This window comes from Ursus americanus, chromosome 21 (assembly GCF_024610735.1).
Source record: "Ursus americanus isolate L20-20 chromosome 21, mUrsAme1.1.p, whole genome shotgun sequence".
Lineage (NCBI taxonomy): Eukaryota > Metazoa > Chordata > Mammalia > Carnivora > Ursidae > Ursus > Ursus americanus.
Genome location: NC_142147.1, coordinates 21590254 through 21661238, shown reverse-complemented (window position 1 = coordinate 21661238; position 70985 = coordinate 21590254). Strand labels below are relative to the sequence as shown.

Below are 70985 nucleotides of genomic sequence, written 5' to 3'. Positions count from 1 at the left end.
AAATGTATCTTTTACTGGTAGTAAGCTTGGAATTGCCTCCAGCTGGGTCTTACACCAGTACTTTGTCTTTAATTGGAGGCACCAGGGCCTTGGGCCCTCAGAAGAGAGGGAAATTCGTGCAGGCTAGGTCAATCCTAGAGAGCTTTCTGGAAGAGGGACTTTGAGAGAGGGGAAGGATTTATAGAGGAAGGCTTTCCAGGACGGAGGGCAGGGTCTGGGATCAGGAGGGAGTGGGCAGGCTGGTAAAGAGGCAGGTCTGAATGAAGGGTGGGCTGTGGGGCACCAGGTGCCAGCAGGGGGATGGAGGTGAGATCCCGGGTCAAGGAAGCTGTACCTGACGCTGGGGGCACAGAGCCACCGTAGGCTCCTGAGGGAGGAAGGGACTTAATGGAATGGACATATTAAGAACGCTGGTCTCTGGGTTCCTAAACTCTTCTGGGGATTTAATAAGCCTTGACCACCTTTCCTCCTGGCTGGAGGGGCTGGGGTGGGCTGTCCCTCTCTGTCTCCCCTTAGGAGGAAAGTCCCCCCCTTCTAGGCCCCTGAGAGAGGTCTCCAGGTGCTGAAGTGGAAAAGGCAGCCCCTCCTCTGGGGGACTTCATTCTGGGCCTGCCTGAAGATTCAGATTCAGGGTAGAGCTTATTTCAGGGTAAACTGGCTGAGGAGCGAGCAGGGTCTGCATACAGACCTTTCTGCTGCAGCTCGCAGCCTAGTCCTGATGTGTCTTCATGGAGACCAGCCTCTCTGTTAGCCACACTACATGCATTATTTAATTTCATTCCAATGCTCTGTAGAGGGGGGACAGTATTTTCTGATTTTTCATGTACAGGAAAGAGGTTTATGGAGGTCAAGTAACTTGCTCAATGTCACACAACTAGTTAGAGGTAGAACTCAGATTTTGCACCCAAGCCTGCCTGCCCCAAAACAAGTAAAGCCAAAATAATCATGGTCTCTCCTTTGTAGGGCTCACTGCCAAGAGAGGGTGACTGACATTAACCACTGAGTCACAGAGACAGAGGTACAGTTGCAGTGGTGAGACATGCCACAAGGAACATGAGAGAGGGTTACAGGAGGTAGGTATGACCTTGTGGGGGTGTGGGATGAGGCAGGAGAAATGGGCAGAGGTCAGGATTGCTTTTGATCCTAAGAGTAATAGAAGGCATTAGAATGATTTAAACAATATTGGAGGAGTGGTGGTGGCATAACCAGACCTGCATTTTGAAACAACAGCTTTATTAGCAGTGTGGAGATGGTTGGGGGGCAAGACAGAATGGAGGCGGGAAGGCCGGGGAGGTGGTGATCACCCTGGCCCAGGAGAGAAGTGACGGTGGCCCTGGAGATGGAAGGAGATGGACCAGTTGGCAAGAGTTGTCAGAGATAAAGTCAACAGGACTTGGTGATGTCCTGAGTATGGGGGTTGAGGGAGTGGATAGAGTGAAGGATCATCCCTGGATTTCTAGTTGTGCAGCTGAATAGTGGTGTTTCCTGTCACTGAGGGTCAGAACACTGGAAGTTTGGGGGAGATGAATAGGAATTTGATTTTATACATGCTGAATTTCATGAGTCGTTGGCAGGCAGCAGAACTCTGAGAGGAGTTAGGCCACAAAGACAACCTAAGGACTGAACTCTAGGCTTAGACGTGCAGGCATTGGAATTGATTGACACATCCATCTATTTACCTATTCATGTATCCATCTATCTTCCCATGAATCCATGCGTCCTTTCTCCCACCCTCCTATCCTCTCACTTTTCCACCTATTCCTCCTCTTACCTTCCTGTCCATCCATTCATCCATCATCTATCCAACCTTCCTCTTATTTATCCATCTCCCTATCCTGCCACCTTTCCATTCTTCTACCTTCCTATCCGTCCATCCATCCATCCATCTATCCATCATCCATCTAATTTTCCTCTCATCTATCCACCTCCCTGTCCTCCCACACATTCACTTATTCTTCCTCCTATCCATTTAGCCATCCATATACTCCCATTTATCTGCCCATTTACCCAACTATCTACCCCATCTGCATCTATATACCCATGCATCCCAGATGTACTTATTGATGCCTACTACAGGACTAGCACTCTGCTGTGTACTGATAAAAAAAAAATATGATGTAGAAAAACCAAGTCCCTGCTCTTAAGGAACCCACAATCTGTTAGGAGAGACAGATGTGTAAACCATGGTCACAGAGCAGTGTATTAAGGAAGGACACTTATCCCAATCTGAGGAGGTTAGAATAGGCTGTTTAGAGGTTATGCTCCTTGAGTTGAGTTTAAAGTTCATTTAAACTGTTAGGGATGCAGTAACTTGGAATATTGGGAGTAAAGTTGAGTGTGAGTGAGCAGTGTGTTATGAACAAAGACTGAAAAGGCTGGTCCATGGTGTTTTCTAGCACCAACAACCAATTCTCCAACTCACCATATACCAACTGGGTGTCCAACAATTCAACTGAGTTCTGATATTAACTACCTGAGGTTCGCATAGACACCCCATAACTTACAGGCTCAATACCACAAGACTGCTCACCACTCTAGATCCCAATCACAAGGCTACAATTCTGGCTCTAAATAGAGGTTTCCCTCGATTGCCTCCTTGGGCTCAATAATTTGCTAGAAGAGTTCACAGAACTCAGGGAGACTATTTACTTATATTTATCAGCCTATTACAAAGCATACAACTTAGGAACAGCTGGATGGAAGAGACACATAGTGCAAGCTTTTGGGGGCTTAGTGTGTGGTGTTTCTGTGATCTCTCTGGGAACATCACCCTCCCAGCACTCTGACATGTTCACCTACTAGGAAGCTCATCAATTTCATTGTTAAAGAGTTTTTATATAGCTTAATTTCCAGCCCCCCCACCCCCCCACCGCCACCCTGCCCCATCCTGCCCCACTCCTCTTCCCGTAGATCATTGGGTGGAGCTGAAAGTTCCACCACTTGGTCTTTCTGATGACTGTATCCATTCTGAGGTTATGTAAGAGCCCCATCTGAAATCACCTCCTTAGCATAAACTTAGGTGTGATCAAAAGGGCTCGTAATGAATAAAAAATATTCTCCTACCACTCAGGAAATTCTGAGAATCTCAGGAGCTCTGCACAAAACCCAATATAACAAAAGATGCTCCTATCACCCTTAACACCCTGCAGATTACAAGGGTTTTAGGAGCTTTGTGCCAGGAACCCAGCCAAAGACCAAAATCTGTTTCTCACTGTACCACAGCAGGTCATAAAGGCTTTGAATGACAGGCTGAGGGCCTCGGGGACCATATGAGGGTTTTTTGGAGGGGGTGACCTGATCAGTTTCATGTTTTAGAAGATCTCTCTGGCTACCTTGTGGAAGATGGGGTGGAGTATGTGTGTGCAGAGGGGATCAAATCGTCCAGTCTCTGTAGAATGAAGACTTTGGCCAATGATGTGCTCTGGGTTCGGCCCCTGGGGTTGGCCCGGCCCCCACATTTGGCCTGGACCCAAACTCAGTTCTCACTTCATTTATTTGGCCAAGGGTGAACTCAAGGCAGCCAGCCTGAGGTTTGTGGCGCGAGGAGGAATTGGGTATTCTCTATTTTCCAGGGTGGCATATTGTACCCTCACACCATCTTTAGTGTTTGGTGGTCCCTCTCCTGCTATGGCTGCTATGGGCTTTCATCATTTGCTCACTGGCTTCTCCATCAAGGTCATTAGGAAGTATCTCAGTTCCATGCCCCACTTTTTGCCTCTATAATTTGTATTCACAAAACCCATTAACTTCCCATCAGTCACGCCATGAAGTTTCCTTTGGCCCTGTGAATCTCCATGCTGGTGGCTGGCCACTGACACCTGGCAGTGTTGAGGACAGGTAGAGATGCTACAATGAGTCAGATGTGGCCCTGGCCTTCAAAAAGCTTATAGCAGGGATGAAATATTGATCTGGGGGAGGGGAGTTCCTACTGATCTGGACCAAGGAATGCCAGTGTGTGGAAGGGGAAACAGCTCAGGTTGCAGACCTGGGCTGACCTGGGTTCAAGTCTTCGCTCTGCCATTCACTGGATTGTGACTCCGGGCAAGTCACTTTACTTCCTGCGAGCTTCAGTTTATTCATACATGGAAGGTGAAAGAGAATATTTACGTATCCATATCTGGGCTTTTTGAGGTCCTAGAGTGGGGAACAGAGAAGCAGGTAGGAACCCAGCAGGACTCTACCTCTTGTCTCTGCACCTCTCTCCTCTTTGTCCATTATTCTATAAAAAGTCCACACTCCAGCTTGGGGGTGAGTTCGTTGCACCTCATTTCTGGCCACAAGTGAAACTAATTGACCATCTTAAAATGTCAAGTCCGCATTCCCAAGAGAGAATCTGATTGGCTGGGCCACATTAGGTGTCTACTTCTGGTCCAATCAACTGTGACCAGAGGGATGGGGTCTTATAGCACAAACGTGGCAGCTAGTGGACATGTGCATAAGCAGCGGGTAGTTCCCAGAGAAAGTGGGGGATTTGTGAGTTGGACAAAACTCCCAAAGGTATCTCCTATGTTATCTCAGGGTTTTTTTTCTGAAAGATTGAATAAGATAATGAATGTAAACTTTTGACACATTTTCTGGTATATACTATGGGCTGTATACATGGCAGCTGTTATCATTCATTCACTGCCTTGCTTAATAAGCACTTACTGAGTGCCTGGTTTGTACTAGATCCTACACTAAGTGCCGAGGACAAAGCTTGAAAAATGAGAGTAATAAAAGTGAGACTATTCCACAGGGTTGTTGTCAGAGTTGAAAGGAATAATACAAGCAAAACGTTTAGTACGGTTCCTGACACATAGTGAAGTCTCAATAAATGTTGCCTACACATGTTGAATGTCTAATTGCAAAAGAGCAAAAAAAAAAAAATTGTATGGCTTTTCTATATGTTTTTTTGGTTCCCTGGCCACAGGACTGAGACATCTTTGGTTACAAAAATAGATCTCAGTGATCAAAATAATGACAGCTGCCAGACTGACAGTTTTCAGACGGTGCATTTGAGTCTAATTTAAAAGTTTAGAAAAATAACATTGGCATCTTCTGAACTCAAGTACTTAAATTATTAACTAATTACTAACTAACTTAGTTAAAAATAGCCATGTGCAACCTGTGGTTGTCTTTATTTTCCTGACCAAGAATGGGTGAACCTGTCCATCTACAGGAGGATAGGTTGTGGACAGTCACATGATGGAATATAGCAACTAGAAGAAAGTTACAAGAAATGTATGGACAACTGACAAACAGGGTGGAGCGAGAGAAGCCAGACACTGAATGATTCTATTTATGTAATGCTCCAAAATAAGAAAAGCACATCTATGGTGTTAGAAGTCTGGGCGGTTTGCCCTTGGTGAGGTATTGGCTGGGAGGGGGCTTTAGGTGTGTTGCTAATGCTGTTTCTTGATCTGGGTGCTGGGTACACAGGCGGATTTTGTGAAAATTCACTGAACAGTACACTGATGTGCATTTTAACATACGTATATTATACTTTGAGAAAAAGTCTTAAAAAAGCAAAAGAGTGCCCCATTTTTTTGTGCCTCTGCCCAGTTGAGGCAGTCCAGGCTGGCTCCCAGCTGGAAGGTGGAGGAGAGATTGGATTTCAGGCAGAGGGGCAAAGGGAAGGAGCTAATACCTATTCAGTCCATCAGTCAAATTTCCTTCCGTGCTTAGTAACAAATATAGTTTCACTTCTTCTAAACAACATTTTTTTCTTTTTGTTTATTTTTGGATATCCCTTGAATATTGTGAATTTTGCAACAGAAGGTGCTTCCCTCCAGTGGTTGTTACCTACAGTCAGTTTTTGGGGTCCACCTCTGGCAAATGCAGGGATTGTCTTTCAATGTCATCCTGAGTGTTTCCTTTTATTTCTTATCCTTATTTTTCCTTTGTCCCAATTCACTCATTTATTTAAAAAAAAATTGTAATGCCTGTGTTTCTCTTGTCCTGATTCACTCACTTATTTAAAAAAATTGAGATGTGTGTATGTTTCCTTTGCTCCTAGTTACTCACTTGTTAGAGAAAACATTATACGTAGTATGTGTGTGTTTTTAAGTGACTTTGATTCTCTTTGGAAGAAGATGGTGTATGAATAAACCAGTGGTGCAGAAAACATTTGTAGAAAACCTGCCTATGTGTCAGGCAATTCTACCACCCGTTTTAGAGGATAATTACAGGGGAGAGACGGGGTTCAGGAGGTGCTGGCCTGGCACACAGTAGGTGCCTGGTGCATTTGCGAGGCATTTGACAGTGGGAGGTAGGGCTGGAACATAGGGGATTGCGTGAGGCCTTTGCTCTCTCTAAGTTCCAGAAAGCACGGAGAAGCTCACTCTGGACTGGGTCAGGAGCTCTGGGTTTGGAGCCAGAAAACCTGGTTCTGTTCCCACTCTGCCCTTTACCTGCTGTGCTTCCTGTAGCCAATCGCTTGCTCTTTCAGCACTTGGGTCCAGCAGAAGGGTCTTATGCAGGCACTGATTGGGACCTGGGTCTCCAGCATCTTCAGCTTGTAGCTGCCTCTGCTGGCGCACCTAGCAAGTGTGAAGGGAACTCTTAACCCTGCCTCCCTTTTCTGTCCTGGTCCTCTCTGTCAAGAGTTCTGGTGACTCTTGGCGACTCAGGAACATCTCCATATCATCCACACACATCCACAAGACTCAGAACAAAGAATCCTAAGCCCTATTTGACTGCTCTAGGGGGCTTTGCTGCCACCTGCACCTGCCCCTCTTAAGTAAGCAATGCAGCTTGGCGACTTAGGAGGGCTGAGACAGCTAGAAGCCTGGATGGTCAGAAAGAGATAGGGCCCCCCATTGCCCCTCCCTTAGGAGGCAGTCTGGCTGCTATTCATTTTGAGCTGAGTGGGATGGATTTGAAATGCTGCCAGGAGAACTTGTCCGCTAGAAGTATCGTAACCATTCCATCTGAATGCAGCACAGTGCATAAACCGTTCACACCCCAGCATGAAGCAGCTGAGCCTTTACACACGGGGAAAGGCAGGGCAGCCCGGTGGCCGGCAGAGTTGTATGAATTCAGCCCTTTGGGGAAGGAGCTGTTTCTCAGCATCTCTGTTTGGACTATCACCTTGTTCATTTTCACCCTTACGCAGCGTGCTGCAGGCATTCCGCCCCCTAAAACAGGGCACATAGTGGCCTTGATATAAATTCTCAATTCAGTCTTGAAGAAAGGACACCCCTCCACACTGCAACCATGGAGCTTCCTTAAATCAACCCATGTCCTTGCTTAAAATCTTCAGTAGTTTCCTCTCGCTAAGTGTCAAGTCCACACTGGAAATGACAGTCAAGTTCTGATCTGGTCTCTGCCCACCTTGCTAGGAACTACTCTCCACCTGACCCCCTGGGCTCTAGCCGCCTCTAACTTCCAAAGACCCTCTTCTTCAGCAGCTTCTCTGACCATGTCTTCTCTGAGGTTCAATCAATTGCTCTGTATTAGGGCTTTGAGGTTCCTTAATGAGCTTCACATTTCAGAATGCTAGAAATTGTGTAATGCTTTCTTTTGTGTTTGTGCCTGTGTGCCTCCCCATTTGTGAGCTTTTGGAGAGCAGGAACCCAGTGTCCCCATCTCAGGATCTGGTTCAAAGCTCCATAAACACTTGCTGCACAAATGGAATTGGATCCTCAAGACACCTGCAACTGAGCTGGAATGGGGGGGGGGCTGCCTCTGGGGTTCTACAGGTGCCCAGACAGATCAGCCCCGGTGCTAAACAGCCCCACATGGATTCACTGCAGCTCTTTCTCTTTCCCTGTGGCTTCTCAGTGTATCACTTTCAGCTCTCTTCCTCCTCCCGTTTGATACTTCAAAGCTTTACAGAAGAACTGTAGGTGTCTTGAGAGAATAATATCCATGACTGCTAAATAAATAAGCTAGATTCACAGACAATTCAGCAAAACCAGGTTTGGTGAGCGTGACTGCATTCTTACCAGGAGGCCAATGGCTGCTTGCAAGTCCTTTGGAAGGCAAAACAAAGCATGCTTTTTATTGTAAGATACTTTCCAGACTTCTAAAAATATTGCTGAAATAGAGTGCATGTGTATCCTTCATCCAGCTTCCCCTAATGACAACAACTTCCAAAGCCATAGTCCAGTGATCAAAACCAGGAAATTAACAGTGGTACAAAGCAATTGTTGTACCTTTTGTGAATTTCACCAGTTTTCCTCAAATGTCCTTCTGTTTCAGGATCTGCTCCAGAATCCCACATTGCTCATGGTGGTTGTCTGTCCTCAGATTCTTCCAGTCTGTAAGAAGTTCTCCTTCTGTCCTTACTTTCATGACCTTGACATTTCTGATGAGTACTGATCAATTACATGGAAGCTTTTTACTTGCTTCTGGTTCCCAGTTGGTTTTCAGATGATTGAAGTTCCTGGAGGTCTGCCTTTAGGATGAGTTCTGGATAAGTGCTTCTTTTTCTTTCACCCCTCTCATTCTCCTTGGTTCCCTTGGGATTCTCTGGAACAAGAGTCAGTTAGAGGAGCATTATGTGGAGGTGGTTATTGTTTCTTGACCTTGGGTGTTCGCTGTCATATTCTGAGTTCCTGATCACATCTGCAGTCAGTTATGCAATTAGCCGTGCATGTTGACTTTGGAATGGACGTAGATTCCCTCTTGTTCCTCCTTTTCGGCAACTCTTTCTCCATTCCTCCCCTCTCCATTTGTCCCCTGTTGGTGACAGATTAGAGGAGGCTCCAGGGCTGGCCTGGCACACACACTTCCCTGGAGTCACGCTCTGGGACACCTCTGCCAGGTTGGGGTGGGGGGTGGGGGGATGTCAGTGGTGGATTGGGAAGTGGGAGAGTGTGCAGATCCTTACAATGTCCTGCACTCACTGATGGGGTCATGTGGCCCATGAGGTTGGGGACAGGAGCAGGGGCCTGGAAGAGCAGTCAGCTGGGTTAACAAAGCAACAGCCAGCTCAGCCCCCATAATATTCAGAGAGTTCTCCTCTAGTGATGAGCCTGGGCTTTCTGAGGGACAATGGAAGAACATGCTAGAACCCATTCACATTCATTCATTCATTCACTCAAATATTCATTCATCTGTTTATCTAACCAGAGCATAGCCTGTTTGTTATCTTTATTATTGTCTTTGTTGTTGCTGTCTTTGTGATTAAGTCTTAGGTATAGGGACATAGGGATGAATCAGACTTGGGCTCTGCCCTCACGGTGCTCATAGAGACAGACCATAGAAGACTTCAGCGCCATGTGATAAGGGTTCTCTTGAAGGGATTATTAAGTTTGTGGGAACAGGGGGGAGTGAATGACTTAACTGTGACAGGGATATGTAGTGGATGGGACAGGTGATCCTAAAAGATTTGGAAGGGTTAGGCTAGCAAATGGGGAAGGGACTGATTTTCCAGGGGAACAGCATGAGCAAAGGCCTGAAGTGGAGAAAGCCTGTGATTACCTGAAGGAAATGAAAACTCCCTACTCCTTTACTCCTTTATTCATTAATCCACCCATTTGCTCTGGGCCATGTGTGCTGGGCATAGGGACATCAAGGGGAGGTGGATCTGGCCTTGCCTAAGGGTCTTATAGTTAGGGCAAGAAGACAGACAGCTATTATGAGAGCAGAAATATACACTGATTTTTTAAGGAGGAGGGTATCTTTGAGGTTTGAACTGAGTAGGATTTGGGCAAGTGAAGAAGCAGAGATGGTCACTCTTTACTGAGAGAACAATGTGTGCAAAGGCCTAGAGGTCATGTGTTCATTCATTCACTGACTATATCCATTCATTCAGCAAATATGTACTGAGTGCCAGCCATGTGTCTGTACTATGCATGGGGGTTACAAAGTGAACAATTATGGAGCCTATGTTCTAATGGGGTGTTTCAGTCAGGTTAGGCTAAGTTATGCTGTGGTGACAAGCAACCCCCCAAATATCAGTGGCTTACAAAAATGAAGGTTAATTTTTCACTCATGTAATATGGTCATTGCTGGTGGCAGACATACTAGAGATGGTGGAACCATGAGCTGATTCTTAAAGTTTCTGCTGCAAAGTGGCAAGTGTCTCTTTCACTCACATTCAACAAACTGAATCACTTGGCCAAGCTTGACATCAATGAGTTAGAGATGTATAATTCTCCCAAGAGAAGGGCAGTGCATATTTTGACCAATAAGACAACCTACCATTTGTCTGAGGAAAGGCTAACAGCTTAATATGACAGAGTGTTTGGCATGAAGGCAGATATGTCAATACAGAGATTAAAATGTTAAGGAGAAGCCAGATTATGCAGGGCCGTGGGTAGTGGGCTGAAGAGTTTGGGCTCAGTTATCTGACAGTGGAGAGCCATGGAAAGTTTGAAAAATTCTGTTGTGTTTAAGGGAGTGCAAGATCTTATTTGCACTTTAGACAAATAATTTCAGTGACAGCAGGAAAATGGCTGGTGGGAGTTGAGGCAGAAAGAACAATAAGGGAATTTGGGGAATACCATAGTAGAGAAGGAAGAGGGCCCCAATTAAGGCTGGCACAGTTTAGAGGAGAGGGTTTCAGGAGACATAAGGAGTAAAATCAAGGGAATTTGTTCATTAGCACATTGTTCAACAGATATTTTATTTTATTTTAATTTTTTTTAAAGATTTTATTTATTTATTTGACAGAGATAGAGACAGCCAGCGAGAGAGGGAACACAAGCAGGGGGAGTGGGAGAGGAAGAAGCAGGCTCATAGCGGAGGAGCCTGATGTGGGGCTCGATCCCAGAATGCCAGGATCACGCCCTGAGCCGAAGGCAGACGCTTAACCGCTGTGCCACCCAGGCGCCCCTCAACAGATATTTTAGAGACAGAATAAAGAAGTAAGTAAGTACATATCCTTGGGTATTGTGGCCTGGGTGGCTCAGTCAGTTAAGTGTCTGATTCTTGATTTTGGCTCAGATCATGATCTCACAGTTGTGGGATTGAACCTAGAATTGGGCCCTGTGCTGGGCATGGAGCCTGCTTAAGCTTCTCTCTCTCCAGCTCCCTTGCCCCTCCCCACCCGCTTGTGTACACTCTATCTATCTTTCTAAAAAAGAAAATAAAATAGATCAAATAAAATAAGACCCTGATGAAATATCTCTCCATTAAAAAAAATGTTGATTTTAAAAAATTTACTCTCTATTTGCATACAGTAATATTCACTTTTTTGGGGAGTACGTTCTATGATTTTGATAAATAGACTTTCTTAACTACGCCACAGATAAGATACTGAATGGTTCTGTCACCCCAAAAATCTCCCTCATGCACCTTCTCTTTGTTAATCAAATCCTCCTTCCTTGCCAACTCCTGGAAATCCCGATCGGTTCTCTGTTGCTCTAGTTTTGCCTTTTTTCAGATGTTGTATAAATGGAATCATAAAATATGTAGTCTTTGGAGTTTATGCTCTTTTACTTAGCATAATGCATTTGAGATCCATTCAAGTTGTCATGTGTATCAATTTGTCCTTCCTTTTTGTTGTTCTGTAATATTTCCTTACATGTCTGTACCAGAATTGGTGTAGAAAGAAAGAAAGAAAGAGGTCCCAGATCACTCTTCACTCTTCTCTGTGCTCTGCAAAATGTTAGCTGCTTTATGTGGGGCCCCAGGTAGGGCTTTTTTTTTCTCCTGCCCAGCACTCTCTGCCTGAAGGTCTCCCTCTGCTTAGCCAGGAAAACCCTTGAACTCAAAGGTAGAGCTTTGTTTTTTCCCTTTGATGAGCAGATTCACTTCCTGCTCAGAGTCCCATCAAAAAAACAAGGGGCGCCTGGGTGGCTCAGTCTTTAAGCGTCTGTCTTTGGCTCAGGGCATGATCCCACAGTCCTGGGATCGAGCCCCACATCGGGCTCCTCCATTGGGAAGCCTGCTTCTTCCTCTCCCGCTCCCCCTCCTGTGTTCCTGCTCTCGCTGGCGGTCTCTCTCTTTGTCATATAAATAAATAAAATCTTTAAAAACAAAACAAAACAAAACCAAAAAACAAAACTTCCTCACACAGCTTCCTGTGTAACATCATTAACCATTCCTCCAGCAACCATTACTCAGGAGTGTAATAAGTTAATGGTGTTTTCAACACCCCAAGCCAGAAAAGCACATTGCAAAGTCCTGTGAAATTCTTTGAGTGTTAGTGCTACTCAGCTTTCCCAGACATCCCCAGATGGTGTCTGGATGGGCTGTGGAAAATTGGTTCCACCTCTTTCTCTTACCTTTGAGAAAGAGTAATGTAGGGTATTTCTATGCATTGAGAATCATGAGGATCACCTGTCTGGAAAACCAGGTTTTTCTCATTCCATGGACTGCAATTGCTCTGATGCAGAAAGTTGCTGGGAATTTGGTGTTAAATAATTCCAAAGGCTAAGAGGAGCAGGTCTTACATGACCAAGTTCAGATAAATGCTTTCAAAAATTAAAAAAAACCCAAACAATAAAATTAATAAGCCTTCTAACAATAGTTTTGCCTGGTTCAAAAGCAATAGTTTTAAAAGCAGTTTGGTTAATTTAAAAAACAAAAAGTGTTGCTTTAAAAAATTGTAAACTCAAACATTTTTTTAAAAACAAAAACTCAATGTTAAAAAAATGATATTTGGGGATAAACTTTGCTTATCATATTCACTGTTTTTCAATTAGAAGAAAGTGATTACCTATTAACATTAAAATAACATCCTTTCTGATTGTAAACATACTGCCTGTTGACATAGAAAATTTGGAAAACACAAAATGAAGAAAAGAAAAATTACTCATAATTCCAAAGTCTGGAGATGAATATCTACTAGTAAAAAAAATTGGGATCCGACTATAAATAATGCATTGGATTCTGCCTTTTTGCTTGACGTTGAGTTCAGCTCAAGATCACCATGTGATAACATGACTTGTAATGGCTACCCAGTATTTTTTTTTTAATGGATCCTCCATAATTTACCTAAGCAATTTCTTGTTGGATATTTCCATTGTTCCTTTTTTTTTTTTTTGCCTTGTACATAACCAGAAATAAACACTGTGGCAGATGTACCCTATGTGTGCCTCTTAGGCTAATATTTAGAAGAGGGATTGCTGGGTGGAATAGGGTTTTGGTTGTGAGGATCAGAGACTCAATCCATTACCTTGAGGACAGTAGGATTTATTGTGTATATTCTTAACCTGGGAGGTTCCTGGAATTAGGGCTCTCAGGGATCGACACTGTTTCTGGCCCAGAGTCCATGCTCCAGGGTTTATTTGGTGAAGAGCAGGAGGGCTGGACATGGGCCCTGAGGCAGGGGTTGGTACTGGGAGGGATTGTGCAGTGGACTGTAACCCTTACAAGCCAAAAGCTCCTGCAGCGAAGGCCAGCAGATCCCTATGAGTTGAGGTTCTCAGTGCCAATAGGACTGCTGGAGGCCATAGGTGTCCTGTTTCCTTGGGAAGGTGAAGAACTAGGTCCTTGAGCTCCCACATCAGAGCCTGGCTGGAGGGGAGGGACAGAGCCAGAGCCTGAGGTGGATTGAGGGACTGGACTTTGTGGCTGCCTCTCCAATCCAGGTTCTCTGTCAAGGCCCAGAACCCTCAGAGCCTGTGGTCCACATCAGGATATCTGGGTGCACTGCACTGGGGTTGCTGCTGAGCATTTGTTTATGTCGTGCGCCCCCAAGTGGTCATTTTTCTCACGACCAGCTCAATAGAGATGGATAGCACTTCCTGGTTCAGCCTTCAGCCCCCAGGTTTAGGAAAGTCTCCTGTAGATCCACATTTTTTGGGGAACCAGGAGGGGGATTCTAGCCCTAGTCTCTAACTTGTTGTGTAGCTTTGGTCATGTTGCACTCTTTTCTGGGGCTCACTTTAGTCTTCTATGAAGAGGAAGTTCGTGTTAACCTCAGAGATTTGACCTGGGGTAAGGGGAAGGGCTCTGAGCCTCTGCTGCTCCTGACCACTTTTGCCAGGTCCAGGGCCCAGGGTTCACTGGAGCAGTGTGGTTAGCAGACTCCAGGGAGCACTGGGTTTGTGCCCTACTATGGTGTCTACCAGAGGCTCCAAATTCAGAGGCAAGCCTCCTGCCTTCACAAAGATCACTCCTCCAACCTCAGGGTAAACAGGAACCAAAGAGAGGAGGTGGCCAGAGTGACTGAGAACTCAGAGCCAGACCCTACTGGAGGGTTGGAGGGATAAGAGGTGACTTGAAGCCTGGTAGGCTTCTTGGAGGGAAAGGTAGTGGACAGATATTATGAGCTCCAGGGGTTGGTTGGGCAACTCTGAGTTCAGAGGGCAAGCCTCTGAATTTGGACAATAGATAGGTAGGAAAACTGAGCTCAAAAACCAGCCTAGGTGGTGGTGGTGGTGGGGTTGATATCCACAGGAATGGCAGAATAAGGGAATCCTGTTTTCCATAAAAGCAATGAGAACACTGGAAACAATTGTCAAAATCAACTTTTTCAGAACTCCGGAAATTAACCAAAGTCTTTCAAAAATTCTGGGAGTGTTTGTTCACAAGAAGAGGCTAAATCCATGATCTTTGTGGTCTTTTAACTTATGCTAGTACCATTCCCTTCTCTTCAGCTCTGTAGTAGCCTTGAAACCCAATAGCCCCACAATCACAGTGAAAACCAGCAGCCTAGCAGCTACTGGAAGGGGAAGAGTGGTGGTGGAGCTCCTCCAAAGCCCAATTCCCAGGTAATTGTCATTATTTGACCTGTCTGGTGGTCCTTAGAAGACCTCATTTTAAAACTTGCTTTTATTTCACCTGACTTGAAATTTGCTCAATGCAAACAGCTTTTTTTTCCTGAAGGCATTTGTTGAAAACAATCAGTGGTAATCCTTTCACATCACAGCTGCCTGAGGTTGTGATAACTGCTCAGGCAAACAAGAAGCTGACAAAAATCTTAAAAGGAAAAGTTGGGGATGAGCTATCCACTCATTTGAAAAACTCTGGCATATTTCTGGGAATCTAAAAGGCCACTCATATGTGTAGGGCACATGTCCAGGAGAGACCAGGGGAAACCCTAAGCTCTCACTTCTGGCAGACCTTGAGGCTCTGTGCAATCAGAAAGGGAAGGCTAAGGCTGAATTGTAAACTGTCTGCCTGAGCTTTGGAGAAGTTTTCCAACATACACACAGAGCCTTTTAGCAAGCACTGAGAGATTTATTGGTTTCAAGCATTTCAGGGGGTATCTGACCACTCATTAGCTGACTACCACCAAGCAGAGACTTCAGTGGCTACACACAATGACGAGTACAAATTTGACAGCATTAGTTTAGGAAAGCCGCTAAACAAACTGCAGCAGCAACAAAAATCAAAAACAACAAACTGTGGGGGGAAAGGGTATGGTTTCCACAGTTGCCACATTATATTATTGGGTATTTAAAATACCCAACCTTCTACAAAAATTATGAGACATACAAAGAAACCAGAAAGTATGGCCCATTTGTAGGAAAAAAAAGCAATAGATAGAACTATCCCTTAAGAAACCCAGATGTTGGACTTACTAGACAAAGAGTTTAACCTAGTTATTTAAAATACATTCAAAGAACTAAAGAAAACCATGTCTAAAGAACTAAAGAAAAATGTGAGGATTATGTCTCACCAAAGAGAGAGTATCAGTAAAGAGGTAGAAATTATTAAAAAAAACACCAAATAGAAACTCTGGAGTTTAAAACATAATAAATGAAATGAAAAATTCAGAAGATCTCAAGAACAGATGTGAGTTAGCTGAAGAAAGATCAGTAATCTTGAAGATAGATCAATTGAGAGTATCTAGTCTGAGGAACAACAACAAAAAGAATGAAGAAAATGAATAGACCCTTAGATAGCTATTGTACAGCATCAGACATACTCATATATGCATTATGGGAGTCCCAGAGAAGGGAGAGAGAGAGAGAGAGGGAGAGAGAGAGACAGGCACACAGAAAGAATATCTGAAGAGATAATGCCCCCAAACTTTCAAATTTGATAGAAATATTAATCACATCCAATAAGTTCAATGAACTCCAATAAGTTCAATGAACTCCAATAAGATAAACTATTAGGATTTATCCTGAACACATCATAATGAAACTGTTGAAGATCAAAGACAGAGGGAATATTGAAAGGAAGAAGAGAGAAATGATTTATCACATACAAAGTTTCCTCAGTAAGATTAACAGCCAATTTCTCATCAGAAGCCAGGTAGGCCAGAAGGCAGTGGAATGACATTCATAGTGCTAAAAGAAAAAGGTGAAGAATTCTGTATTTTGGAAAAATAAAGGAGAAATCAATGCCCAGATAAACAAAGTAGAATTTCTCACTACCAGACTTTCCCTACAAAAATTACTAAGGAGAGTCATTCATGTTGAAAAGAAAAGACATAGACAATAACTTGAATCCATATGAAGAAATAAAGGTCAGCAGTAAAGGTAATTGTATAGGTAGATATAAAAATTTAAATAGTCATATTTTTGTGTGTAACTTTCCCCCTCCTATCTGATTTAAAAGCCAACTGTATAAAATTTATGCATACAATGTATAAAAAATGTAATATGTACAACAATGGATAGTGCAAAGGAGGCAAGAGGGAGTAGAGCTATATAGAAACAAAGTTTTGTACAGTACTTAAATTACGTTAGTAAAAATTCTAATGGGATTGTTATAAGATTTTAAGTATAATCCTAATGGGAACCACTAAGGAAATTTAAAAAAGTAAAAGACATGACAAGAGAATTAAAATGGTACACTAGAAAATACCTATTTAACATAAAAGAAGGCAGTAATGGGGTAATAGAGGAACAAAAAAGATATAAGATATAGAAAAAAATTGGAAAATAGCAGACATATTTACCTTATAGTTATTACATTAAATGTAAAAGGATTAAACATGCCAATCAAAAATCAGAGATTAGTAGGTGGATAAACTGCCACAATCCACTTATATTTTGTCCACAGAAGACACACTTTCTATTTAAAAAATGGCTGAAAGTAAAAAGATGGAAAAAGATATACTATGTAAACTAACTGAAAGAGAGCTGGAGCGACTATACTAATATTAGATGAAACAGAATGATGAAAATTGTTACCAGATACAAAAGTACATTTTATAATGCTAAAGGGTCAATTCTTCAGGATAACAATTATAAACCTATATGCCCCTAACAGCAGAGACTTAAAATACATAAAGCAAAAACTGACAGAATTGAAGGGAAAAATAATTCAACTATAATAGTTGGAGATTTCAGCACCCCACTTTCAATAAAGGATAGCCTATAACTAGACAGATCAGTGAGGGAGTAAAAGAATTGAACAACACTACAAACCGGCTATATCTAACAAACACCTATAAAATACACCACTACCAACAGCAAAATACACATCCCTCTCAAGTGCACACGGAATATTCTCCAGAATAAAACATATGTTAAGGCATAAGACAAGTCTGAAATAAATTTATAAGGATTGAAATAATAAAAATTATGTTCTCTAACCATAAGGGAATGGAAGTAGAAATCAATAAGAGCAGGAAATTTGAAAAATTCACAAATACGTGAAAATTAAATAATGCATTCCAAATAACCAATGGATCAAAAAGGAAATCACAAACGAAGTTAGAGCAAAATTGGAATTAAGGCAAATTGACCCCTGAGAGTTTTAACAAAATATCACCCTTGGAGGACACAGTCCCCAAGAAATCCTCCAGGTAGGGGTCAAGGAGCAGGGGCCTTGTTGGAGTGAACTTCAATCCTTACCTCCCCAATTCAAGACCTGAGTCTGACGAGGAGGTTTCCTCTTCTCATTTTGATTGTGAGGTTTTCCAGGCAGGGCTCCACTGTTGGGTGCACACACCCCAATACAGTGCCAGCTGCTCACTCCTGTCAACCAACTAATTAGAAGTTGATTTCCTCCCTCACTGCCGATGAATCTCACCCGCCCTGCTTCATTTGCCAAATGCAAATGGTGTGTCAGCTCCAGCTTCCAGAGGCCCTGCCTGTTGTATAGGGTGGAGGTGGGATTGGGAGGCATGTACAGAGGCTGAGTGAAGGCACTGAGCTCTGGGAAGAAAGGGGGCTGGACTAGGTGTTATTCTAAGCTGCAATGCAGAGTGAGTGTCTCTGAAATCCTGTTTGTAAATGTCCCCTTGCGTCCAGAGTTCCTTTGATGATGATGGTGGTGGTGGTGACGATGATGTGTATGTTTCACATGAGCTTTCTCAGCTCTAGAAATAAAAGAATTTCAAGATTTTTATTTATTTAGGTATAAAAAAAATACAGTACGTCCCATGCACCAGTGTGGCCTATATATAGTCATTATCACTAGAATAATTACTACAATAATAGGAAAAAGGAAGTTACAGGAATTTGTTCATCCAACTAAAAAACCTGAATTGAAGTTGTTAACCTAAATAGCAACCCACTTATTATGCAAAATCCCTTATTCTATATGTCTGTGAGAGCTAGAAATGTGTAAGTATTATTAGTAAACAAAGAAATTACAAAAACTAGATATTGGTTAAAAAAAATCAGTGTTATCTACAATCTCCTGAAGTGTGAGGGCCCTTGTCTGGAGTGGAACCTCAGTCCATGACCAAGGGTGAGTTGGAGAGTTTCCCTCCTGTCCTGCCCCCTTCTGTTGAGTGATGCCACTTCCCCAGGACATGTTTCCAATGGAATGTTCCATATTTGGCTGAAAGTGGGAGATGCACAGATGACCCAGGGCAAGGACAGGGCAGGGGCCCTGCAGGGGTTTCCTGAGATGTGGCAACAACGAGGTGCGCAAAGGCAAACAGCACAGTTCTGTAGTGCAGTCATGTTTGGGTTTGGACTTTGGCCAGAGTTGCCTAGGGTCAGATCTTGAGGGCCTTCAAGTCAAGAGATAAGGAGTAGATGAAAAGAGAGAGAGAAAGAGAGAGCATGAATGAGTGACTAGGCAAGGCATCTACAGGGGAGGTCTTCTGGAATCACCGGCTCTACTTCCCAGGCAAAACTGGAGAGTTTTTTGATGAATCTCAAAATGGGGTCACAGCTACCCCAGGCTCTCTCCAAAGGGTGTGGGTGTGGAGGTGGCCCTCACCATATGATCTGTCACACTTGGTCTTCATTGTCCCTCCAGGATGGATTCACAGTTGCTTCAAAATTCAACAAGCCATTTTCCTGACTTTGGTTGAATTCTCAGTGCTTAGTACAGCAGTTATGGGCGTGGCAGGCCAGTGAGGTCACTTCAGGACCCAGCTTCCATAGCTGTCAAGGGGCCCCCTCCTCCTTCTTGACAGGACTGGGGAGAGGCTGGGAATGGTGGAGGACTTGGGAGAGTGGAGGAAGTTGAAGTAGGGTAGGCTGATGGATGGTTCCAGTCTCCTGTGGGACTGGGCTGCAGAGAGTTTTGCCCCACAGGCCATGCCATCCAGCCCTTTGCCTCAGGCAGACAGGCACAAGGACCTCCCCGACCTCACCAACCTCACCAGGGGGTTCAGAGATTTCGAGGGAAGATCTCCCCCTGGCAGTTGAACATAAGCTGCTTTGTGGAGCCACAGAGAGTCTTTGGGTTGGACCCGTGGTCCCAGGTGACAGGGTTGTGGGTGTCCGAGCCCAGACAGAACCCCAGCCTGGATCTTCCAGCATTTAGGGGGGTGCTGTCACCGAAATATGTTCCTGGACCTTTCAAGGACCTGGAGTTTGCTATCCAAGGTGGTGAAGTCTCTGGGACCCACGAGGAAGGGCTGCTGGGCTGGGGTGTCAGTGCTACAATTTGCGTGCTCAGTGCCTGGTGTCCGACTGGCCCGAGCTGCAGTGGTTTGGGTCCCCAGACCTAGAGGCCCACAGCTCCCTAGTACAGCAGCTCCTCCTGGGGGTCTGAGCGGTACAGCTCAGCCAGCATCTTGAACCTGGGCCCCCAGTCGTTGAGGAAGTCGTAATCGATGTCCGAGTCGGATGAATCCGTGCCCAGCGAGCTGAGGGACTCGGCGATGGACTCGGCGCCCTCGTAGCCGTAGATGTGCAGCGTGTCGTAAGGCGGGCCGCCGCCGTCGTGGTCTGCCTCGTCCTTCTTCACCTCGATCATGGCGGCCATCTCCCCGGGCCCACCATGCACTGCGGGCGCGTGCCGTGGTGGCTTCTGCACCTGCGCGTAGACGGACGGCCGCGCCTCCAGCGCGGGTCGCGGGGGTTTGGAGCCGCCGCGCCGCACGGAGTTGAGCACCGACACGTCATAGCTCGTGGTGTCCATCTCGCCGCCGCCCTCCTCGTCGTAGGTGACCAGCTGCTCATGGATCTCGGGCACGCTCTTGCCGTGGGCGCGGGCCTGTTTCCGGAGTCGCCGCCTCAGGAAGATGAGGAGGGTGATCACTGCAGCCAGTCAGAGCCAGTCAGAGCCAGTCAGATACGGCCCTCATCAGGTGGCCCCAGCCTCTGCGGCTGCCCTGCATGCTCCCCTCCTCCCAGGAAATTCCCCTGGCCAGCCCAGCCTCCCAGCGACACCTGGGCCAACGCAGAGGTTGGTTGGGTCCAGACACCTAGCGGGGTACCCGGGGAACCCCCCCCCTCCCCGCTCCATGGACCCACGATAACTTCTCTGCTTTGTTTATATTTCGTAAGGTAGTTGGGAGGTTAAGTGCAATTCTCTATAATTCTCTGTGTGGTGGTGATGTCATTATCATGATCACCGGTTACTATTAAAAGAGGGTCTGAGTCTGGATCCGCCAGGGAAGCGCCAGAATGGTGGCACACGCAGGGGTCTCTGAGGGGGGGGGGGCACTGGCAGGAAAAGCCTGGAACAGATAATGTGGGTGCCCCCACAGTATCACCAAGGCCTGTCATTTCAGTGCACAGGACGATCTCTAACATTCCTGTAGAGGGCTGGCTCCTGCCCCATTTCAGGGCTGGTGAAGTGCAGGAGAATTTATTTCCCTGGGAGAAGCCCCTAACCATCAGCTGAGGGGAGCTGGTGGATAAACACCTGCCTTGAGTGCCCCACTGCTTCCCCATCCCCTATGGCGGGAAGCTCCAGGGACCCACAATAATAACTTGTATTGACAACTCTCCCTTCATCACCTGCCTCCCTTCCCTGTTTCACTCCCCCCTCCTCCTTCTAGGGCTTCCTGGGAGCACTTCTAAAATAAATCACTTGTACCCCAATGTCTGCTTCCTGGGTAACTCAAAATAAGGCAATGCCTAAAACGCTCCTAACATTTCTGAGGCCCAAGCAAGAAAAAAAAAAAATCAAGGCTGTAGGAAAAAAGGAAAGAAAGCCACTGGAGGTGATCTAAGTTAGAATTTTTTAAATTTTCCGTGTTTTTTTTTTTTTTTTTAAAGAGGCATTTTTTTTTTTTTTCCAAAATAGGGTTCATGTAAATAAATGCCTAGAACAGTGCCTGGAATGTAGTAAGTGCTCCAAACATATAAATTGAATGCATGGATGTCATATATGTAAAGTATTTTAAAGTGGGGGGAGGGCCTTGAACTCTCCCTTTCCCCACATCTACCCCCACCCTTAGGCATCTAGGGAGATAGAACTTCTATCCCTGTGTTCTGCTGTGGAACCCCGAGGCCCAGGGTGGGATATGGGCTGGAGGCAGGGTTGCCCCTTGGATCCCTGGTCTCTTCCTCCTCCTGCGAAGCACCCCCCAGCACCCCTAGTGTCCCCTCCCCACCCTCCTGGGCACTGACCTGTGATGGTGAGGATGCAGAGGAAGATAGCTACCAGCGCCTGGATGCTGACGCCTGCCTGACCTGCCATCTCTTCACAGTGTGTGAACTCGCCATGTTCGTTGCACTTGCAAATGGTCACGACCAGTGTGCTGGTGCCTGTGAGGCTCGGCCTCCCATTGTCTGAGATGAGCACAGGCAGGTGGTGGACCTTGGCACGCTCCCGGTCAAACTGTCCATACTTGACTGTGATGTTGGCCGTGTTATCTGGAAACACCAGGGCTACAGAGTCAGGCTCTGCTCTCCGCAGTGCCTGTCTGCTCATCCACACTGACGGTGTGGTCTGCCTCCTCCAGGGAGGCCTCCGTGACTGTGCCAGCCCACATGCAGTCTGGGCTGCTTCTCTGCCCTTTGCATCCCCTGCCTCATATTTCAGCCATTTGAGTGTGTGTCTTTTCCTCCAGAGAGGGGACATTTGGGGCAGCTGCTTTGACCTAGCCTCTAAGAATGGCTTGGCCAAAATGTAAAATCCTCGCTTTCTGTTTCTGTGAGCAGCCCATATGTTTGACCCCCACCTCCTCTTCCCTAATCCCGCTCCAGTAACAGGTGGTTACTTTTGGCTCAATTAATGCGTTATTTCAAGCTTTGACGATGGGGGAAAAAAGAAAGCGTTTAGAAGTCTTTTAGCACTGGGCTAACTTGGAAGGCTTTTTCTGCTCTTCCTGAAAATCCACTAGAAAGTGGAAACAATGAACATGTTTCCTGGGGCACTGAGAGAGTGGTGACATGTGTAACTGAGGATTTCCTGGGCAGGCTGGAACTGGGAATGTGCTTTGGCCCAAATATTGGCTTTCCCTCCCGGCTCTGATCAATGATTCTACATACAGAAGAACGCCCTGGAGAGCTTTTTAAACATGCTGATTTTCAGAACCTGCTCTCTCTTCCCCTCCATATCCCTCCCCTCTGCCCCCCCCCCCCCATTTCAAATTCAGTGGCTCTGGGCAGAGGCCAGATAGTTTGCCTTATGCAGGCTCCTGGGGAGTTATAATGTAATGGTCAGAGGGTTTAGGGATTCCCTGCTCTAGGATTTATCTAGCCCTGCAGGATCAGCTCACTCAGGAAGCTGGCCAAAAGCAAAGGAGGCTATCGTTTACATTTCAAATGAAAGCTAATTACATTTTGTTACTAAGTAACCATGTCTATTATAATTGAAAATAATAGCTATATGGCCATTGATACTTTATGAGAGAAATGAGAGTTTTCTCACTATACTCATTTACTATCCTAACAGGACATTCATGCTGTAAGTGAATCTGGCACCAATAGGCTTGCCTCCTGGTTGTACACGGGGTGCCTCTGGGGTGGCACTTAAGCTTTCTATCCCAGTGCAGACCCCCTCTGAGGTGGGATTGAGGTGAACATGGGGGATGGGGTGATGGGTATTTTTCTGCTAAAGACAGCTGAGCATTTGAATGGTCTGTCATTGACTGCCAACACAGCATGGCCGCCTTTCCAGTCCCACAGGAGGCTCCTTAAGGATGGGTCTGTGGCTGATCCCCTAGGTCTGCCTCACACTCTCAGCGGCCCTGACCTTCCTCACAGGTGGCAATGGCTGTCCGGTACAGGGATCCTCATCCATCAGTTTGCCAATCAGAGATAGGCAGGAATCCCACCCTGTGCTGGGTGAAGGATGGCTCTGTTGAGACCCAAGAGCAATGTTTCTCTGTTTTTCTCAGGAAGCTGCTGAAGCCATGGAAGCCTGTCTACTTTTGGCTAAAGTTAACCAGCTCAGCGTCATCACTCTTGTAAGCACATGCTTATCAGAAGCTCTGATCAGCCACTACTGATATCACAGACTCTGGGCTGTGAGGAGTGGACCAGATGCTGTCCTGGGGCCACCTTGTGGTAAGTAGTCATCGTAGCTGAATTAAGACAAAGTTCATTGTATTCTTGGCATTTGGGATTTCACATTTTCAATTTAGACTCTTTGGTAGTGACCTCAAAGTTCATAGAGAATTTACAGTTGTGCTGAGCATAGAGATGCAGTGTGGGAAGAAATCCCTTGGCTCGTTAGTGAACCGGGCAAGTGTCTGCACTCTATATCTATTCCATATTCCTTGTTGACCTGAGCATCTTCTGGGGAGTGTGGACTTGGCAGTTTGGCCAGGGTAGCTCTGACTATGGCACAGACCAGAAAGGAGTTATACAAAATATCCCATAATTTGAAGACCCCAGTCGGGACCTGCTCCCCTACCCCCCGCACCCCATTTGTTGGCTTGCTCTTTGACGCTGATGTTTCCAAACTCCAATAACCCTGCCCCTACCAGTAGCCGGGCTGACTACTCTGATGCATACCGTGATTATCTGTGAGGGTGAAGTTGCTGTCCTCAGTGGTCAGGGAGAATTTGAACTTCACATCTCGTGGTGTTATGTCCTTGTCTATTGCTGAGATTTGCACGACCAGCTGGAATATGGAAAATGGGGGACAGTCATTGGTGGTGTTGGGGTGGTCGGGGGGTTAGTGGTGGTGACTTTGGGTTCAGACTTGACCATGGCTGGATCTCACCTGCAACACTAACCTAAATGGTCTCCACAAAGCCACTCTTTGGACCACCCGCCTCACCAGTGTATTCTCCACACATCCCCGCTGGACCTTAGTTTCTTTTTTTTTTTTTTTTAAATGATTTTTTATTATATTATGTTAGTCACCATACAGTACATCCCCGGTTTCCGATGTAAGGCTCGATGATTCATTAGTTGTGTATAACACCCAGTGCACCATGCAATACGTGCCCTCCTTACTACCCATCACCGGTCTATCCCATTCCCCCACCCCCCTCCCCTCTGAAGTCCTCAGTTTGTTTCTCATAGTCCATAGTCTCTCATGTTTCATTCCCCCTTCTGATTACCCCCCCTTTCTTTATCCCTTTCTTCCCCTACCGATCATCCTAGTTCTTATGTTCCATAGATGAGAGAAATCATATGATAGTTGTCTTTCTCTGCTTGACTTATTTCACTTAGCATTATCTCCTCCAGTGCTGTCCATGTTGTAGCAAATGTTGAGAACTCGTTCTTTCTGATAGCTGAGTAATATTCCATTGTATATATGGACCACAACTTCTTAATCCAGTCATCTGTTGAAGGGCATCTCGGCTCCTTCCACAATTTAGCTATTGTGGACATTGCTGCTATGAACATTGGGGTGCATATGGCCCTTCTCTTCACTACGTCTGTATCTTTGGGGTAAATACCCAGTAGTGCAATGGCTGGATCATAGGGTAGCTCAATTTTTAACTTTTTAAGGGACCTCCACACTGTTTTCCAGAGTGGCTGTACCAACTTGCATTCCCACCAACAATGTAGGAGGGATCCCCTTTCTCCACATCCTCTCCAACAATTGTTGTTTCTTGCCTTGTCAATTTTTGCCATTCTAACTGGCGTAAGGTGGTATCTCAGTGTGGTTTTGATTTGAATTTCCTTGATGGCTAATGATTTTGAACATTTTTTCATGTGTCTGTTAGCCATTTGTATGTCTTCATTGGAAAAGTGTCTGTTCATATCTTCTGCCCATTTTTTGATTTGTTAATTTGTTTCTCGTGTATTGAGTTTGAGAAGTTCTTTGTAGATCTTGGATACCAGTCCTTTATCTGTAGTGTCATTTGCAAATATATTCTCCCATTCCGTGGGCTGCCTCTTAGTTTTTCTGACTGTTTCCTTGGATGTGCAGAAACTTTTAATCTTGATGAAGTCCCATAAATTCATTTTATCTTTTGTTTCTCTTGCCTTTGGGGATGTGTCATGAAAAAGGTTGCTTTGGCCGATGTCGTAGAGGTTGTTGCCTATGTTCTCCTCTAGAATTTTGATGGATTCCTGTCTCACATCGAGGTCTTTCATCCATTTGGAGTTTATTTTTGTGTATGGTGTGAGATAGTGGTCAAGTTTCATTCTCTTGCATGTAGCTGTCCAATTTTCCCAGCACCATTTATTGAAGAGACTGTCTTTTTCCCACCGGATGTTTTTTCCTGCTTTATCAAATATTAGTTGCCCAAAGAGCCGAGGGTCCATTTCTGGGTTCTCTATTCTGTTCCATTGGTCTATGTGTCTGTTTTTGTGCCAGTACCATGCTGTCTTTGTGATCACAGCTTTGTAGTACAGCTCGAAATCTGGCATTGTGATGCCCCCAGCTTTGTTTTTCCTTTTCAGCAGTTCCTTGGAGATTCGGGGCCTTTTCTGTTTCCATACAAATTTAAGGACTGTTTGTTCCAGTTCTTTGAAAAATGTCCTTGGTATTTTGATCGGGATAGCATTGAAAGTGTAGATTGCTCTGGGTAGCATGGACATTTTAACTATGTTAATTCTTCCGATCCATGAGCATGGAATATCTTTCCATCTTTTTATGTCTTCCTCAATGTCTTTTAAGAGTGATTTATAGTTTCTAGAATATAGGTCCTTTACGTCTCTGGTTAAGTTAATTCCAAGGTAACGTATGGTTTTTGGTGCTATTGTAAATGGGATGGATTCCCTAATTTCTCTTTCTTCGGTCTCGTTATTCGTGTATAGAAATGCAACTGATTTCTGAGCATTGATTTTGTATCCTGCCACGTTACTGAATTGCTCTATAACTTCTAATAGTTTGGGAGTGGCTTCTTTTGGGTTTTCCATATAGAGTATCATGTCATCTGCAAAGAGAGACATTTTGACTTCTTCTTTGCCAATTTGAATACCTTTGATCCCTTTTTGTCATCTGATTGCTGTTGCAAGGACTTCTAGTACTATGTTGAATAATAGTGGCAAGAGTGGGCATCCTTGTCGAGTTCCTGATCTTAAGGGAAATGCTTCCAGTTTTTCTCCATTGAGAATAATATTTGCAGTAGGCTTTTCATAGATGGCTTTTATGAGATTGAGAAATGTACCTTCTATTCCAACACTCTGAAGGGTTTTAATCAGGAAAGGATGCTGTATTTTGTCAAATGCTTTTTCGGCATCGATTGAGAGGATCATATGGTTCCTGAGTCTTTTCTTGTTGATTTGATGTATCACGCTGATTGATTTGCGAATATTGAACCACGCTTGCATCCCAGGTATGAATCCCACTTGATCGTGATGGATAATCCTTTTAATGTACTGTTGGATTCTATTAGCAAGTATCTTGTTGAGGATTTTGGCGTCCATATTCATTAGGGAAATCGGTCTGTAATTCTCCTTTTTGATGGGGTCTTTGCCTGGTTTGGGGATCAAGGTAATATTGGCCTCATAAAATGAGTTTGGTAGCTTTCCTTCTGTTTCTATTTTTTGAAATAGCTTTAGGAGAATAGGTATTATTTCTTCTTTGAATGTTTGGTAGAATTCCCCAGGAAAACCGTCTGGGCCTGGAGTTTTGTTATTTGGAAGGTTGTTTATCACTGACTCAATTTCTTCATAATTAATTGGCCTGTTTAAGGAATCAATTTCTTCCGGTTTCAATCTTGGTAGTTTATAGGTTTCCAGGAAGGATTCCATCTCTTCCAGATTGCTTAGTTTATTGGCATATAGCTGTTGATAAAAATTTCTAATAATCCTTCCAATTTCAATGGTGCTCGTCGTGACCTCTCCTTTTTCGTTCATAATTTTAATAATCTGGGTCCTTTCTCTTTTCTTTTGGATAAGTCTTGCCAGGGGTCTGTCAATTTTATTGATTCTCTCAAAGAACCAGCTTCTAGTCCTGTTGATCTGCTCTACTGTACTTCTGGTTTCTGCTTGATTGATTTCAGCTCTAATTTTGGTCAACTGCTTCCTCGTGCGTGGATTAGGCCTGTCCCTCTGTTGCTGTTCCAGCTTCTTGAGGTGAGAATATAAAAACTGCATTTTAGATTTTTCTGTTCTTTTGAGTGAGGCTTGGATGGCTATGTATTTCCCCCTTAGGACTGCCTTTGCAGTATCCCATAGGTTTTGGACTGTTGTATTTTCATTCTCATTGGTCTCCATAAATTGTTTAATTTGATTTTTGATTTCCTGGTTTATCGAGTCATTCCTGAGCAGGATGGTTCTTAGTCTCCAAGTGTTTGAGTTTCTTCCAAATTTTTCCTTGTGGTTGAGTTCCAATTTCAGAGCGTTGTGGTCTGAGAATATGCAGGGGATAATTTCAATCTTTTGGTATCGGTTGAGACCTGTTTTGTGTCCCAGAACATGGTCTATTCTTGAGAATGTTCCATGGGCATTAGAATAGAATGAGTATTCTTTGGTTCTGGGGTGTAGTGTTCTATATATATCTATGAGGTCCAACTCGTCGAGTATGGCATTCAAAGCCTTTGATTCTTTGCTTAGTTTTTGCCAGGGTGTTCTGTCTATTTCTGATAGTGGAGTGTTGAGGTCCCCTACTATTAATGTATTTTTATTTATATGTCTCTTTATTCTGGTTAAGAGTTGGCTTGTGTATCTTGCTGCTCCCCTGTTGGGGGCATATATATTTATAATTGTCATATCCACTTGTTGAATACTTCCCTTAAGAATAATATAGTGCCCTTCTGCATCTCTAACTATAGTCTGTAGTTTAAAATCCAATTTATCTGATATGAGAATTGCTACCCCAGCTTTCTTTTGATGGACCTTAGTTTCTTGTGGGTATAACGATGCCTTTCCTCAAGGCTGATGTTCAGGTTACATTAAGCTCAGTGAAGTGCCCGCTGGCTGTGGGTGGGAGGTGCTGCCTCTCAGCCTGTCCTCAGTGGGTGTGTCCTGCCCTCCCACCTGAGCCAGACTCACCTTGCCCTGGGCAGCGTTCTCACACACTCTGGGCTCATAGGGCTGGGCAAACTCTGGAGGGTTGTCATTCTCATCCATAATTTCGATGTGGACTTGCACAATGGATTCTTTGCCTGTGGGGTACCCTGCAGGGAGGAAAGTGCTCATGATGCCAGCCCCAGAGATAGAAGGTATGTGGATGGGGAATTCTGGAGGGGTGCCCTTTTTGCAGGAAGAGGGGGCTAGGGACCTCTGGAAGAGAGGCCAGGGGTGGCATTCTGGATGAAAGGGGTGGAAGAGGAAGAGAGGGGGACCTCAAGCTTCATGCACAGGGATGTTTATTAAACAGTTACTTGTAAGAATCAAAAAGGTGAACAATGCAAGCCAATTAAAGAAGGTTTTAATTAAATTAACAAATTATCAAATTGATCCAATAGTTTACGTAATTACTTTAAATAAATGTAATTTATTTAAATCAATAAAATTAATCACAACATAATTAAAAGGTTAACAACCTAAATGAGATGGGGTTCACAAATTAAACCACTTTAAAAGAATGGAATGTGTGGCCATTTGCGATACCCATGGAAATTACATTTAAAAATGTATTAAAAAAAGATATTTTAGTACCATGAGAAAATGGTTCCGGGAAAAGGTTAACTAAAAATGCAGGATCTGATTTTTATATAAGTATTATGATCTCGGTTATGTAAAATACGTATAGAAAAAAAACCCAGAGGAAGTATACTAAAGTGCTAACAGTAATTATCTGTGTGTGGTGGGATTACGAGGGGATGGTTTTCTTCTCTTTTTCTGTATTTTCTCTCATATTTTAAAATTAACAACAAACTATTACTTTTAAAGTTTAAAAATTGTGTGAATGAGATTAGATGGGGAAGAAAGAGGCAAAGACTGATCTGGAAAACACATGGGAGCCCGTTGCAGTTGGGGCTTGGCTGCTAAGTGGGGGGGATGACCAAGTCTCAGAGGCACATCAGGAGGCAGAGGCCCTCTAGGGTAGCACCAGTAGGGCCTTGGTCAAGTCATTGGCCTCTCTGGGCCCTGGTGGTGTCTTAAGTGAGGCAGGAATATTAATCCGTCTCTTGGAGGGCGGCCGTGTTTTTTCTCATGTTAAGTTTTATAAGGATGGAAAACTCCAATACTTGCCTTTCTCTCTGGCAAAAGTTACACTAAGCCGGAGAACCTAAAGTTGGAAGCTGCTTCAGATTTCGAATTCAACCCACTGACTGGCATATAAATCATCTCCTGCCCCTCCCAGCAAACAGTCCTTTCCAAACATCCATGATAATAAGAATCACGTGTACACTTCTTAGCCCCGTTTCTGGATCACTGGACCAGAACCTCCAGGGAGGGGTCTGTGTTTAAAAGGTGCCTTATGTGATTTTCATCACAGGGACGTCTAGCAGGCTGTTTTAGGACTGTGCTTCTTAAACTGGAATGTGCATGAGATTCTGATTCAGTCTGGGGATGGCCCAAGATTCTACCCTCCCAACAAGGTCTCAGGTGATGTGGATGCTGCTGGTCCGTGCACAACTTGGGCATGGAGGCTCTATAGTATTTCAGCCAAGTAGTGCTTCAGCAGGAGCGTATAATACCTCTAGAGATCGAGATGACAGATTATGCCTATTTTAAAGGAATGAGGGAAAGGAGAAAAGCCCAGGTCCCCTGGCATGTGGGGCTACTCACCGCTAGAATCCAGTTCTTTGGCCTCCACTGTCAGGTTATACCAGGGGTAGATTTCTCTGTCCAATTCTTTCTCATTGTAAATGTTCCCTTGCTTGGTTATTCGGAAGAACTGTCCCTTGTCACTGGTCTTGCGGATGGAATATCTGCCAGGGGAGAGAAATTCATGGTTTTCCATTGTTCTTTGCTGAGCGCAACCTTCTCAGCATGACTGATGAGGCCCATCAGGATCTATCAGTCGCAGCCCCTCCATCCTCCTCCCACTGCTCATTGTGTTCTACTACCTAGAGGGATTCACAGTGGTGGGATAATCCCTTCAATTTTAGCAATGCTACCCTGGCCGAGCTGAAGGTGGTGCCTTGAGACTCCCTTGGTAGCACTTTGAAAGCAGAGGTAGGAGGCGCTATAATCCAGTACATCAGAGCTGGCGTTGGTTTTTGTGATTAATGAAAAGATAGCACTGGGTGTTATACGCAACTAATGAATGGTTGAACACTACGTCAGAAACTAAAGATGTATTATATGTTGGCTAATTGAACATAAAGAAGAAAAAGAAAAGATAGCTGGACTGGAGCCAGGAAGAAATAAAAAAGGAGCTGGAATATAGGAAATAATTGAAAATAAATTAAATTTATGAAGTAAAAATTTGAAAAGTTCTTCCAGAAATCAAGAAAAAGGTGTGAAGTGAGGTGCCTGAGTGGCTCAGTTGTTAAGTGTCTGCCTTCGGCTCAGGGCGTGATCCCGGAGTCCTGGGATCGAGCCCGCATCGGGCTCCCTGCTCCACGGGGAGCCTGTTTCTTCCTCTCCCACTCCCCCTGCTTGTGTTCCTTCTCTCGCTGGCTGTCTCTCTCTCTCTGTCAAATAAATAAATAAAATCTTAAAAAAAAAAAAGAAAAAGGTGTGAAGAAATGAGAGATGAATATATATAACATGTAATATATAACTTATATATTTGCTGCTAACAAGGAAAATTCCAGAACCAATAGAACAGAAGAAATAACAAAAGATAGACTAAAAGAAAACTTCCTGATCTTAAGAAAGGCTCAAGTCTACAGATTAAAAGAGGTCATTAATATCAGGCATAATTTTCAAAAGAGATCAATGTTTACATATATCTTGATGACACTTTTGAATTTCAAGGCTATGTGAGGGAACTGGACAGAGTCCAGACAGAAAAATATGTTCTTGTGAAGAAAATCAGATTCACCCCAGATGTCCCCACAAAATTAAATGCTAGAAACATCGGTATTATTTTTGAAGTGAAGTTTCTATACTCTGAGGATTATAGGAGTACATATGGTGTTATTAACATAAGAAGGCAAAGGAACTAAGGTATTTGTAAACATACTGGAACTCAGGAAGTATGTCACCCATAGAGATGGGTCCTGAAATTTTTTTTATGAAAACTGAACTTCATCTAACTAAGAAATGTAAAGAAATAAAAAGAAAAAGCCTTCTTTGGGAGGAATTAAAATGAAATGATTTATTTCTTTATCATACATAGAAAAGAAGTGTGTATGTGTGTGCGCGTGCATGTACACGTGCATGATATGTTAAAGTAGAAAATGTCCAGGAAAACATTTTTAATCTTACAGGTAGAAGTAAGTCTCACTGGTAGAAGTAAAAATGGATGTATTCCATTCAAATATCCAGGAGAAAAAGAAAATAAACTCTATAGCAAATATGGGGGAAAAGAAAAAAAAAACATTAAGTTTGAGAAATGAGAAATGTGCAACAAAATTAAAAAAGTAAGATCAAACATATAATTTATTATGACAAATGTAAATAGGTTAAACCCAAAGCATCTCAGTTTAGATTAAAAAGCCAAAACCAACTACCTTCTATTTTCGAGAGACAACTTAATATCAAGTGAAAAACAGAAGTTAGAAAAGTTGAAAGTACAGGTTGGAAATCTTCTATCAGGCAAACACAAATAATATGAAAACAGGACCGGCAAACTTAACATCAGGCAGTGTGGATCTGAAGGCAAAGTATTTAGCAGAACAAATTGGGTAATTTCATAGGGATAAAAGTTACAAGTCATAATGAAGGTAAAATAGGTATGAACCCTTGTGAATAGAAAAATTAAAATATATAAAGCAAAATCTTAGGTATTCTAGAAAAAATGAACACAAACAAACACACTTGTATTATATCCTAGAACAAGTTAAAGCAAAAACAAAAAATGCCCTACCACTGGTAAAGCTAAAGAAAAATATCAAGTCAATCTCTTAAATAAATTATTGGATCAATAAAGAAATAAAAATTATCATCACAGTCTATTTACAATAGAGCAACCATGAAAACTGTAGTAGTCCTAGAACTTGTGCGATGTGGCCCAAATCTCCATTTTTGGGGACATATTTTTTGACCTTAATAAGAAGACTTGATATCATGGAAATATTAATTCTCCCTGAATTGATATAACATAATCTTATTAGAATTCTAATGTTTTTTAAAAAAACAGATAAAAGAATTTTACAGTTCATATGAAAGAGTGAATGTTTGAGAATGCATAAACACTATAGAAAGTAAAAAAGCAGTGAGGGAGAGACTTGGCTTATATCTACTAAGTTTTAGTATAAAGTTGCTGCAATAAAGCAGAATGGATTTGCCACAGAACAGTGGACAGAAAAGAGAATTCAGAAATAGACTCGGGTATATTACATGACAAAGGTGGGAAAATGAGGACTTATTTAATAAATGGTGCCAGCACAATTGGCTACCCCTTTGGAATAGAATGAGAATGGATTAGAATCAACTGTTATACGGCTCTAGGATGTATGAGTTAGAACTATATTTTTGGTCCCAGAGTGTGGAGGCGGGGAGTCTAGCGGAGATAGAATGGATGGTGATGAAATGGGTGTGGTGTGATCCAGACATTTTGAAAGCAATCAAAACCCTCAGACAGACAGACAGACAGACAACAAATCCACCATATATGTACATAGATGTTCGTGTGGTCGTGAAAAAAAAGGTGTGACAGGACCACCTTAAACTGTGAACATAAGTTACCTGGGAGTGGGGGTTACTGATGTTTTCTTTGTAGATCTTTGAGTTGGTTCACTGTGAAATGAACACTTTTTCCCTTTTGTAGTTTTGGGAAGGCAAATTTAGTAAAACATGTTTAGTGAAGGGGTTTCTCATGTGTCCTCAGTTGGTTACCCTCTTGGCCATCAGATCTCCCTAGATGGATCTCTGGGAGCCACTGCAGGGTAGAGCGGCCACTGGACAGCACTGATGGCCAGGGCCACGTGGGGTGGGGGCGTCTGGACAAGACAGGATCCCACCTGGCCACTCACGTCAGTGGAAGAACTTGGGCTTCTAGTCCTGCCTCTGCCACGTCCCGTGTATGTGCCAGGAGAAGCCATTTTCCCCATTTGAGTCCTGCTGTCAGCCCAGCGGATGTGAAGAACCTCGGTGTCGGGATCGTCATGGTCATCACCACCCTCACACCCTCCATCCCTTACCCAATGCTCCGCCGAGCTGCGTCAGGGTCTGTGGCCAGCACTGAGCCAATCAGAGGTTTCTTCTGGTTCTCCCGCAGCTGGAAGTGGTAGAAGGACTGCTTGAAGTTGGGGGGCTCATCTACATCTGTGACATTGATGATGACACGGGCAGTTTTCCGGATGGAGACGCTGCTCAGGTAGTGGAGGTTGATGGTGGGGTCTGTGGCCTCGATGGTGAAAATGTATTGCTGAATGTATTCGTAGTCCAGGGGCTGTGGAAGGGACAAGTATGGTGAACACCGCTCAGAGACAAGCGTGTGACATGTGATCTTCACAGCAACCCCGCAAGTTTGCCCGGGGATGACACCCGTTTTACAGATGGGGGCCTGCAGCCTGGAGAAGCGATGTTTCCAGGGTCATCAAGAGAGCGGCTGGGGCTGGCTGGCTGTCTTTGGCTGTCCCCCACTGCATCACAGCAGCCTCAGGGCTGCCCCCCAACCCTAACTGTGTGACTGGCCCTGTTGCAAGTATTGAGGACACATAGTGGGTGAGCCACTGTCCTCTCTAGGGGATCACAGCTAGTAGATCTATCCACAGCTCCTTGAGAATGTGCCTTTTCCTTATGCCTTTGCTCAAGATGCTTCTCCCGCCTTTGCCCGCTTAGCACACTCCTACTCACCCCTCAAGAAGCCAGATCCAAAGGTAATCATGTCTTCTCAGAACCCATCCTGCCCCCTGACACAAGTAGTTGCTCCCTGCATGGGTTGCTAGAGCACTTACATGTGGCCACCCTGTTTGTCCATGAATGTCTTCCCCACTTGCTGTGAGCTTTGGTGCTGTGGAGGCTGTGTGACTCCCCTGGGTGCCTCCAGTCCCCAGTGCAGGGTGGGACCAGGGACAGCCTCAGGAGAGTGCTGTTGGGGTAATGGCCCGGCTCAGGCAGAGGGGTTCTAGAATGTTTCATTTGAGATGGGTCATCCTTGGCCCAGGTAGCCCCAGCCCTCGGCATGGCCATTCTAGAGGCGTTTTGTGTCTCTTCCTTCCTCTTCCAGATTCATTTGGTCTGACTGCTCTGTCTGTCCTCAGTAGCCATGGCCAATGGCCACCCACATCGCCACAGCACTTTCTGCTTCCTTCCCTGCCGTGGCTCTCTGCTGCAAGTGCCTGTAACATTACTAGCGCTCTACTTCGATGGGTGCCCAGGGCAGGCCAGAAAGTGCAAGAGTGAATGCCCCCTGGAGCCCTCATCCAACCCCACAGCTCCCTCCCCCACAGCTCCTGCAACTCTGGGGCCTATTCCCCACTGTTCCCCAGATATCCCCAGTGGGACTGTGCCCCATTTGCCCACAGTGATAACCTGATAGTTAAGGAGCCTGTATTCTTCCTTTTATGTGGTACTGCTCCTGGGGCTTCCCAATAAATTATTTACATCCCAAATCCTTGCCTTAAGGTCTGCTTCTGGGGTAACCCAGCCTAAGGCACTGACCTTCTCTTCTGGCTCCCCTTTCCCAGCTCCAGGGTCATGAGCTGTAAGGGCACTTGGCCAGCTCTGAGCTGACCCAGAATGTGCACCTTTGAAGGCCTCTGACCTTGGAGCAGCCCCTGGGTGAGTCCTGGGAATGCTGGGAGCCCCAAACCCCACATCTGATGTCATTGCTGAATGCCTACAAACCTTCATGGGCTTGATGATGCCCTCGTTGTGGTTGGGGTCTGTCTCGATGGTGAAGGTGTCCCTGTATTCGCCCTGCACGATGCTGTACTTGGTCATCCGGTTCTGGGGCTCATCTGGATCCTCAACGAACAGAGAGCCCAAGGAGCTACCCACACGGATGTCTTCAGGCACGGCAAATGTGTACTTGGCTGATGCAAATAGGGTGCCCCCAAGGGCATTGGGTTAATGAGATAGACAAGGTGATTGTCCCTTATACTATCCTAATACATTTTTATACAGGAAATGGGCACAATAAAATAATAATAGTAATACCACCTCTGGAATTTGGGGTCCCTAGGCAAAGAGGTTCTGCTCTGACTTTCCATCTGTCCATCCATTTAACAAATACTAATTGAGCACCTACTGTATGTTAGGTACTCTGCTAGGGGACCTATTGTTTCACAAGAGAGACAAGTCTTACCTTTAGCAAGCTTCTGTCATGTACAGGGAGGTCACTTCAGGCCATCCTTGGGATGGCTGAGCCTTTGAATGGCTTATACCTTAGCTTTGGAGGGTATAAGTGATGAACCATCTGACTTTACTCTCCAGCCCTAACCAGGGCATGGGAAAAGCTCTTGTCAGACATTTTTTGGAGGGAGAGAATCAGTTTGTGGGTGGGCTCAGGGCCCAGTTTCAGCTCTGGATATGGAACTTTGCCATACCCCTGTTCATCAGCTTACAGGGATTTTCTAGCTAGGGCCTGGATTTTTCCAAGCCCATAGAAACTGGGTGAAACTGGTCCTCTCTGAAAGTGGCACTCAGGGCACGGTGGTGGCACATCGCAGGGAGCATGATTTCCCTGTGGCCTGTGAGGGCACTGTGGCAGGTAGCATTTGGACAGCCTTGGGAATATGTGCAGAGATGGGATGCAGAGCCTCTCCCTGCAACCAAAGTGACTTTACTGGGCCTTGGACTCACCCTGGGGTTAAGGGAGAGGTGGAGGTACTCTGGGCTTCTCCACAAGATCCCCCAGGTCACTGAGTCTGGATTCTCCCAACCCCCGTCCTCCCCAGGGCCCTGGGGGAAGAGCTCACGCTGGGTGAAGATGGGGAAATTGTCATTGATGTCCTGCAGAGTGACCAGCACCGTAGCTGTGCCTGACTCCCCACGGAGGCCTTGGGCATCTCGGGCTTCCACCACGATTTCATACTTGGCCTGCATCTCTCGGTCCAAGGTTTTGGTTGTCGTGAAAATGAGTCCTGCAAAAAGTGTCCCAGCAGGAGCCGTGTTACTTGGAGGGACTTTAGAGAATACCGGTGCCTGAGCCTTATCCAGAGAGCACCCCCTGACTTAAAAGCTCCCCAGGTGATTCCATTGTGCAGCCAGGGCTGAGAACCACTGGCCGACCACCCCCTACCTTCAGACCCTGCACTGCTTGACCAAAGCTGCCCAAACAGTTTGGTCCAATATTGGTCCTTGCTACGTGGAGCATGGTGTTGAGAAAGAGTGTGAGGCCATGCTAGGCTTAGTGTGGAAAGAGTGCTATGATGTATTAGTGATGCCTGCTTTGGCACGTCATCGGTTGTGGTGGTCTCTGTGCTCTGTTGTACTTGCCATCCTTCCGAAAGGCAGTGTGTCCCAGGCCTGACCACCTGGACTTCTGTCTTGTTCCCCAAACTCAGTCCTTAAGGTTTTTAAAGTTACCCTGAGTGGGTACTTACTATGGGCCATGCATTCTCTATACATGATTTCATTCAAACTTACAGCTGCCGTGCAAAATGGATATACATTTTTCCGTCTTCAGGATGAGGGAACTAAGGCTCGCAGGTGTTAGTTGACTTGCCTAAGGTCTTTAGAGAGTGAATAGCGGGACTGGGCTTGGAAACTGGGTTGGTCTGACTCTCCACCCAGAGCTGCTAACCAGCACTCTCTTATTCTTCTTGTGCCGCTGTTTGGGTCCTGATTTTATTTCCTGGGCTGGAGTCCGTGTTTTGGCAGCTGTCTGCTTCCTTCTCTCCTCACCAGCCACCTTGTCTTAATGTATAGTATAAGCAACCGTTTCCTTAGGATAGTGTGGTTGGGTGGTAGGTGACACCTGTCAGACTAGACTTCGTTCAGCTGCTGCACTTGGAATAGCCACCCCTACCCCGCTCCAAGCCAGTGCCTGCCCTGGAGGGTTAGTAACACAGACCGGAACCATCAATAGCAAAATATTCTTCTCCCTTCAGGATCTGGTACATGACAGAGGCATGGTCTGCCACAGTGGGGTCATCTGCATCAACTGCTGTCACACGGATGACGGAGGTCCCTGAGGAAAGAGAATCTAGGGGTTACTGCCTTGTGACTGCTGGCCACTTGACCCATTCCCAGATGAGGACAGATGGGGCCCATCTGTACCCTTTGATGTTCCCTTAACCCACCTCCCCCAGGTCCTGGTGGGGAGAAAAGGCTGCTTTGTGTTCTGAGGAGCCTGCATGGGGGCAAAGTGCTGGCAGTGCCGGAGGTCTAGCCTGGTCATCTTTGAAGAAGGCAAAGAGAATAGGTTGTTTCTAGTCATGGGAGAAATGAGGGAGAGGGTGAACAGGTGGAGTCACGAGGAAAGGTAGAAGGGAGTGAGGATGGAGAACAAAGGAATAGGAAGGTGCCCCTCAGGAGTGAGTGTCACATCTCTGTTTCTCTTGAACTCCAGGATCCGCATACTTCACAAGAAGATCTGTTAAGATCTCCCAGGTTCTTGGCCGGGAACCTTGGACCAAGGGGTAGAGAAGGGAATCCTTTTCTGGTACCTACTACGTGCTGGAGGTGGAATTGAGGAAGTAGTAACTTTGAGAGGCCTGGGGTGCAGGCTGGTGCTGCCCTTTGGGGTGAGGGCGGTGGTCCTCCCCCCTCCACTCCTGCATGCATCCTAGAGGTGACTTCTTACTGTGGTGGCCGAGTTGGTATTCTTTTGTGCAAAGGCTACACTCTTAGAGTGCCAGTCCTGAGTCAGAGCAGTGGGTGGGGTTTGCTTCAAAGAGTGGTGAAACATGTGTGTCTCTGATGGTCAAGGCTCAGTCCACGATCAGGGTCAGGACTCAGTCCATGATCAGTATCAGGGCTCAGTCCACATGACTAGGGTTAGGGCTCAGTCTGGGGCCAGGTCAGAGTTTAGTCTTTAGAGACCAGTGTTTCTTTCAAAACACATAAAATAGCAACTACACTGAATTTACTAAATCCTGACCCCAGGCAGTGAAGTTGTTGATGGGAGAAGTGCCTTCAGGCTGGGGATGAGCTGGGGAGGAGGGGGAGGTAGAAGCAGGGCACGTACCTACAGCCGACATCTCTGGTACAGATGCGTTGAACAGCCGGTGTGTGAATACAGGCCAGTTGTCATTCACGTCATGAACTTTGATGGTGAAGCTGGAAGGAGACTCTAGGTTCTTGTTGGTATTCTTGTCTACCACAAGGGCAGTGAGGTGGTACTCAGGGATCTTCTCCCTGTCCAGCCTCTCAAAGGCATACACGTCACCTGTGTCCTCCCTGACCCGGAAGACCTTGCCTACAGACTCTCCTTTGAGCACATACTTGGCGTTCTTGCGGTTCACACTCGATTTGATCTAGGAAAAAAGAGGCGCCATGAGCTGAGGATGGGCAGGGGTGGTCGTGTGCGTGTGTCAGTGTGCACGCACACATGTGAGTGTGCAAGTGTATGTAGGTATGTCAGTGTGTATGCGCACACCTGCATGTTTGTGCACATGTGTGTACACATCTGTGGTGCTGGCCAGGGATCCTAAATGTGGCACCTGCAGCTTTCACAAGCGTCTCTGACTGGTCATTAGGACACGTTGTTCTCAGTCAGGTCGCTGCGAACACTGCATTCATAGGACTTGCCCAGCACGCTGCCCTAGTGTGTCAGGAACAGCGCTTGGAACATCGTAGGTGTTTACAAAAAGGTTTTTGAGTGAAAGAGTGAACTTGGTGCAATGGAAGGCAAGGGATATTTTGCCCCTTACTAGTCACTTAAGCTCTCCGAGTTGTGGTAACCTCATCTGTAAAGTGGAAATAATATTGCTTCTGATGTTGAGCTGCTCTGATGAGCAGAATGGCACTTTTGAAAGTGAATTCCAGGAACACTGGTGTCTTTTGCTGTTCCACACGAAAATTTGGTCCCAGTGAGCTGGGAGATGGCTTGCACTGGCTAGCCACCGTACATTTTTAGGAATGTTTGTGAGCTGGTTGTTAAAAATAGCCATTATTAAAATTTCAATTATATAAACATCAATTAAATGAATGATATTAAAATCAAAGGTAGCCTACTCAATATTCTTTGCTTCCTTATGATTGTACTACATTTTACTATGTTCTTGAGGTTATGTCTATGTGTTGAATGTTGGAAATCCCACCCGGTGTGCTGTTAATACGTATCTTTTCACAACTCTGTCTTCAGTGCCATCAAGTTGATAACTTGAAATAGACATGGTGAAAGTATTTACACATGGAAATGAGCAAATGCTAGGAATCAGGACTTTTTCTCCTGGAGAACCAGTTGTCAAACATTTATCAGCACACCACTGGTTCCGGTCAATTTAGTTTTGGAATGGTACATAAAATGTTCTCTTCTTGGAGATTTACAATGCATAGCCCTATAGAAAAAACTCAGGATTTCCCATTCTAATAAGAACACTTTTTCTTTGTAACACATACTATTAGCGCCCTAAGGAACAAGATTTATTTTTTAAATAAGTTTTTAAAAGATTTTATTTATTTGAGAGAGAGTAAGAGAGAGAGAGCATGAGATAGGGGAGGGTCAGAGGGAGAAGCGGACTCCCTGCTGAGCAGGGAGCCTGACGAGGGGCTTGATCCCAGGACCCCGAGACCATAACCTGAGCTGAAGGAAGATTCTTAACTGACTGAGCCACCCAGGCACCCCAGGAACAAGATTTAGAAGCTAATGTACGTAAAGCACCTTGCACAGGCTCTCAATAAATACCTGTTATTATTCATGGTAGCTCCATATGTTAAGAGGTACTAGGTTAGAAGTGCCAAACATTTCACTTGTACAATCTTAGGAAGAGACCCTTAGGAGCATAAGAGAATCATAGTTCATGCATATAAAGTGGTACTCTCATAGATAGTTAGAATGTTCAAAAAATATAGTTCAATTCAATTAAAAATGTATAAATCGGATACCTGTAAGTGCCAAGCAGCACACTGGCAGCACAGAGATAACCCAGACCCCGTTCCTGCTCTCAGGGCTGAGACTCTGAGGAAGGGCAATATATGAGGGTCCAGGGAGCAAGAGCCTTGAGTAAAGGTGTCTGATGAGGAGAACCAAGAAAGAGTGGGTTTCAGGACAGGAGAGGGAGAATCAAGAAGGGTGTGGTCAAATCCCTTGGGTCTGGAAGACATCCCGAGGGTGGAGCAGCAGTGCAGACACTGGAGCCCTTGGTGATAGTAGCATCGGGGCGGGGAGTGGTGCGGTGGAAAGCTAGATGACAGAGTTTGGAGAAGAGTCTGCAAGGTGAGGAAGTGAGACAGGGAGTGAGGACGCTTGACCTTGGGTGGAGCAGCGCTGTGGTGTGCAGGGGCCAGGCGGGTTCATGAGGAGGTCCCAAGACCCAGGGGCCAGGACGTATGATGAACAGTGGGTCAGGAGGCAAGAAGCAAATGCCCCAGCTCTGCAACCTGTGTCTTGGGGGAACAGTGGGGATTCAAGGAGAGGGGACAGTCTGGGACCCTGTGTGAGTTGCTTAGGGTTAGTTGGTAGTTCCAAACTTGGTTCTGGGGAGGGGTGCATTTGGACCCACATGGACAGGGGTAGTGATGGGGACCAACTGAGCTTTGCCCTATTTTATTGGAAGTCTGCATAAGATTCTATTTGAATATAAGCTCCTTCCCCCCAACATTTAATTTTTTAGAACAATTATAGATTTATAGAAAAATTGAGAAGATGATACAGAGTTCTCATGCATCCTGTTCCCAGTTTCCATGATTATCAACATTTTCTGTTGATGTTATGTTAGCATGGTGCCTTGGTTATCATTAGTGGTCCAATACCGATACATTTGTAGTATCTGGGGTCCATAGTTCATACAGATGCCCTCAGATTTTGCTTCGTGTCCTTTCTCTACTCTAGGAGCCCATCCAGGACACCCCATTACATCTAGTCATCACGTTTCTTTGAGCTCCTCTTGGAAATGACAGTTTCTCAGACTTTCAATGTTTTTGATGACCTTGACAGTTTTGAGGAGTACTTGTTCAGGTATTTCGTAGAATGCTTCTCTACTGGAATTTATCTGGTATTTTTCTCACGATCAGACTGAGATTATGGGTTTCTGGGAACCCTTTTCTTTCTTTCTTTTTTAAAAAATTATCACTGTATTTGGACATCTTAATCCTGAAAGCCATGCTGACCCATTTTTGTGGATTCAGAAGGCTGCTCAGGGATCACTCCCATTGTCCAACCAATCTGTAAACAAAGGCTCCGGACTGTGGCCTTCATAAACAGGGATTTCCTTCCCTCAGATTACGTCTGTGGGAGCCAGGAGGCGATCCTTGGAGCCTCATCCTTGCCACTCCCAGGCACCCTGTTCCTTCCCAGGGTGGGGACTGCATGTGGTTTCTCTGTCCCCTGGCCCCATGCCAGGTGCCAAGTGAACACTCTTGGCAGATGATGGCGGGCTGACGCTCTTCCTGCTGCTCGAAGACCCTTGGGAGAGGAGAGCCCTCTGAAGGTTTCCGTGTCAAGGCTGCACATGATGCAGGTGGCTTCCGCTTTCTGCTGGCTCTTCCTTACTCATCCTGCAGATTTTCCTCGGGGCTGGCCATTCTCATCAGTAGCTGATTCATGGCACAGTTATCCCATTGGGAAGATGTAGGTGGGTTGACGACATTTTCCTCTATGACGCAGAGTTCACATTTGTGTTGGAAGCCAGGAACCCTGTGCTTTCCTAGGGCTAGGTTCTCTGCAGGCCCTGTCTGGATTTCACAGTGTGACCCTGGTCAAGCATCTTTCTGAGTGGCATCCTGAGGCATCGAAATTTCCCAGCCATTGTAGGGAGCCTGAGGAGCCAGTGGACACAGCTAGCTGGTTGTGGGCGGACTGTGAGTGGAGATTCCCTGGCCGGCCCCTCCCCCAGCTGCTGTGGCGTCACCTTCCCTTTACTGTCTCCACCACCGCCTTTCCCTTCAGCGTCATGACCACTTCTACCAGCTGTATCTGCTCTACCACCATTACCTTCACAGCCATCGGCCCCACCCCGACAGCCAGCATGGTATGTGTCGCTAGCTGTCCCACCACCACCACCACCACCACCACAACTGTGGGCCGCCTGCCGTTGCCGCCGCGCCTGCTCTGGGGCCTGAGCCTTACCTTGCCCACATAATGGGGCAGCGAGGTGTTTTTCTCTTCATCGATGTGCATCTGGTTCCAAATCCAGTCTCTCTTCTGGCGCCGGTGGATGGGCAGCACGCTAGGGGGGTCCGGTCGGGCAGGGGTGGTGCCTGCCGCAGCTGCCACCAGCAGGCCCAGGCAGGTGCCCACCGAGGCGAGCAGCAGCACGAGCACCTGCATCTTCTGAGAGGCACCGAGCTGGGGAAAGAGAGGAGACACCAGCAAGGCGTGGTGGTCACTACTCCACACGCTGCTTATTACAACGGAATTTCCCTTATGTGTTCACTCTGCCGTCCTTTCCTCTCTGCTGATACCGCAGAACCAGACGCCGTTCCTGCCCCCAAATTGTGCCTGGTCTGGGAGAGGGAGGCAGACACAGAAGTACCTCCTCCTGAAGTGTCACATGTGCAGGCGCGGAACCCCCAAGAGGGCTGGACGGAAGGTTTTCTGGAGGAGAGGGCGATGCTGATGCTGATGGTAGCTCCCAAAGCCCTGTATTGTGAGCACCCCCATAACCCTCCTTTTATACACAAGAGGATAAGTTCACACTGGAGCGAGTGGTGGGGCTGGGAATGCAGCCTTGGTGTCTGACCTCAACAGCTATAACTTATCAAGTACTTCTTACAAGCCTGACACTGTTCCCAGCACTTTATGTGTGTCATCTCATTTAATTTTCCTAGTTACTCTCAAAGTGGATATAATTATAATCCTCACATGACCAATACGTGGAGGAACAGAGGGGTTTAGTTAATATTCCCGAGATCTCCTGGACAGTGAGCAGTAGAGCCAGACTTGAACCAAGTCTGCCTGGCCCTGAAGTTCTTGTTTTTTCCCACTGCCCTCTCTTGTCCTAGCAGCTGCTGCGGGGTGGGACTTCAAGACGCCTCTGAACAAACATGCCCCCCCTCAACCCCCCACCAGCACGAGAGCCCCTGTGGCAGTGTTGCTTTGATGCTGTCTTCAGAAAGCTCTTAGGAAACCCCAATGTCTTAACCCGGAGGGTCAGGCCCTCACCAGGCCCAGATCTCACAGTTGGTGATCAGTTTAGGAACTATCACAAGAGCAGGAGTGGGGGAGGGCGGGGGATTGAGAGGCTGGGCTCACAGGACTGGCTTCATAATTTGTGGGGCTTAGTGCAAAATGGAAGTGGAGGACCCTTTGTTCAAAAATATTAAGAATTTTAAGATGGAGACAGAAAAACATGAAAGCAGGCATCAAGTGCAGGGCCCAGTGTGCTTGTAGACCCTAAAAGGCAGCCCTTGGGACAGGGAATCAGCCTGGACCAGAATCTTGGGTCACCCAGAAATCAGAGCCTGGCTTCATCCTGAATTCCAGAAAGGGGGATTTTTCCCCACTGCCCTGTGGTGGGTGAAGGCTGTGACTTTGGCTATCACTGTGCTTTCTCAACTCTGACCCCATTAGTCTACTCATGCTGGGTCCCTGTGTCACTGATCTGTGGCTCCTGGGTAAGTTCAGGGGCAGAGGGCAGATGGGTGGAAATGGGAACCAGGGTTCCTGCTTGGAGAGAGACAAGGACCCCTGAATGCTGGATGGGAGGCCCATGCAGGTTGTCCCCCACCTTGGCCCATGGGAGAGCCTGGATTCTGCACATTACATGAGGTTTGTAAACTCTAGTAACATTTCCTCTGAGACACTGGCGCCAGGCTGTCCTCAGTGAGGGCCCGGGATGTCTGTGCTGGGTTAGCCTGGCCTCTGGGTTTGCTGATCTTAGCATCTGACGCCCCCACCCTGTAGTCCCTGCTGCTGGCCCAGGAGGAAGCGGGCTCTCAGGGTTGGGTGTGACAGAACGCTAGAGTGTGCCCCAGAATGCACGTGCCGTGAGCTTAGGGAGAGGTTCTGGGTTTCAGTTTCCTCAGTTGTGAGGTGATGGAACTGGAGGAGGCTTGGTGTCCTTTGAGGTAGGACATGGAGAGGGTGGCCATTCTAGGCAGGAGGAAGGCAGTGAACAAAGACTTGGGGAGGTTGGGTGTGCTGGCCAGGAAGCTGGTCCTGACTCAGGGGAGGTGGCTGGGTTGCCCCTGCCCCAGCTTTGCCGGGCCCAGGCCTTGCGGGTCATTTCCTTTTTTGCCTACAAAGGAACTTCGAGTCTTGGTTCTTTCTTCCTCCCAAGTGAGAAGTGACTCAAAAATGAAAAAGTAAAACAAACAGAAGTGAAACTGAGAAACAGGGAGAGAGAGTCCTCAGGCCTTTAGACAGGATGGAATGAGAACCCATGCACTGAGCCAAATGGGTATTGGGTGCTTACTATATGTGTGTTCCGTTATGGGCACTGGGGTACAGCAGTGAGCAAGGCATGTGGGGCCTGTCCTCAGGGAGTGCACGCTGTAGTGGGAACACCAGGAAAAGAAGAGAATTAGGAAAACACCAGCTAGTGATACATTGGGGGGTGCAACAGAGAGAAGGGGTGGCTGACTGAGACCCTGCGGTCAGGGGAGGCCTCTCAGAGAGATGACACTTCAACCAGCATCTGAGTAATAGTCTTAGGAATACCAGGGGGAAGAAGGGCATTCTAGGCAGAAGGACCAGCACATGCAAAGGCCCTGAGGTAGAAAAATGGTTGGTGTGCTTGAAGAACCAAAAGAAGCCCCCAGGTCAGGTAGAAATGAGCATTGAGGAATGAGAGACAGGAAGAGGTGACCAGGTCAGTGTGGTAGGTTGGTGACAGCCCCCCAAAGATGTCCATGTCTGAATCCCTGGAACCTGTGAATATGTTACTTTCTATGGCAAAAGGACTTTGAGCAGGTATGACGAAGTTAAGGATCTTGAGATAGGGAGGCGGTCATGGATTATGTGCCCTATGTTATGCATAATATACTTACGGTGTCCTTAAAAGATGAAGGCACACCAAAAAAAAAAAAAAAAAAGTGAAGGCAAGAGGGTCAGAATCAGGTAAAAAGAGATGTGACAGTAGAGACAGAAATTGGTGTGATGTGTGGCCACGGGCCAAGGAATGTAGGCGGCCTCTTGAAGCCAGAAAAGGCTGGGAAACATTCTCTCCTAGATCTCCGGAGGAATGTAGCCCTGATTTTTAGCCAACTGAAACCCATGTCAGACCTCAGACCTCAGCCCTCCAGAACTGTAAGATGAAAAGGAAGTAAATTGTGTTGTTTCAAGTCACCATGTTTGGGGTAGTTTGTTGGCTCAGCCATTGGAAATGGGTACTATTGGGTTGTGTGGGGCCTTGTAGGGCAGCCTGGGGAGAGAGCTCTTCCTTAAGACGGTGGGAGACTGACGTGGTCTGATTTGCAGAGGTCACAGCTGCGGTGAGGAGATGGGCAGGGAGAGGGGAGACCTGGGGGTGGCGGTCACTGTCACCCACATCGGGGTTAGGAGGGGAGGGCCTTGGAATATGCATCTGAGGTGGAGTGACCAGAACCTGCTGGGGCAGGGGATAGAAGGGTGAGAGATGAAAAGGAACCTGGGGCTGGCCCCCCATCCTGGCCTCTCCCAGGGCATCTCCCATTGTAGCACAAGCTTGGGCCGGATCCCAGTGTTGATGCCCAGGCCCCACCACAGGCTCAAATCACAGCTTCCTCTCCTTCCTGGAGAACATCGTGCCCCATCTGTGTCTTCCCGCTCCCCAAGGCCAGCCACAAGTCACACATGGATCTTTCCTCTTTGGGCTCAGGCAGCACGGGGTGATGGTTGTGGGCTCTGTGGGCTTCCTGCACCTCAGCCACCCTGCTTTGTCACTGCATGACTGTGCATAAGACGCTTTACCTTCCAGAGCCTTGGTTTTACCTTCTGTACAATGGGAATACTAGCATCTACTTCTCAGGGTTGTTTTCGGGCCTGAATTCAAAAGTGTTTGCAAAAAATAGTAGCTAACAATGAAACCAAACATGGACAGATCCTCTGACACTGGTTCTGCTTCACTGAGTAGTCAGTTTACCATTTTTATTCCTTAACACCCAGTCACTGGGCTGGGGGTTTGTGGGTCCCCACCTTGCCAGGTCTGCACCTCCTGCGCCGCCCCTGTGCTCTGTGCTGTGTCAGAGGGGCTGACCCTGGGCCTGACTTCTGGTGTTTGGCTACCAGGGGCTCCACCAGGAGCTCTGAAGATGGGAAGGGAGAAGTGGGGGATGTTTCTTTCCTGCTGCTCTCTGTTCTGGTTTGTATCTCTTGCTGTGGCTGCGTCTGTCTATGCTGACGGCTCCTATCAGGCTGCACCCCCCTGGTTCTGTCCCTTACTGGGTTCTGGAAATACACCTCCTCTTTGTGCCTTCAGCCCTGGGATGCTTACAGCTTCCCACTGTTGCTGGTTTCTGTATGCCTCAACAGCCCATTTGTTCCCTGGCCCATGCTCACAGCTCTGTAGTATTTCCTTCATAGAGTCCTTGCATTTTACCCCCGTCCCAGGTAACTTCCGTCTCCTGCTGGGACCCTGTCTGATACGGCGAATAGGAGTATGGCATTCTCTTGGCTGGGGCCTGTGAGGATGGCCTAGTGGTCTCAGGGCCAACAGCTGCCATTATCCAAATGAATAACTCCGCTGGACTTAAGTAAAGCAGAGGCCACCAGTCATACGCTTTGGCCACATGGCTGACGGGGATATTTACCCCTTGGTGCGTTTTGGCTGGTTCCACACAGTGTTCTCTGAACGTGCAGAAAAGCCCCTTGGATTCTAGTCTGTGTCCAGTGGAGGCCCTGCTGTGACCCCTGGAGAGAAATCCCTTGACACACAGGATTGGCACTGGCTCCCAGAGTCACACCACATCACATGTGTGTCACCGTTGGGGCGGGGGGAGAGTTGTGTGTGCTCAGCTCCTTGTCAGCGAGCAGAGTGAGGGGGCAGGACTTTGGAGATGAGGATCATACAATCCCATGTCCATCTGCATGCTTGCCCCCGGAGTGCCCTCTCAAGCCAGCCCCTTGTTGTTTGGGACAGTGGAGTGGGGCTGACAGCCCTGAGCACGTCCTCAGTGCTGCATGGTATCTCATTTAAACCTTGAAGACTGCAAGGTAGTTGGCAGTAATCCCCCTGTGCAGGTGAGGCTCAGACGGGTGGAGTGAGTTATCCTAGGTCATAGGGCGGCAAGAGATGGAGTCAGGATTTGTCACCCCAAGTACTGCTCTCCCCTCTCTGTGCCGCCCTCTCTCTGACTCTTTGGTGACACTACATGTAATGATAATAAACAGCTATTCTCCATGCTTAGCTTTTGTAGATGTTGTCTCATTTGATTTTCATATCATCCCCAGGCTGTAGGAATTACTGCCCCCATTTCCCAGAGGGAGAAACTGAGGCAGAGAGACAAACAACTTAGAAGTGGTAGGTCTACCTAGAACCCTCACCCAGCTTTTTTTCTGTATCTTGAGCTCCTTCCACACCGAAACTCAGAGGGGCCTGAGGGACTTTTCCATCTGAAAAGCCACATTTATTTGGGTCTTTTGCTTTTTGTGTTAGAAATTTGGCCTCCACCTTACATCGAAAACCGGGGATGTACTGTATGGTGACTAACATAATATAATAAAAAATCATTATTAAAAAAAAAAAAAGAAATTTGGCCTCCAAAATGGGGGCCAAGAGGAAGGGTTTTCTCAGACAATTATTTCTCCTCCTACTGCTGATGGAGAGGAAGTCACCTTCGGAGATGTGCTGTGCCCACAGCTAGAAGCAGAATTGCCCTTGGCTGCACCTCTGGAGGTGTGGTCAGAGCCCCAGCTGGGGTCAGGCTTGCTTCAGCCCTTTATCTTCCTATAAGCTGTTTACTTTCACCAAGTTTTGGGAGCGATCGGAATGCTGCTGGGTGGGTTTGGGGTATGATGGATGAGCAGAGGGTCTGAGGAGTTTGGAAGTGATTGCTCTGCTCAGAAAGTCCCAGCTGAGCAGCCCCAGGAACTTGCCTGACAACAGCCTCGAGGGGCAAGGGATTCTGCTTGGCAGCTCCACATAGAGGCCAGGTGCCTGCCCGTGTCCCTTTCATGCAGGATTTGTGATGGGGCCCCATCCCTGGAGCCCTGTTAGAGGCTTTTGGGGGCAGCTCCAAATGCACTCCTGGTTGAGGGTGGGCCTTCTGTGCCCTCGGTCAGTCTGGGAAGGTCTGGGGGGCCCAGAATGAGAGGCCAGAGTGTGTGGTCTAGGGTGAGTGGGCATGGAACCCAGGAGAAGGGACAGAGGAGCCTCAGAGAATCTGGGGGGACAGTGGGGCTCACCTATGCCCAGATGGGAAGTCGGGGCCTTGGAAAGCTCCCGGGTCCAGGTCTTTGTCCACAGCAGGTGGGACTACTGATGGAGATGCCTGGGCTGAACCAAGGACTGAGGGGTGGCTCTGAAGGTTGAGCCAAGTGTGGGGGCCTGTGCCTCTGCTCCTTTCCAGTTACTGTCTGGGTCCGGGGGTGCTTGGTGGGCTTCTGGCAGCAGCCCCAGCCTGCAGGACGTTAACACCCACCAGGCTTGGTCACAGCCTCCCGGCTTTTGCACTTGGCGTTCTCTCTTCTCTGCCTGGATTTAGTCACATGTCCCTACTTCTTGGAAGCCTTCTCTAGAGCCCTGGGCTTATATAGCCACTCAGCAAACATTTATTGAGCACCTGCTGTGTGCTAGGCACTGAACTACATGTGGGGAGCCAACACGGGCTGTACCCCCATGGGGGAAGATACTAACTGTTTGATAAAAAATATCTAGTTTTAAGTTGTGAGGTGTGCTGATGGAGGAGAGCAAGAAGCTGGAGGTGGGGGCCAGTAGGCCCCAGATTAGTCTGAGGGTCTCAGTCCAGGAGGGAGTCTTACTTCTCTCTGACCTACTGTGGGGCATCAGGCAAACATCCCTTTGGTCCCTTTCTGTTTGTGGCCTCCATCTTTCACTGGGGTTTGGTCTTGAAGGGGCTGTGAAGTCTACTCAGCTCTGTAAGTTTAAAAAAGACTTGGGGGGGCACAGAGGGAGACAAAAGAAGAGGAAGGGAAGAACTGGAGTTGCTCCTTTTGTAACTAAATAGACCCTACAAAGCCTGGACCCAGCTGGGAGCCCCTCAACGGGGTGGCCTGGCAGGTGCCCCTGGGCTAGTCCTGCTCACAATACCAACAGACCCCTGCTCCTTGACCTGACCAGAGCCTGGCTCAAGCCTGAGGTTTCAGGGACTGAGTCGAGGCCTGAAGAGGTTATTAGGCAGGCTGGAGGACCCCTTGGGGTGGGGTAGAGGAAGCTTGCAGGTCAGAAATACACACCTGACATCCTCACCCCACCTGGACACACAACACCATCAGTGGTGTCTACGTAAGTAGATATCCCTGTCCCCACTCGTTTGCCCTCTCTGCAGAGCGGCCCCTCTGCTCCCATGCAGTACACCCCCACTAGCCAGGACAAGATCTGGCAGCTGAACCCAGCCCCAGGCAAAGCCTCAGAGGGCGGACAGGACGATCAGTCCCAGCCCAACCTCCCACGGGCTCTGGACTCTAGCCCAGAGGCCCTGGGTCAGGGATTAGGGGCTGGGCTTTGGGAGGAAAGGCCCAGAACATGTGGGGGGCCTGTGCCTGCGGGAAGGGCAAGTGCTGGAGCCCCTGCTCCCTGTGAGGCCCTGGGTGGCTCTCCTCACTGCTCTCCCACCCCACCACCTTGAGCCTTAGTCTGGGACAGATTGGAGCCAGTGATTCCCACATTGGCCACTTGATCCCCAGCATTTACAGCTGGGCCTTGGCAGCTGTGAGATGCTGGGAGGATGAAGGGTGAGGATTCACCCTTGGAACCTTGGGCATGGGGTGTGTCAGGGGGCAGGATCGGGTTGCTATGAACTGGCCCCTTGGGGCTTTCTCCTTGTTTGTGGCTCAGTTCAGGTTAGGGAGTTGCTCCAGTGGGTCCCACACCTAGTTTCCTTCCCTTAGGGTTCTGCCAACAGCTTCCCTGTCCCAACTCCCCTTCATGCTGACCAAGCTGCTCCCCTGCTGACCACTCCTCCCTGGCTCCCTAACCCCTGCAGGATGAAGCCTAGTTCCTGAGCCTGGGTTCAGGGCCCAGCATGACATGGCTCCTGCTCATCCCGCTGGCTTTCCTCTCCCCCATCTCCCTGCACCTTCCAGCCATGAGGAGAGCTAGACGTTTCTGGAATGCACATTGCTTTTCCTCTCTCCAGCAGGCTCTCTCCCTCTGCATGGAATGCCCTTTCTTGCTGTGTCCCCTAGGTGAATGCTCTACTTCTTTTCAAGCCCTGGGATGCCTCCTTGACGAGGTGTTCTATTTGACTCCTGCCCCTAGCATGGCCTCTGCCTCCTGGCCTGAGTGTCTTCGAGCAGGTGGGTTCTGGACCTAGGTCTCCACTTTGTCCCAGCATCTTGCTGCATGAACTCAAGGCCCTGGACCTTGAGGTGTCATTGTCCGCATTGCTGCCTGTCATCCTGCCTCAGTCTCCAGTTCTGGTCTTGTCATCGTTTCCCTTCTCACTTGCAGGATTTAAAACACAAATTTGCATATTCACAGGCAAGACCTTGGGTGATCAGAGCAGGTGCAATCCTTGGTATAGCTCAAAAGAATCTCCTCCCTGTCTCCAAATAGCATCTCTAAATGGCCCATAATATTAGACATACCACCAATAGGCTTTTGATTCTTTGAGGACAAGATTATCCTCTGATGAACACACTCCTGTCCCTGTGCAAGGAACCTTTTATGTAAGCCTGGCCAGACAGAGCTCACAGGTTGTCACTCACTCCTTTCCATACCCATGGCAGACATCACTGATTACAGTATCACAGTATTTAATCCTACTGAACTTGAACTCAGTCCCTGAATCTTCAATACAATCTTACAAGTAGATATTAGCAATTCACCAGACCTAGTTTGTGATTTCAAACAAATTTGTGCTGGGTTTCTGGGCTCTAGGATCATCCAGTCTACCCCCTGTGTTCTAATGGGGGCAGCAGCTCCAAGCAGCAAGGAGAGAACACCCCTCACCACCAGCAGGGAGCCTTTTCCAGTCTTCTTTGGGCTTCCTGACTTTGACTGAGGCTCCGAGGAAGTCATTGGGAGCAACAGAATGAGCCCCACATACCTGCCTATTTGTATTCACCCAGCTGCTCAAGAGCTGTGTGGCCTTAGGCCCATCCCTTGCCTTTCTGAGCCCCAGCTCCCTCATCTATAATGGAGGCAGCAGTAGCTGCCTCCCTGGTCAGGAGGATTAAATGAGATCATTGGTGTGAAACCTGGTATACAGTAGGTGCTCAGTAGGTATGCAGGTGTCTTGACTTTTACGTACCCACCCACTCCAGCCTGATGGCAATGGGCTTGGCTGGCCAACTCACGCCTGACTTCATTTCCTGGTTCTGCCCTGGGCCCACCTCCTACGCCCCTCTGTTCCTCTCCAGAAGGAAATCTCATTCACTGCGTGCCTGGCCCTGTGGTCCCTGCTTCCCTTTCTCCCAGTATCTGTGCCTGCCAGGATCTGACTGTTACTGTGTCTCAAGATAGACAATCTGGAGGTCCCTGAATGAGTTTAGGGACCATTTGGTCCATCCCCTGCAGTAGAGAGATTTGAAGACTGAAGGTCAGAGAGAAGACCGAAGATCTCTCAGTATTCCTCCTCCAGGAAGCTTTCTGGGATTTTTCCACCCAACATCTGCTTGGACTTGGGTTAGGATGGACTTTTTAGTATCTCTAGCCAGAAGCCAAGCTCCTCAGGGCAGGACCTGTCTCCTAGAACATTCCTTCCAGGATCGTTTGGCTCCAGGCTTGTCCTTGTGTCCACTTTTGTGGCTTAAACTGTCAACCCTCCCTGACTTTTTCCCTCTCCGAGCTTCACTGTGGAGTGTGGTGGGGCTGTAGGGTCAGAAAGGGCTGGCCTCACTCCTATTTTGCTTCCATCTCATGCTTGCTGTGTAACCTGGGGCTGGTTATGTGGTCTCTCTCAGCATCTGCTGTTCCCCCTGTCAAACGGGAATTCTTATAGTAGCTTCAAGGATGCTGGGGGGATGGTGGTGGGGAGAGGTGCTGGAAGTAACTGGGATGGATCCCTGTAGGCGAGAAGCCCAAGATTTTTCTAGAGCGCATGTCCGCTGTGTTCACCTTGTGTCCCCGAGGCAGTAGCAGAGCTGTGAGTCAGCCAACTTTGGAAGAAAATACGTGTGGCCCCTCTGGTTTCCTGCCCCCATGTCCGGCCCTTGTTTCGTAGCACAATTGGTCAGGTTGAAACTGCAGGGTGGGCAGCTTAACCCCTGCAAGGCCAGTGGATGCCTCCTTTACTGTCTTACAATGGTAAGCAGGAATTGGCAGGGCTGCCTGGGGGCCCAGCAGCTCCTGGACCCCTTGGAGATTACATGCTGCCTCCCAGGCTGGGACCCAAAGATGGCTGGTCTCCACTACTCCCCACCACCTGAAGGGGAGCCAGAGTCCCTGGTCCTGGCATTCATGGCCTTCACTGTCACTAGTGCTCCTGGCACTTTGTGCTCTAAAAAACGCTGTGGCCATGGCAGCCTTCCTAAATCCTCTGAGCTGCCCAGGCTTCCTGCCTCCCCCAGAGGGCCCTTCATCTCTTGTGGGATCCTGTCTGTCCCCTTCACACAGCAGCATCGTCCACGGGATAGGGAATAAGCTTGGCATGGAGTGCTTGCCAGAGGAAGAGCTGAGTCCACATCCTCTCACTTGCACCCTCCCACCCCCCACCTGCTGGGGACTGATTGACCTCAGGGGTCAAAAACTTTATGACATTCACAGCTCTGGGGTAGCGGCTAAATTCAGCTGTGATTTCTTGAGGATCCCCCTCCTGTGAGCCATTTCTGGTGCCAGTCCTGGGTGTGTACACTGCCTCCTTTAATTAATAACTCATGAAAAGACTGCTCTCCTCTTGTTTACAGATGAGAAAGCTGAGACATGGAGGAGCTCCTTGGCACTGGAAAGAGTCTGGGCTTTGGGATGCCGATCCTGTTCAAATCCCCACTCCTGCTCTTACTTTACCCAGTCTCAGTTGACTCCCCTGACGAAGAAAGAACACATCTAAACTCATAGATTCATTGGCAGTTGTAGAATCATGAGCTCTGTCAGTTAGAATCTTTTATCCTTATCAACCTCCAGTTCCCGTAATGGCTTGCACAACGAGTCCCTGTCTCCATTGTTCAGACAAGAACATGGAAGTTTAGAGGTGCTGAGTAATTTTCCTAAAGCAACATAGAAAGTAGTGGTAGATCTGGGGGTCTTACCTTAAACTGCCTGCCTTCAAGTCTTTTGGGGGAACTTTCCTAAAATATGACGGCTGTGGGGTGCGAACCTTGGGGCATCTGACTGTAGCTCCCATGGCTCAAACCTGGTCCCTGCAGGGTCCAAGACAGGAAGGGAGGGATCCATAGGCAGCGCCTCAGGTGCTCAGAGCCAAGCCTCAGCTTGCCTATTTTAAAAATGGGGGCACTGGCTGACATAAAGGGCCTGGGGCTCAGAGCTCCCCTTCCAGGGCTCCTCTCCCGATGCCAGCACAGAACTTGGGCAGGAGGGACAATGTCAGGCCTTGGTAAGCCCTCTTCCATGGAGGAGGGCCACTCAAGGGAAGACTAGGTCTGGTGCCGGTCCTCTGTCTCTGCTGTGCTGGCAACTCAGACAGGCTCCTGCCCTCTCTGGTCATGGCGCTGATCATGGCCTTCAAGTCACACAGAGTCGGAGAGTTTCCATGTGGGAGAGCCAAGTCCCTCCCCCCAATCCTGAGAATGCCCATTTGTGCCCGTGGCACCACCACTAGGCGCATTTCCCCAGCCCTGCTCTGAGCCAGGAGGAGACCTGGTCTGCCCCCAAGGAATGGCTCTTCCCTGGGATCCCGACAACTGCTCTACACACGGGGAAGTCGAGCACCCCCTCAGCTTGGGCACATGGCGATGGGTCTGGGGTGGGGTGGGGTGTGGGGATTGATTCGTCACTCACCGTGCTCCTGGGCTGAGAGGGTCTTCTTTCAGTCGGACTGTCTGTCTGGGGCTGAGTTGCTGTGGAGCTCTGTGGAGCTCTGCCGATAGCCTCTCGAGGAGAGCCACACCCGGCCGACTAGGGAGGCCTGGCTGCCGCCCCTTCAGGTTTTCCAGCTGGCCCTGGCCCACTTCCCCCTGGGATGGTTTCCTGTTATTGTTCCTTTGTGAGGGCCGGGCTGGCTGCAGATAGGCAGGCTCTGTGGTGGGCGGCTGCCTTGGCCCGGCCCGACTATCCCCACAGAGGCCTAGGCTTAGATCTGGCCCGGGACACTCAACTTGGATCCCGGCCCCAGGCCTCATTTCTGGGGCCCTAGGCCTGGCACCCTCCAAGGTCCTTAGTTCATCCTCCTTGTAACCCTCAGGGCAGGTGTCATCACTCCATTTTATAGCTCAGGGCCCTGAGATTCTAAGTTTAAGGCTGATCTACCCAGCTGGGGTGTACAGAGCCAGAAATCCAGCCTGGGTTGGAGCCTGGGGCCAGATCTTCCCAGGTGATTCATGACATGTTGAGAGAGGGGCAGACTTTGCAGGTGATGGGGAGGCTACAGGGACTTTGGGGGTGGGCTGGGTGGGAGATAGGAAACAAGCAGTAGCTCTTGGCTCTGGAGGGCCAGATTGGCTTCTCCCTGGTGGGGGCAGGCATGGGTTCTAGCTCTAAGATAGCAGCCGGGGTTTGTGGGGGGCATTTCAGTGTGGGAATATCTAGTGGAGTCAAGTGCCCTAGCTCTGCTTCTGATGTGACTGTGGAGCCAGTCATGTGCCCCTGATGCTCAGTTTCCTCATCTGTAGATGGGGATAATCAGAGCCTCAACCTCACGTGGCTGTTGAGATCAACAAGAATCAAAATGAAGCTGAAGGTGGGATCATCCATCAGAACCAAGCAGCTGGGGGTAGGAGGGGCTCAGATTCTGTGCACCTTGAGTCATAGGAGGAGCTTTTGTAAGCCGTAGATAACGGGGCCCTATTCCAGCTCAACTGATTTAGAATCTCCCAGGGTGAGCAGTGGGAATTCGTCCTCTGAATGGTTGCTTCTGTTTTCCCATGGGTGAGTGGCTGGGAAGTCCCAAACTTGCTCCTTTATAGGACTGGGCAGAGACCTGAGAGGGGGAGCGTCTTGCCCAGAAGTGCTCTGGGACATCTGCGGACATGAGTATGGAGGTGGGGAATGGGGTGGAAGAATCTTTTCTGGGAAGGGGAGGTAAGATTTGTCTGTTTTGGGCATGTTGAGTTTGAGATGGCTTTTAGATACCCAGGTTGTGATGCCAGGTTGGCAGTTGGAGAGGGGTGGATACAGGTGGCCTACAGATGAGTTTCTGAAGCCCTGAGCTTATTTACAGCTTATTTACTTGAGGCTCTGGGAGTGGATGGACTTACCAGGAGGGAGACGCTGGCCTCCCAGATATGTAGATCTTCTAGGAGAGCTCATCTGGGAAGGGGGAAAGCTGGGAGAGAGCAGGGCTGTGGACAGTAGGTGAGGGCGAGGACTGGCTATCAGCTGGGTCAGCCTGGGTAAGGGGAGGGCAGATTTGGAAGCTGGAAGTCATGGGCCATTCTGGGCAGAGCAGGTTAAATGGAACGGAGTAGACAAGGCAGATTAGAGTAGAGAGGCCAGTGAAGGGGGATGAAGCAGGGAGATGTGTGCGATCACAGCTCCTTCCTGAGACTTAGAGTGAATGGGAGCAAGAAATGGGAAGTTCTCTCCGTGTGTGTGTGTGTGTGTGTGTGTGTGTGTGTGTGTGTGTGTGTGTTTAAAGCTATATTTGTGCTGAGGGGACTTCCAGCAGATGGGGAGGCCAACTGATGCTGGAGGGAGAAGAGCGACCTGTGGAAGGTCCTGAGGCGGGCCTCTGCACAGGATCCAGCACATTCCATCACTTTTGGCAGAATGAACAAACAAAGGCGCAGCATTTTCTTGTTTTCTTCTCCAACAGGCTTAACTCTGCCTTCCCCCGCTGGAGGGTGAGGGTGGCCCCAGAGGAGCCGGGACAGGCCAGCACTGTCTCTCGTCTCTCAGCTCCATTCTCCCGGCCCCTGCAGCCCCCACAGCCCCCAGCCTGTGCTGACTGCCTGCTGTGTGGTCTACGTGCCTGTGGGGCTGGGCTGGGCCTGGCATAACTTCCTGCTGGGTCTCAAACTTGGCGCTGATGACAGATGGGGACAGGGTCTGTCTTGGCACCATCTGCCAATTCCGTTTGTACTCCCAGTCCACAGGGAAGTCGACTCTTCCCTGAAGCCTGCTGTTCCTGTCATCTGTAAACAAGGGATGGCCATCCAGGCATGTGCCCCTGGAGCAGGGATGTGGTCTCTATGCAAGGTAGTCCAGGCCACAGGAGGAGGGCTAGTGCCCCTTGGGGCCTCTGGGGATCTCATGCCCAATTTCTGCCACCACCCAGCCCCAGCTCCAACCCCTCTGTAGGCAGAGGAGGTGCTGGGAGGGCACATGGCCAGGAAGTGCCATCCGGAGCAAAGGAGGCAGCCGGTGGGCCGGCAGGAAATGGGATGGTCTGTGAGACCTGATTAGCAGTGGAGGAGGAAGTGACAGTGGGGGCGGTGGGGCCGACTGGGGAGTGTGGCAGGGAGTCCTGGGAACACCTACCTAGCCTCTGCCAGGACCAAAGCTGACTGGGGGCTCGGCCCTGTGATGCTCTGTTGGGAGAGCTACAGACCTGGTTCAGATCCTACCCTGGCCTCTCACTGGCTGTGTGACCTGGAGCAGCTGATGTGCCTCTCTGAGCTTTCCTTACTTGTCAAATGGGTTATCCGTCCACATTTTGCAGAGCTGTCCAGAGGGTCAAAGAAGACGACACAAATGCATGACCACAACAACAAGCGGATCACTGGGGGAGGGTTTGTTGAAAATACAGATTCCTGGGCTTCAGCCCAGGTGGATGGAGTCCGAATGGCTGGCAGTGGCTCCGTGAGGGCTAGGATGCGTCTGCAGCGTGGGTGCTCAGGTCCGGGCAGCACAGCCTGTGTGTGTGTGTGGGCAGTGGGCGGAGCTCTGTCTCAGGAGCTCCTGTTTCAGTCCTTGTAGGACCGTGGGGGACAGGACGATCATCATCACCACTATGCGGGTGGGGAAACAGAGGCTGCGAACTACGTGCTTTCCCACATGAGAGCTTGTCAGTGGTGGAGTGGCATTTCCAAGCCAGGCCTGTTTCCAGAGGCCATGTCCTCGCCACCCAAGCTCTCCTGCCCTGCTGTGGCTGGCACACGGTAGGGGCTCATCGATAGGAGTGCCGTGCCTTTTTCCCATGGTGCTGGAGGCCCAAGCACTGGGCAGGGAAGCCAGGCAGCCTCTCACCTCCAGGTCTTTGCTCATGCTCTCCCACCTCTGGGGTTGCCTTCTCTCTGCCCCCTGGCCTGCTTGCAGAGCCTCTGTCATTGCCCTGTCCACCCAGAACCCCCCTCCTCTGCCCTCTCTGTCACTCCACTCTCTCCTTGGGCTCCTGAAGCCTCCTGCAAGACCCCTTTCATGGCTCACCACTTTACTCATCTGCTCATCTGGCCTCCCTCCACCCAGGATCAGGATCATGTCCCTTTTGTGTGTCTGTCCATGGCGAGTTCCTGGCCCAGGAAGAGTGCTCTGTGCACATGGACTTGACACCATGGCTTGCTAGTGCAGTAGTTAGCCCGCTGTGGGCCAGATTTGTGGCTTCTGCAGAGATTGCATGGGTGCACAGGGCTCTTCACCCCTGCACTGAGTGGCATGGGGTCGTGTGCAAGGCCCTTGCAGGATGCCGTGAGCATGTTCATAGGGTCACAGAACACGTAGGTGGGGATACAGTGAGGATTCTCCTGTGAGGAAGCTCCTGGGCTGTACTCAATGGATTCTGTTGGGAGTTTGCTTTGGTTGCTGAAGAATTTCTCATTTCCTTTCTCTCTTCTCCAGATAATTGCTCCGGACACCCATAGCTGCTGAGGAGTGTGGGTACCTGAGGGTCAGACTCCCTGGGTGTGGGGGTGGGGTGGGGACAAATGGGACAGTTGAGCATGTTGGTCTCACAGGCTGCCACTGGGCTTCTGCCTGCAGGGGAGAGAGGGCAGCATGGCCTGTGAGCTACGAGCACAGAGGGCTTTGTGGGCCACCTGCTTAGTTACATGCAAAGGAAGAACCCTTTTGCCGAGCAGGGGTTTGGGGATGTCTCCCTGGCTGTGGTGGGGGTGAGGGTGGACACAACCTTCAGGGGAAATAGAATGGAGATCAGAGTGGGGTAGGCTCTGGGAGCCCACAAGGGGAGAGGAGCAGGAAGTACAAGCAGGGGAGGGGTCTTTCCCTCAGCTGGGTGCCACAAGGAACAGGGAGAGCTCCTCGGGCAGGGACAGGGCTTCAACATTGGGTGACCAGGGTGGGCACAGAGCAGGGCTCATTGAATGAAAGAATGCATGAATGAGTGACTAAATGGGTCAATAAGCACTGGCATGTGGAGGCAGACCCAAGGCGTGGGGCCGGGTGTGCCCCTGTGTTCCGTGGTGTATTCCAGCACACAGTGGGTCCTTTTCTCAGAGGCTTCAAGGAGACGCCAAATCAATCAATCCGTCCACCTCTCAGCCCTGCTGGGTGCCCAGCTCTGTGCCAGGCTCAGGGTGGGCACCCAGGGAAGTAAAAGAGACCAACCCTTGATAAACTCTAAGTCTGGGGTGGAGCTTTTGCAGTCACTAACACTGCCATGAACTCAGCACCAGTTATGTGCCATCTTTGTCCCAGGCCCTGTGCTTTCTTGTCAGTATTCGTGATGACCCTGGGAGGGTGGTGTGGCTCCGCCCAGCTCACAGTGGTAAGTAAGTAGCCCAGCATGGCACTAGCCAGCTTAAACCAGGGCTCTTGTGTGTGCTGAGCCTTGCCGAACACCCTAGATCCAATCTTAGGCTGAGCTGCTCCAGCTTCTGCCTCCGACAGTCCTTTTTGCTTCCTTCCTCTGCCAGCCCAAACCCTCCTAGCTCTTCAGTGCCCAGCTCAGACGTACCACCCCTCCATCTAGCCTTCCCAGGTTCCCATTCTGGGAAGCATCATGCCCCTTGGGAGGCTTCCACTCCACCTACACCCCACTTGTTCGGTTTCAAAGCCTAGTGGGCCCCTCCCCTATTTTCTTGTGTAATGATTCCTCACTACAGTCCTGAGAAGGGTCAATACTACTCATATTTCCTTTTTTGTTGTGTGGGAGCCAAGGCTCAGAGAGGCCAAATAACTTGCCTAAGGTCCACAGCTCCTGAGTAGCAGAGCCAGGATTCCAGTCCTTGTCTTCTGGTTCCTAGTTTAGTGCTCACTTTACATCATCCTACTCCTGACAACCTGTCCTTGCGTAACAATGTTTTATGCTCATTTATTGTTAAAATATACTGTTAATGGTGCCCAGGCTTTTCCTAGCTTTGTGCTGGGCATGGGGGATGCAGAGGTGACCCAGGCTGGCTCCTTGCCCTTGATGTGTCAGATTAGTGGTGGCTGCACTGGCTGGGGCCAGGTTGGTGACAGAGGTATGTGCCCTGTGCTAGGAGTGCTTGGAGGTGGCCTTGGGGAGCTGCCAGAAGATGGGGTCCCCAAAATGTTGAAAGGATGGGTGGGAGTTCCCCAAGCACAGAGCGGGAGGAAGGACTGGCCAGGCAGAGGAAAGGGCAACGTCAGAGGTGTGGAGGTCTACTTGGGAAAGAGAAGCCATCCGATAGGCGGCAGCACCGAGATTCTGTCAGCCGGGATTGCAGACTGGCTGGATGAGGCGGGTGTGGAGAGCTGCTCAGGCAGGGCACCTCATGCTGGGTAGAGACCCCAGGAGCTCTGAGTTTTTTTTTTTTTTTTTTAAGATTTTATTTATTTGACAGAGAGAGAGATAGCCAGCGAGAGAGGGAACACAAGCAGGGTGAGTTGGAGAGGAAGAAGCAGGCTCATAGCGGAGGAGCCTGATGTGGGGCTCGATCCCAGAACTCCGGGATCACGCCCTGAGCCGAAGGCAGACGCATAACGACTGAGCCACCCAGGCGCCCCATGGAGCTCTGAGTTTTAGGGCAATTGCCTGGTGCAGGCTCACGACCTGTAGTAAGGCCAGGGAGAGGCCACAGGCTGGGGAACCTCAAGCCATCGCTGTTGCGCAGGTGCAGTCGCTGGAACTGGACTAAGGCCTCTCCTTGGCCAGGAAAGGACTGGCTGAGCGGGAATTGAATTCCCGACAGTGAGAACAATACCTTATCCGCCGAGCACTTTCGCAGATGTTTCTCACTTTTCTCCCACAACATCCGGGGAAGGTTGGTAGGAAACGGTGCTCCTGTGCTGTGGGGCTGAGGGGACCGAGGAGCAGCCAGTAAGGGTTCTGCAAGGGGCCTGTGTTATGTCCTGGGCATGCCTGCCATTTACAGTCCCGCTGATCCTGGACAAGCCACATAGCCTTTGGTGCCTTGGTTTCCCCTTCTGTAAAATGAGAGCGATTACATGCCTTCCTCATGGGGTTGTTGGAAGGAGTGATTGAAAAGCTTCAAGTAAAGTGCGTGGGACAGTCACTGGTGTACAGTAAGTGTTCAGTACACATTAGTCATGAAAATGATGTATGCCAAGGTGGATGGTGGGGCACAGGTGAGTATGTGAGGAGGGCACCTGTGTACACGTGAGGGTGTGTCTGCTGGGCAGCTGTGTGGCTACATGTGTACGTGCATGAGCACCTGTAGAGCATGGAAGGTGCCCACGTGGATTGACTGTGAGTGTTTATGGGTGCATTATGGACTGAGGGGTCCAGCCGGGCCAAGGGAGGGCCAGTCCTTGGGGCAGCGCCTTCCTCCTCCATCACCTGGAATTGTCTGCCCCGGTTACCCCACTGACCAAGCCTTCTGTACCCTTGTCTCCTGCAGAGGCCCAGTGAAGTCAAAGCCTTGCTCCAGGGTGGCCCAGCAAGCTGGGGCAGGATGAGACTAAAGCCCCTGCTTCCCTGTCTGGAGGGCAGGCCTGAGTCTGGCAGAGAACTCGCCCCTTGAAAGCCAGGACTTCCTGTCTCCAGGCCCCACATTCCTTGTGTCTTCCGTCAAAGTGTGTTGGAGAACAATGGGTTGGAGCCTTTGCCATCTGCAGGGCAGGAAGGTGGGTCAGGGGCAGGTCATTCCTGCCTCTTGATGGGGCAAACAGACAGGGCTCTGGCCCCAGCCCTAGGCATGGCAGTGTGGCAACAGGACCAGAACCTGGCAAGTCTGGGGTACCTGCTTCCTGCCTGGGCTGGACCATCCCTTCTTCACGCCATCTCCAGACCCCTCAGCACACTCTGTTCTCTGTTCCCCTCCCCGCCCCTATGGCCTGAGTCAGGTCTTCTGGGCATAGTCCAGCTGGGGGAGGGGAGTCTGATTTGGTCCTGGGGAAGGAAGCTGCCAGGGAGAACTCAAGGCAGATTGGATGGGGCTAGTCATTCAGGCTGGCAGAGATCTTGGGGATCCCCCATTTCACCCACCTGTCATGCCACTGAGAACCAGGAGGGAAACGAGAGACTCTAACCTGTCAAAAGAAATCCTTCCCAGTCTTGTGCTGCAGCTCATGCTCACAGGGGTGTCTCTGAGCCTGTTACCTCTCAGTTCATGTACAGTTTTTTTTTAAGACTTTATTCATGACAGAGAGAGAATGAGAGAGTGAGCAAGAGAGCACAAGCATGGGGGAGGGGCAGAGGGAGAAGCAGACCCCCACTGAGCTGAGAGCCCCATGTGGGACTCAATCCCAGGACCCCAGGACCATGACCCGAGCCGAACTTAACAGCCACTCAGGTGCCCCAGTGCACAGTTCTAATAAGCCTGGGGGCAGGAAAGGTGCAGGGTGATGAAGGGGCACTCCTGAACTGGGCCTCTCTGCAGTGGGAGGGCAGCCAAACCAGTGGAGAGGGGGAACCTGGGGATCTTTAGTCTGTGTGGACAGGTCTTTAGAACCTCGGGCTGTTTTTGCACCTTCGTGGGTCTGAGAATCTGGCTGCCATCAGAGTTGCTTTGCCTTGGGCTGAGGGACCATCCTGAGAACAGCTCGGACTGTTTGTGCTTCTGGGAAAGTTTCCTTCCACCTCTGAGTCCTGGCTGGGGCCACTTGCAGGAAACACATGGTGGTCCTTGGCTGGGGTGAGGGAGGACTGGGATCAGGGCAGCGGGGTTTGTGGTATGGGGGGCAGTGTCTGGAGTCCTGGGGACTAAGAAGGCTTGATAGGGGATGGTTTGCTCTTTTTCCTGTCCCATAGGCCAGTGCTGCAGGGCCTTCATATCTGGGACCCCTACTATGGCCCTTCCTCACCCTATCTCACCGCCTCCTACCTCTGTCCCCTTCAGTCTGCTGTTTGGTGCCAGATCCTGCGTGACGGCCACCATCTTTTTACTCCTTGGAACCAAGTCCAAGCTCCTCAGCCTGGCATTCAACACCCTGATTCCCCCCTGCAGCCAGACTCCCCAGCCCTAAGCTCCAGCCATATAGGAGGATTGAGTTTCCTGCAAGCCCAGTGCTCTGTTGGGCCATAGGGCCTTTGCATGGGTCATCTCCACTGCCTGGATTCCACCTCCCCAAGAATCTCTAGCCCCTCCAACTCCCTGAAATTCAATTAAAAAGTCATTTTGTTCATGATAAACAATAGCAGTAAAGAATATAGATGCTTCCCTTTTAAAAATAAGAGCTTTACCAAGATATAATATCATAAAACTCACCTTTTAAAGTTACAGTTCAATATTTTTTTTCTTTCATTTTTGTATATGCACAAGGTTGTACTTCAGTCACCACTATCTAATTCTAGAACGTTTGCCTCACTCCAGAAGAAACCGAATATGCATTAGCAGTGACTGCCCATTCCCCTTCCCTTCAGCCCCTGGCAACCACTAATCTACTTTTCTGTCTCTATGGATTCACCTATTCTGGACATTTCATACAGATGGAATCATACACCATGTGACCTTTCGTGGCTGGCTGCTTTCACTCAGCACAGTGTTTTCAAGGTTCATCCACGTCGTAATACATATTAGGATTTCATTTCTTTTTATGGCTGAATGCTGTTCTCATGTATAGATATACCACGGGTGTTTATGCATTCAGCAGTTGGTGGGCATCTGGGTTGTTTCCACTTTTTTGACTGTTGTGAATGAGACTGCTGTGAACACTTGTGTACGGGTTTTTGCGTGAAGATGTTTTGAATTCCTTTGCAGTGTATAGTTCGGAGTAGAATTGCTGGATCATATGGTAACTCGAAATTTAATCTTTGAAGTATTAAATTGTTTCCCCAAGCAGCTGCCCTGTTTTACATTTGCATCAGCAATGTGTAGGGGCTCTGATTTCTCCACATCCTCACCAACACCTGTTAGTATCTGTCTTTTTGGTGATAGCCATCCTGGTGGCTGTGAAGTGGTACCTTGATGTGGTTTTGATCTGTGTTTCCCAGTCGCCTAATGCTGTTAAGCATCTTTTCATTCTTATTGCTGTTTGTGTATCTTCTTTGGGAAAATGTCTGTTCAGACCACTTGCCCATTTTTAATTGGGTTATTTGTCTTTTTGTCATTGCGTTAGAAAATTTTTTTATGTGCCCTGGATCTAAGTTCCTCAGCAAATATATGGTTTGCAAATGTTTTCTCCCATTCCATGGATTGTCATTACTGCCTTGAGTGTGTCCTTTGAAATACAAAAGCTTTTAGTTTTAACGAAGTCCAGTTCATGTCTATTTTTTTCTTTTGTCTGTTGTACCTTTGGTATCAAACCTAAGAAACGATTCCCTCATCCAAGATCAGGAAGATTAGCCACCATTTCTTGAGACCTACGCTGTGTTAAGTCCCATATGTAAATCATCTCACATCACATCCTGGCAAGATGGTTTTCACTCCCATTTTACAGATGTGAAATTGATGCTCAAAGATGAATCCCTGTGTATATAGCTAGTAGATGGCAGAGTGTCTAGCATCAAAGCTGGGCTCAGGAAGGTGCCAGCATGACCCACATATAGCCTGGAAGCACGGCAGTGGGTAACTGACACTCACTGGAGGGCTTCCTTTGGTGAGGGGCTGTGCTCAGAGCTTAATGTGCATTAGCTCACTTTCCCTCCCCGTGGCAGTGGCTCTCAGGACATGGCCCTGACCAGCAGCATCGGCCAGTTCTTGGGCCCTCCCTAGACCTGCTAAATCAGAAGCTCGGGTGGGGCTCAGCAGTCTCTGTTGTTTAAGAGCTTCAAGTGATGTTGGTCTGCTGAAGCTTAGAGCACTGCCCTAAAGTGCTGTCCCTCCCCTCACGCCCCAGCTGCAGTTACCCAGGGAGCTTTTTTTGTTTGTTTTCTGTTTTCTAAGTACCACACGGGGGAAAGGCACACCTAGAGATTGTGATTTAAATGGTCCCCGCAGGGGTTGCACTTCACAGTTTTGAAAGGCTCCCCAGCAGGTCCTAATGTGCACACAGGGCTTTATCACTGCCTTAGGAGTAGGTCCCCCCATTGTATAGGTGCAGAAGCTCTGGGAGGTTTAAGGACATGTCCAAGGTTATATAGTCACATAGAAGGAGGAGGAGCTGGAATCCAAAGTCCCTGTTTTCCACTTCCCCTCCTTCCTACCATTATTCCTTTTTTTGCTGCGTTTAGAACCTCTGTGTTGGTTCCCCTAGCTCTGCTCTTTGGGGAATTTTAACTGATGCAGGATGTCGCCATCTAGTGGCCATTAATGAGAACTAATGGGCATCTTCCTGACTTCCAATGACTGTGCTCTCAGGGGACACATAAGGGAAGAGGAAAGGCCACCATTTACAGTTACTTAAGACAGATGTTTTTGGGAGACTTGGGCCACCCATTTTTCCAAAACGTGTCTTTTGAGAAAAGGTGAGTGGAATGATGGCGGGTTTCATGTTTAAGCACTGTTGATGAGAGTCCGTTCACAAACCCCAAGAGAGGCTGGGGAGGAAGACGCTCTTCTTGATCAAACTTTGGGCAGGTTCAGTAACTTTCTCCTAGGCCCATCTTTGCACTTCTTCATGAAATCTAGTTTTAGCAAGAACCCTACTAAGTCAGCTTACCAGAGCCCCCCCCCCATCCCTAGGTAACATCTTATTTCCCTGGCCTGTCTTCAGCCAGGTATCCTGTTAGCTCAGTTTAGGCAGAACTCCCTTACCCCTGATGTTTCTCTTAGCAAATTTGCATCCACTGCTCTCACTCACCTTGCTCCTTGGCTGTAAGTTCCCTCTTGCCCATGACATGTTTGGGGCTGAACCCTCTCTCTGCCCCCTGAACTCCACTGCAGTGGTCCCTATAGCTATCTGTGATGGTCCTGAATAGAGTCTACCTTACCATCTTTAGCAAGTGTCAGAAATATATATATAACACTGGGGAGGCTGGGTCCCAGGAAGGACTGGAAGGGGAGGCAGAGAGGAATCTGAAATGATGGATGTTCAATGGGGCAAGAGAGCTGAGCCCACCCTTGGGGCTGTCAGAGCTCTGTTTGGGTGTTTGATCATTTGACAGATGGCCACTGTGGGTCAGGTCTGAGAGGGGAGCTAGTCTCAGACATCAGGGGGAGAAGCAAGGAATGTTTGGGGTGCTCCATTTCTTGTGGTCTAAGCAGTTCTGTTCTCGGCCCTGGGAGGGGCTCCAGCAGAGGCAAGTGGGGTGGTTTCCCCAGTTGGGGGACCTGAAGTGGCTGTGAAGGGGGGCAGCCTCTTGAAGCTGGTGCCCAGGGTCTGAAGAGGAGCCCACAGAGATGAGTCAAAATTGATGGCTGCTGCCTGTCCTGCTGGCTCCCATGGGACAAAACAAGGGCCTCCAGGAAGTGCCTGAAACCTCTCAGGGACTGGAGCGGCTGGGCTTTCCACCAGGGGCAGGGGCATTGAGAGAAAGAAAGCATCTGAGAAACGCAGGAGTGATTGGCTATAGGCAGGCACCTGTAGGATGTACACATAACAGAAGATAGGCCATCTGAACCATTTTTAAGTGTGTAGTTCAGTGGCATTAAGTACATTCTCACTGCTGGACAACCATCACCACCGTCCATCTCCAGAACTCTTTCCATCTTGCAAAATGGAAAGCCTATACCAATTAAACACTAACTTCCCTTTCTCCCTCCCTCCAGCCCCTGGCAACCACCATTCTGCTCTCTGTCTCTATGAATCTGCCTACTCTAGGTAGCTAATAGGAGTGGATTTATACAGTGTTTGTATCACCATGACATCCTCATGGCTCATTCATATTGTAGCATGTGTCAGAATTGCCTACCTTTTGCAGGCTGAATAATATTCCATTGTACGTACACATCACACTTAGCTTGTCCATTCTTCTGTCCATGGACACTTGGGTTGCTTCTGCTTTTTGGCTGTTGTGAATAATGCTACCACAAATACAGGGGTACATGTATCCGTTTGAGTCTCTACTCTCAGTTCTTTTGGGTATATACTCAGAAGTGGAATTGCTGGATCACATGGTAATCATATTTTTACTTTTTAAAGGAACCACCATACTGTTTTCCATTTTCCATCCCCACCCACAGTACTCATGGCTTCTCATTTCTCCATGTCTTCACTGACGTTTGTTATTGTCTGTATTTTTTTTAACGTAAATTTAAATTTTTTAGTGGTGGGGATCCTGCTAGGTGTGAAGTGGCATTTCATTGTGGTTTTTGATTTACATATCTGTAATGATCAGAGATGCCGATCATCTTTTCTTGTAGCTTGACATTCTTATATAAAATTAAATCTCAGTGGACAGGGGTACCTGGGTGACTCAGTCAGTTAAACGCCTGCCTTTGGCTCAGGTCATGATCTAAGGGTCCTCGGACGGAGCCCCATCCCTGCTCAGCGGGGAGTCGTCTTCTCCCTCTCCTCTGCCCCTCCCCCCTGCTTGTGTACATGTGTTCTCTCTCTCTGTCTCTCACATAAATAAATAAATAAATAAAATCTTAAAAAAAAAACCTTAGTGGACAAAACAGATCTAAGGGTTCATGCTGTTGTAAGGGAAACCATCTAGCCTGGAAGTTTACCAGTAGATATTGTGTTTTTGCTTTTTCATGTAAGTGCTGTTTTAGCATCTGTTGTATGGCAACCTCATCTAATCATAGGCTCTCTTATTCCCCAAACACATATTTCTATCTCATGGAAGGTAAAGGTTCTACGGAATGCAGTTTGGGAAACACTGACCCAGAAGCAGATCTTCAGTGGTAAGCCAGAGGGTTCCATCCCAGGCCCATCTAGATCAGCATTTTTCATCAATGACTTAGAGGAAGACATTTGTTGTCTGCTAATCCACACAATGAGCTATTCCAACTCCAGTGGATTGGGGAATGAGTTGGGTGACAGGGTTAGGATGTCTTGACAAGATAGAGAAATGATTCAGAATACCCATATGTAACATTACAAGGATGAGTTAAAGGCCTTGCACTGACACTTAAACAACAAATCAGTAAATGCTGCCCAAAGATAGGGAGACATGTATGAGGGACATTGAGGATGCTTGGTCAATGGTTGTTAATATTGTCAATATTAACAATAATGATAGCTAACATGAATGACCTTACTGTGCCCTTACAACAATGTGTGATGTAGCTACTACTATCAATGCCCATTCAACAGGTGGAGAAATTGAGGCTTATGGAGGTGAAGTAACTTACCTAGGGTCACATAGCTAGCTAGTAGGTGACAGAGCTTTAATCAACAACAGGACTTCCCCCCTAGGCCTGCTGGCTCTGGGTGGCCACACCCCAATGGGAGTGCTGTGTTCATTCCTTTCAAGCCACTCTTGGATGCATGGGGAACAGCTGCAGGGAAGTTTGGCCTAAAGTAGACCAACAGGCCATGTTGACAGTGAGCTCCCCATGCCTGGGATGTGCAAGCAGAGGCAGGAAGATGCTGGCAGCGCTGTTGTGGTGAGGATCCCAGCATCACATGGAGACTAGGATAAATACAATTTAAGGTCTCTCCTTCCTCTGCAATTCTAGAATTCTGCCATACCAACTTACTACTTGAAAGCCAAGTGTGTGATACGGGAAAACTCTATTTTTTACGCACTGCATGTGTGTGTTATTTATAATACTTTGGGGTTTCTCCTATGACGAACGTCCACACTGTATTTATTCCCAAGTTCTAGGACTTGTGACAGATTTTACACGACCATTTAGGTTTTACATTTCAGCTGATTATTGAGACATTTATAGTTATTGTACACTTATATTTATGATACAGGGTTAGTCATATTGTTGATGTACTGGATGCCCAGTCATTGATCAGAAACCCAAGCTGAATATCTTACATCATTCCTGTGGCAAAATGTGTCCTGCTTTATGACAATTCATTTTATGATGTGGTTTCAGAAACTCGGAGAATTTACTTGGGGGGGAGGTTCCCTCAGTCACCAGGTTCAGAAAAGTCCCATATATTTAGACGTAGCACCAGGTGGCTTGGATGAGTTTGTCCACATTTCTTTTTTTTTTTTCCCTAAAGATTTTATTTATTTGACAGAAAGAGACAGCCAGAGAGGGAACACAAGCAAGGGGAGTGTGAGAGGGAGAAGCAGGCTTCCCGTGGAGAAGGGAGCCCGATGCGTGGCTCGATTCCAGACCCTAGGATCATGACCCGAGCTGAAGGCAGACGCTTAACGGCTGAGCCACCCAGGCGCCCCAGTTTGTCCACATTTCTGTGCCTCAGCTTCCTCATTTAGGGCTGAGGGGAGACATGCCCTTCCCAGCATGCCGAGGCAGTGCACGTGGCTGCCTTACTCAGTGCATCTTTCCCCTATTTTCTCTTCTGTCGTGTTGATGGCACTGCTTTGGGACCCACTAGCCTTGAAGGAAGGCTATTCCTTCCCAGGAATCCTCTTGCCAAGCAGCTTCTTTTCAGCAAACTTAGGATTTTGCTCGGGGCCTCCAAACTAAACTAGTTTCACCTTAAATAAAAGAAATCAATCTTTGCGGCTGAGCTGTTGCTGACATTGATTTGGCATAAATTTTAAGACAGCTTGGCTAATAAATAAGGGAAAGGCAATAAACATCAGAGGAAATGATCTGTGAGGGGTTTGGGGCAGGCAGCCGGGAAGGGGGGAGATTCCTGCCTCCCTCCCCTGCCTCCCTTCTGCTCCTAGTCCGAGCCCCTTGTCAGTGGGAGGGCGGCAGTAGCCACAAGACCCAGGCTGGGCTGCCTGATGTTTGTGGTGGATTTGGAGAAGTGGAGAGGCTATGGGGGTCTCCTTGAGGCTCTTGGGTGCTCAGACCAGCTGGGCAGAACAAGGAGAGGCCTGCCTCTCTTGTTCTGGGTGCCCGCCCCTTTAAGTATGAATCTTAGCCCCTGAGCTTGTGAGCATGGGCGGGTGAATTAACCTCTCTGCGCCTTGGTTTTCTCACCTGGAGTACTTGGGATACTTCTGGCAGGCATCGTGTGAGACACAGGGACAGTACCACCCACAGTCAGCATGCCTGTGCCTGTCAGCTACGGTGATCACACTGTGGGGGTTCAGAGGAGCTGTCTGCCAGGTACCCAACACACAGTAAGCTGCTCTGTGAACAGCAGGTGTTACTATTCTGGGGTGCGCACTAATGAGCTTTTGGGCCTCCACCCTCAAGTCCTGGACTCTTCCTTTCTTCACCATGCTTGTGTCCTTCTTCCAGCCCCACTGCAGCCCCAGAATGATCCTTCGTCCCCTTCCCTGGTGTCCCTTGAATTCCCCAGTTCCCAGTCTCAGAGTTCAGGGTCCTTGACTTCTACCGGACAACCCCTTACCTGCTGCTGGCTTCTCTGGGCTTGCAGGGTCACGGTCCCCAGGTTGCAGGGGTGTGGCAGGGTCTCCAGCAAGTTCTACTGCCTGGCTTGTCTGCCCTGAAGAGGATGCTCTCGCCTGCATAACTGCATTTTTCATAGTGTGTTAGCAACTAAATTACCGGTTAATAGGAACCTCAAATAAATAACCCTTACCCACATCTGCTTACTGTTAGGTGATGAGGAAGAAACAAATGTGTTTTTGAAAAGTAATACATTTCCCCCAACATGATTTCTGTCTCTGGTCATAAATGTCAGAGATAAATGAATCTGTTTTATTAAGAATCAGCACACTGGTACAGGGAGGCATCTGCTGGGCCGTGAATCATGAAGCCCCTGGCACCCCCGCCCCCCACAGTCAGTGCCTGCAAGCATTGCCTTCCTGCTTGAATACTGGGAACTTCGAAGAGCTACATCAGCCTTCACATCCCCACCGAAGCCAGACCCTTCCAGGTACTATTGGTACAGATGGCTTTTGTGCCCCAGCATGACCTTCCCCCAGAGTCTGACCCCAGTTCTGCACCCCATTCTCAAATTCAGAGGCAGGCAAGGCTGAGCTGGCACCTCAGCTGTGTGCTCTGTGACTGATAGGGAATTGCTTGCACTCTCTGTGCTTTCGTTTTCCCAGCTATAAAGTGGGAACACATGCTCAAGGCTAATTTTCCCATTAGATTCGGCAGGGACAGTGCAGGGCCCAAGCTACTAAAGTAGGGGCTGTGGTAGGCGGAATAATGGCTTTCCAAAGATGCTCATTCTTCATCCCTGGAAACGAATATGATATACTATGTGGCAAAGGGAAACTAAGGTTGCCGAGGAATTAGGGTTGTTGGTTAGTTGACCTTAAAGTAGACAGATTAGGGGCGCCTGGGTAGCACAGTCGTTAAAGCGTCTGCCTTCGGCTCAGGGCGTGATCCCGGCGTTCTGGGATCGAGTCCCACATCGGGCTCCTCTGCTGGGAGCCTGCTTCTTCCTCTCCCCCTCCCCCTGC

The 70985-nt window shown here is 48.1% G+C and overlaps 1 protein-coding gene across 1 annotated transcript; it reads right to left on the bottom strand.

Moving 5' to 3' along the window:
• Positions 1–15036: 15036 nt before the first annotated feature.
• Positions 15037–54416, bottom strand: CDH5 (cadherin 5). The gene is made up of 12 exons (XM_045814938.2): positions 54266–54416; positions 42397–42615; positions 38353–38641; positions 37237–37353; positions 36140–36304; positions 35067–35254; positions 33416–33666; positions 29949–30091; positions 28263–28387; positions 23877–23985; positions 21543–21788; positions 15037–20222 (listed from the first exon to the last, which is right to left on the bottom strand). Exons 2-12 carry the CDS (start codon positions 42595–42597, stop codon positions 19705–19707), a joined length of 2352 nt encoding a protein of 783 aa, XP_045670894.2. The 5' UTR covers positions 42598–42615; positions 54266–54416; the 3' UTR covers positions 15037–19704.
• Positions 54417–70985: the final 16569 nt, after the last annotated feature.

Excerpts from the sequence above, each read along its gene's own strand:
- CDH5 (XM_045814938.2), bottom strand. The coding sequence starts at position 42,597 with ATGCAGGTGCTCGTGCTGCTGCTCGCCTCGGTGGGCACCTGCCTGGGC. Across the intron at positions 33,667-35,066 it reads GCATCATCAAGCCCATGAAG|CCCCTGGACTACGAATACAT; the intron begins GTTTGTAGGCAT and ends TCCCTTCCACAG. Across the intron at positions 21,789-23,876 it reads CACCCTCACAGATAATCACG|ATAACACGGCCAACATCACA; the intron begins GTATGCATCAGA and ends TGGTGTTTCCAG.